The sequence below is a fragment of the Lathyrus oleraceus genome, chromosome 4 (genome assembly GCF_024323335.1).
Source record: "Lathyrus oleraceus cultivar Zhongwan6 chromosome 4, CAAS_Psat_ZW6_1.0, whole genome shotgun sequence".
NCBI lineage: Eukaryota > Viridiplantae > Streptophyta > Magnoliopsida > Fabales > Fabaceae > Lathyrus > Lathyrus oleraceus.
The window spans coordinates 173,099,238-173,171,326 of NC_066582.1; the positions used below are offsets into that span (position 1 = coordinate 173,099,238).

Sequence of the window (72,089 nt, forward strand, 5' to 3'; positions counted from 1 at the left end):
TAAAATCAAAAAGACTGAAAAGAAAGAAAAAAAATCACCGACGAACCATCATTTTTCTCTCGAGAGAAATCCTGAACCGGTAACTCACGAAAACTCGTCGAACTACAAAACCGTTTTCTCCCTTCCCCCACAATGAGTATTGTAAGCAAAACAAAGGAACGTTACGACGCGCGCGTGAGGTGACACACGCAAACGCAACACAAACCTAGAGAGTCCTCATATGAAAAGGTTGAGAACTTTCCTATCACCGCCGTGAGTCCATTTTTCTCCGATCCCAGCCTCCAAGCACGCCGTCGTAGTCACGGATTCTTCTGACGTCATCGACGGCGATCCAGGCTGGCGGTTCTCAAGTCCTTTCTGCTGAAAAATCGGCGTCAATCGGAGATCAAGGTTAATCGCGGCAGGAATCTTCACAAAATCCTCCGATCGCCTGCGTTTGACACCAGAAGAGACCTTATTGTTAGATCGAGTGCTTGGTAACCGAAAATTCGGATTCGGATCTCGGATCCTCCAAATGGCGTCTGTGCCGGCGTCTTCCGCTTCCGATGCTTCATCAGACGCGACAGGAGGCGCGTTCATACCTGTCAGCTCCGGTAAAGGCCTAAGCGTCCCGCCGCGAAGAACAGTCTCGACCGCTGCCTGACACACGTGCCAGTTTCCAGTCCAGAGAAGTCCCACGGCACCGTTTACAGGATTAACCGTTCTCCCACACGCTTCAAATAGTAAAGACTGAAACAGAGCTGAAAAAGAACAAAGCAAATAATCATTATTATCATTATTAGTAGTAGTATTACCTTAGAATATTCCAGTGAAAGTAAATTGGAGTAAATTGAATTTATTAATTACCCGGTCTTTGTGGTTCAGGGACATTTGAAATGAAAGACATGAGACCCGCGCGACCAAAGAATTTGGCTACGAAGACAGTGGCGTGACCCTGAGCTTCTGGAGTATCAATCCACTGCAAACAAGGTCGCAAAATACACGACTCACTGCAACCCTTTCGGAGAACACGGCAGCCATTGCAACTCATAGTTATTACTATTCTGGTATCGCAGAATCTCTCTCCCTCACATGAAACAAAAAAACAGAGAAGAAAGGTAAGTAAGTAGTGTGGTTAAGGAATAATGATAGGGGAATGGAGAATGCGAATTGAGGTGGAGTTGGGATATAAATAAAGGGAAGAAAATGGAGAGGTGTGGTTGGTAGTAAACTATGGTTGAGTTAAAGTTAGTGTTTGCAAGTGGGGAGAGAGACGTGAAGGAGCGTGAGTGTGTTTCAGAGAGCAGTGACCTTTTTTGTTTGTATGGGAGGGTGTGAGATTCCAATGTCTTGGGTGTGAGCGGCTCCGTGTTTCCGCGCATGAATGTTCCTCCACCGTTGGATAATTTTATATAACGCCATTTTATTTATATTTATTTTTATTTTATCAATGTAATTTTGTATTTTATATTTATCTTCTATAGATTTTCTTTTATACATTTCATTTTTAAGAAAACGCGTGGCTAAGATGGAATTTGACACAAAATTCCATGAAAAAAATCCGTGGCTAAGGTTTCTGTATTAAAAGAGGACTTCAATTATAATTTTGGAGCTTCTACGTCAGATGCTTTTACAATCCTGTTTTTTTTACGTACTTATTTGTTAACTTATTTTTTTTCTTATCGAACTTATTTTACAGTATTTAAATACTTATTTGTTAAATACTACTCCCTCCGTCCTTTTATAAGTGTCACTTTCTTAACAAAAATTTATTTCTTTTTAATTGTCACTTGTAAAATTCAAGGTAGTATTAATTGCTGTTTTGTCAAAATTACCCCTATATAATGATTGCAGAGAGAGAAAAAATAAAGTGAATGTAATAAATAATTAAGGGTATTATAGGTAAAAAAGAAATTATTGTTTGAAAAGTAACAATAATGATTAGCTTTCTTGGTATATGTAAAAAGTAAAAAAGTGACACATAAAAAGGAACGGAGGGAGTAATATACAAGTATTGTTTAAATTTTTTCACCAAACTACTACCATTATCCAATTTATATACCAAAATACCACTATTTTCAATTAATATATATATATATATATATATATATATATATATATATATATATATATATATATATATATATATATATATATATATATATATATATATATATATATATATATATATATATATATATATATATATATATTAAAATACCACCATTTAAAACAAAAAATATTGTTAAACGGTCCTTCAAATTGAATTGGAGGGCTCTTATATAAATATATTTTTTACTTTTTTGCAAAATTAATTTCTATGGAGTTCTCTACGAATTTCTACAAAATTTATAAAAAAAATTTATAGAAAATTCCAAATGAAATATGTTTTGTGGAATATTTGTAAAAAAAATAAAAAGTAACTAAAATAAAAGGTATGTCAATTCAATTGATAAGTGTAATTAACACTTCAAAGGTCTTTCCATTTATTTGGAGAGCTTTTGATAACAAAATATAATTATTTAAAAATGTGATAGTTTGGTATATAATTTAGAAAAAGTGATAATTTAATATTGTATTTAAAAAATGGTGATATAATGGTGCAAGTATTGTTTACATTAAAAAATAATTAAAGTATTAGTTTAAGTTATTTGGTGAGTAGCTAGCAAATATAATATTTGATTGAATAAATGGGGATTTGAACTCGTGAATTTTCACTAACTCACTTTATAAGATGAAATTCTTGCCATTAGAATATTAAATAAAAAAGTTCAATTGAAATTGACATACATGTGATTATAGCGTTAGTTGAAAGTTCTCCATCTAATACAAAGGTAGGCGGTTGAAATTGCAGTCGGATAAGGCTTAGTCGAGTCTGTTAGAACAAGATTTGGTTTTACATCTATATCTTGAGTTTTGATGATAACAGTGTTGTATTTGTGTGAGAACTATTTTGATACCCTAATGGTATGTTATTGTGTATCTTTAACAGTTAGTTCTAATTTTGAGTATATGACGTGTAACATTATTAGTTTCTGAAAATATATTATGATTCCGCTTCTGCGCCAATCATGAGAAGTTCAAAGATGTTCAAGTTGTTGCTGCAATGAACTTTCTGCCTCTGTGCTGATTCACTCTTGAGAAGCTTCTGAGGAGACATTATGTTGTTGCTACAACGTTCTCTCGGTTTGTGCTTCTAGATGTGTCTCTTATCGTTAAGCTTTTGAAGTTTTGTTAATTAGTTGAATATTTTGAAGATCTCAAGCCAGACGTTGAGGTTATCAAGGTTCTGACTGAGGATTATGAAGTTTATGAATCCAGTTGTATGTTTCTTCATTTCATGCTTCATCAATTTTCATCAAAAGCTAATGAACTTGAAGATAAGACCAAATAGATATTGTCGCAACCGGGGTTACGAAACTGGGACTGATACTAAAGGAAGCCCCCTCGATCGAAGGCAAAATCAGCCACCCAATTTTATTTGGCTTACATCTATGGGAGATGAGAGGTGAAATAGTCGATAAAACTATCGAAGAGAAAAGGGTTCACACGGGTAGTGCAAATGATAAAGAATCAGTCACGCAACCGAGACTTGGATTCGGAAGTCGGTTACGCAAGGGGGAGGTATTAACACCCCTCACGTCCATGGTACTCCATGGGAACCATTTAGGTTGTTTACGTATGCAGGTATTTATCTCATTTATTGTTTTTATTTTCAAAAGTGTGTAAAAAGAGTAATGGGACTCTGAGTTTTTTATTATTGTGCTCGTCAAGGATTTGGCCCTTGTGTCTATGTATCACTCATCGGGTAATGAGGAATCAGAGCTCCCTAGTTCGGAGTAGAAAATGTTCGTGTGTTAGTTGATTTTACCTTTGAGAAAGGATTTTCGGAGTGATGCCCTAAGGCATAAAAATAAAGTTTGATGAGTTATGTTGATTTTACCTTGAATAAGAGTTTATTAAAAGAATGCATGTGATTAGATTGCACTAAAGTCTATGAGCAGAGGTAAAAATTCTAGACAACAAGTAAAACGTCTTACGTCCAAAATAATCAGAGTAAGGATAGGAATGCTCCATTCATACCCATTCTCCACCACTTAAAGCTCGTGGCGCATAATACTAATCGTAGTTTTATTGTGTTTTGAATTTGATTATAAAAATGCCACTTGACATTGGATCAAGGGTTTTTTTATTTGATTATGAAATTGGGTAATGTAACGCAAAAGGTATGCAAAGTAACTAACAAGAAAATAAAGGGTCTCATTGTAAGGTAGCCCAATAGAAAACCTTGTGTGTGCAAAAATGACCTAAGTTAAACAAAGGATAGTGCTCTTACAAATATCTCCCCCTAGGGTGATGCCATAATGTCATTCTTACAACCGATATGTGAGTTACAAATGAAACCCAAAGTTGAAACCAATTATCACAAAGATAAGGAAAAAGGCCTCCAAGCAAAGGTCTTCATATGAGATCCTCTAAGTCCAAGTTGATTAAGTGGAATGAAATATTTTTTATCTTATCATTTTATCATGTTTTTGTTATTTTTAATGTGTAAGAACAATAAAAATAAATGACAATAATAAACATGCATAATGAATTTATACAATGAATATGATGATGATGAATACTTCAATGTAAATTACAAGGTAACAACATAAAAGTAAATAACAAAATAACAATGATAATAACAATGGTTAGTGGTAATCAAAGTTAGTAAAGTTAAGTTGAGTTATTATTATGAGCAAGACCAACACTTGAGGATTATCTATCCTTAGATCAATAGATTCAAAATATGGCTCATCAGGGGATGACTTATCACTGATGCAAAGTATTGAAGATGATCAAATGGTCAACTTACAATAGATTTATAACAATGAAACTTATGCAACCCAAGTCCATATTTCAATAGATTGACAAAATGAAGACTATACCAACTCAAGGTTGAAAGTTAATGTTTTGATTAAGTGATTAGGTTAAGCAAGTTATAAAGATCAATGTACAATACTAACAAGATAGTAAGGGTTGGTGTATAATATGGACAAGTTATCAAAAGGGGTTATTGAAGGAGAATCGCGATCCAAAACGCAGCGAAAATTAAAATTTTATCCTTTAGTGATCCTTACGAATGGACATGATCAGTGATAGAAATCGTTACCTCTTGTGACGATTGAAACCTTTGATGCAGATCTAAGGAGTGATCACGAACGTTGAATGGTGACAACGCCTCTACTCAGTCCACACGAACGGATTCCTTCAGTCCCAGTGCTAGCTGTAACACCCATTTTTCTACCCCAAAATACTTAACATATAATCAGAGTAAATAAGCACGCATATAAACAAAAGGGCATCATATCGACGTTTTCAAAAACTAAGAGCTTTCAAAAACCAACATCATTCATCATCAATATGCAATACACCTGGTCATTTAAAATAACACATTTCAATTATCATGAATATTCAAGCATATGCGTTCGCAGCGGAAAATAACGAATATCCATGCATTTTATCAAATGATCCATGTCCCATACCATGATCATCTCTCAATAATCTCTTCAATTAAACATGTTCACAATTAATAACATAAAACGTATCCAAATCAGATATGAGTTACATACTACCAATCTACCCAGTGTTACATGACCAGAGCATTGACTCACTACTTAGTCTCTAAACGAAGTACCGCATCTCTCCAGCTAATCTCGAGTGAGCTACCGTCCACTTACTTCAGCGATACTACTCCTGAGTATCTACGCGATACCCATGTAAAGGTAACATTCAAACAGAAAGAGTGAGAATTCAAATCATTATGAAGAAGTATTAATCAAGCACAATGATTAAATCAACAATTAAAGGAATTTTTCACACTTCATATAACCATGTAAATAATATTAAACAACATTTATTTCACATGTTTCAAGCACACATAAAACTCAAGGAGTATAATATTCAAATCCAATAGTATATTCCAAAAAAAATACACATAACGACAATTATCACATAATCACATGATTTGCCAAGTTATGTATCCAAACATCACCAAATTCAATTACCATATCTCATACACACATCACAATCACAACAATGCTAACATTCAACTATCACATGACTCTAATGTGACTCAATGCAAGACATGTGACTCTATGCATGTGGTACCATAATGTGAACCCAACGTTTCACCGCTTTCCGATTCAATATCTAGAATCCAAGCCACCACGTCTATTTCCAATTAAGGATCAACGTCTGCTACGCCTATTTCCAATTAAGGATCAACGTCTATTTACCACGTCTATTTCCAATTAAGGATCAACGTCTGCTACGCCTATTTCCAATTAAGGATCAACGTCTATTTACCACGCCTATTTCCAATTAAGGATCAACGTCTGCTACGCCTATTTCCAATTAAGGATCAACGTCTAATACCATGTGAACCCACAGTTTCACCGCTTCCACAATGAAGTCGGCCATGCCATGAATGAATGTACAAATACCAATACATATGTAATTAAGATCATCTCTACCATCTTAACATTCCACATATCACCATAATTCAACTCTATGAATCATACACCAATGGTACATATACACATTCATAACAATATAGCATTCACAATCCACTAATGGTACATATACACATTCATAACAATATATCATTCACAATCCACAAATGGTACATAAACACATTCATAACAATATATCACTCACAATCCACCAATGGTACATATACACATTCATAACAATATATCATTCACAATCCACTAATGATACATATACACATTCATAACAATATATCATTCACAATCCACCAATGGTACATATACACATTCATAACAATATATCATTCACAATCCACCAATGGTACATATACACATTCATAACAATATATCATTCACAATCCACCAATGGTACATATACACATTCATAACAATATATCATTCACAATCCACAAATGGTACATATACACATTCATAACAATATATCATTCACAATCCACCAATGGTACATATACATATTCATAACAAATACACCATTCACATAATATCTATTAGAGTCACCTTTCTAATGCTTTAAACCCCAACCCAAAATGATTCACGAGTTGAAAGTTATGAATAAAACCGTGCACGAAAGCGTTACTAAAAAGTTGTTGTTTTCTAAAAATTTTCCAACATAATTTTCATCTTCTCCAACCCCAAAAACATCCATGAAATAATCTCTAAAATTATTTTATTCCTGAAACAAAGTTATAGCCTCCTGTTTCAGCTATCCAACGCTTCAAACGACACTCAATTTGGACTTACGGATCAAAAGTTATGACCAAAACGATTTCGACAATAAAACATAAAAAAGGGCCGCGATTGTGACGGACAGCATGCAGAATTTTTTGCGGTTTTCATCGTTGGAGGACTTCCGGACCTCCGATTTCGATTCCGTAAAAAGCCACACGTTCAGAAAATTATAACTCACACAATACTCTAAATATATAACGTTAATTTGCAGTTTTAACACAATCAATCACCACAATCGAGCATACTCATCAAAACCTAACAATTCCAAACAACCATACAAAATTAGGGATTTAAACCTAAACATACATCTACCCATTGACCCAATCATACTAACCCATAATAATAAGGATTCCCCCCTTACCTCTTCAATTTGATGGAAACCCTAGCTTCTCCTTACTTTTCCTCTTCTCTTTCTCTATTTTTGTATAATGATCAAATGAATCCTATTCTCCCTCTCCTCTTACTATTTATATTAGTATTCTATTTGGGCTTAAATCATGATATATCTCTAACTTAATTAATAGGCCCAATAAAACCTAATATTTAAATATCTCTATTTAATTCCAATAAATTAAACTAACACCATATATCTACCAAGTTAATTAATTCAATTATTCATGATATCTCCTATCAACTAAATAATTAATTAACACTCCACATTAATTAATATAATCAATTATTATACTACCTAACAACCAATTAATTAATTAACACTCCAATTAAGTAAAATAAAATATACTAATAATAATATAAGAAATAATTACTAAAATTGGGTTGTTACAACTCTCCCACACTTAAAAGATTTTCGTCCTCGAAAATTCACCTCAAACGAACAACTCCGGATATGATTCCTTCATCTTATCCTCGAGTTCCCAAGTAATATTGCCATTGGTGACTCCGCCCCATATCACTTTCACCAAAGCAATTTCCTTACCACGAAGCTTCTTCACTTCTCGATCTTCTCTAATCTCGTCAAGAATGCCACACGTAAGCTTCAACATACCAAGCTTAACACACGAAGACGTCGCTTCACAAACCAATCTTCCTTAGCACCAACCTCAGAAAAATAATCGTCTTCTCGAAACAGTTGATATACACCCGATTAAATTCTAACCAACCCCATCCTCGAATCCGACCTCTCTTCGGGTTCAGGAAAAACACAACATTCTCAAAACAGGTTAACTAGCCAACGCTGCACTCTTGCATCCCACAACATAATGTCCAAGCTCAATACAATTGGAACATCCAAGAGAAGCAGACGCTTCTCCCCCACTTATTTCGTTCCCAACCTGCCAATGGAAAATAAAACAAGCATCGACAGTGTTCTCACACACATGTCGCATGCTAGGGAACAAACATAATTAAAAAACCTGGTCGGACGGACCGACCTGCTCTGATACCACTAATGGTATCAGATAAACCAGACAAACAATATCGATTGTGTCAGATACACGAATCAAATACAACAGGATTGGAAAATCCTAACGACTATTGACCAACTGGTCGACCAAGCTCTGATACCACTAATGTAACACCCTTTTTTCTACCCCAAAATACTTAACATATAATCAGAGTAAATAAGCACGCATATAAACAAAAGGGTATCACATCGACGTTTTCAAAAACTAAGAGCTTTCAAAAACCAACATCATTCATCATCAATATGCAATACACCTGATCATTTAAAATAACACATTTCAATTATCATGAATATTCAAGCATATGCGTTCGCAACGGAAAATAACGAATATCCATGCATTTCATCAAATGTAATTTTGTATTTTATATTTATCTTCTATAGATTTTCTTTTGTACATTTCATTTTTAAGAAAACGCGTGGCTAAGATGGAATTTGACACAAAATTCCATGAGAAAAATCCGTGGCTAAGGTTTTTGTATTAAAAGAGGACTTCAATTATAATTTTGGAGCTTCTACGTCAGATGCTTTTACAATCCTGTTTTTTTGTACGTACTTATTTGTTAACTTATTTTTTTTCTTATCAAACTTATTTTACAATATTTAAATACTTATTTGTTAAATAATATACAAGTATTGTTTAAATTTTTTCACCAAGCTACTACCATTATCCAATTTATATACCAAAATACCACTATTTTCAAATTATATATTAAATACCACCATTTTAAAATACAAAAAATATTTTTAAACGGTCCCTCAAATTGAATTGGAGGGCCCTTATATAAATATATTTTCTTTTATCTTTTTTCAAAAAAAAATTGCAAAACTTAATATCTATGGAGTTCTCTACGAATTTCTACAAAATTTATATTAAAAATGCAAAAAATTCCGAATCAAATATTTTTTTAGAACATTTGCAGAAAAATAAAAAAATTACTAAAATAAAAGGTCTTTCGATTCAATTGATAAGTGTGATTAACACTTCAAAGGTCTCTCCATTTATTTGGAGAGCTTTTGATAACAAAATAAAATTATTTTAAAATGTGATAGTTTGGCATATAATTTAGAAAAAGTGATAATTTGATATATTATTTGAAAAATGGTGGTATAATGGTGCAAGTATTGTTTACATTTAAAAATAATTAAAGTATTAGTTTAAATTATTGGGTGAGTAGCTAGGAAATATAATATTTGATTGAATAAACGGGGATTTGAACTCGTGAATTTTCACTAACTCACTTTATAAGATGAAATTCTTGCCATTAGAATATTAAACAAAAAAGTTCAATTAAAATTTACATGCATCATACATGTGATTTTAGTGTTAGTTGAAAGTTCTCCATCTAATACAAAGGTAGGCGGTTGAAATTGCAGTCGGATAGGGTTGAGTCGAGTCTGTTAGAACAAGATTTGGTTTTATATCTATATCTTGAATTTTGATGATAACAATGTTGTATTTGTGTAAGAACAATTTTAGTGCCCTAATGGTATGTCATTGTGTATCTTTAACAGTCAGTTCTAATTCTGAGAATATGACGTGTAACGTTATCAATTTATGAAAATATCTTATGATTCCGCTTTTGCGCCAATCATGAGAAGTTCAAAGATGTTCAAGTTGCTGCTGCAATGAACTTTTTGCTTCTCTGTTGATTCACTCTTAAGAAGCTTCTGAGGAGACATTATGTTGCTGCTGCAATGTTCTCTCGATTTGTGCTTCTGGACGTGTCTCTGATCGTTAAGCTTCTGAAGAATGACAAGTTTCTGAAGTTTTGTTAATTAGTTGAACTTTCTGAAGATCTCAAGGCAGACATTAAGGTTATCAAGGTTTTGACTGAGGATTATGAAGTTTATGAATCCAGTTGTATGTTTGTTCATTTCATGCTTCATCAACATTCATCAGAAGCTAATGAACTTGAAGATAAGACCAAATGGATATTATCGTTACCGGGGTTACGAAACTGGGACTGATACTAAAGGATGCCCCCTCGATCGAAGGCAAAATCAGAAGAGTCGCCATCCAAATTTATTTGGTTTACATCTTTGAGAGATGAGAGGTGAAATAGTTGATAAAACTATCAAAGAGAAAAGGGTGCACACGGGTAGTGCAAAGGATAAATAATCGGTCTCGCAACCGAGACATGGATTCGGAAGTCAATTACGCAAGGGGAAGGTATTAACACCCCTCACGTCTATGGTACTACATGGAACCATTTGGGTTGTTTACGTATGCGGGTATTTATCTCATTTATTGTTTTTATTTTCAAAAGTGTGTAAAAAGAGTAATGGGACAATGAGCTTTTTTATTATTGTGATCGCCAAGGATTGTGGCCCTTGTGTCTACGTATCACTCATCGGGTGATGAGGAATTAGAGCTCCGTAGTTCGGAGTAGAAAATATTTGTGTGTTGGTTGATTTTATCTTTGAGAAAGGATTTTCGGAGTGATGCCCTAAGGCATAAAAATAAAGTTTGATGAGTTATGTTGATTTTACCTTGAATAAGAGTTTATGAAAAGAATGTCTGTGATTAGATTGCAGAAAAGTCTATGAGCGGAGATGAAAATTCTAGACAACAAGTCAAACGTCTTGCGTCCAAAATAATCAGAGTAAGGGTAGGATGTTGGTGTAACCCCTAGAGGCCAATAATTTTGGTACTTGTATCGAATTATTTATTAATAATAAAAGGCTTTTTCTTTATTATGTTTGTTTAATAAAGTCCCTAGAATAGATAGTCCGTTTAATGTATCAAGTGTGACTTAATCATGAGATCCCATTAAACATAAGGACACTATTCTTAAAGTATCCGCAGTCGAGCTTTGTTGTGAAGTGGGATGACATTAAAGCATTAAGATTGTTATGTATATAGACTGATGATCACATCTCATGGATCATGGATAAGGAGTTATCAAGTCTTAAACATAGGTATGAATATTAGGAGTAATATTTATACAGGATTGACCCGCTATGAGAATACCATATAGAATGTTATCCAAAGTGTCATAAGTTATTCTCATGGTGATAGTGGTGTATACCACCCTTCGACCTAAAACCATTATGGACCCTAGATGTAGAATCGAGTGATTTATTGTTGATCAAACATTGTCCGTAACTGGATGACCATAAAGACAGTTTGTGGGTACTCCACAAAGCATGCTGAGGGACATGAGTGACCTGGATGGAATTTGCCCATCCTGCGTAACAAGATAAATTTCTATGGGCCCAATATTGAACTGGACAAGGATGACATGGTCTATGTCTTGTGTTCAATATAGACATAGGGGCAAAAGGGTAATTTTACACATAAGTATTATCACAAAAGGATTTGTCATATCACATGATATTTTCGTGTCTTGGGTAGCAGTGATGTGTTGCTAGATACCGATCATTGTTTATTATGTTAAGTACGTGATTTAATATAATTGCTAATGTCGCGAAAACCTACAGGGTCACACACAAAAGGACAGATTGATGAGAGATAGAGTAACTAAGGAACACCGTAAGGTACGATGCACTTAAGTGAATTGTAGAACATCGTAAGGTACGGTGTACTTAAGTAGAATACGAAATATGGTAATGTACCACACGCTTAAGTGATTTTGGCATATCATAAGATATAAGCCACATACACTTAAATGGGCTCTTTAGTTTGCAACCCACACAAGTGGTTCTATAAATAGAACCCTTGTGCAGAAGCATTTGTGCAGTTGTAATTTCGTTTTCTCTCTCTCTCTCTCTCTCTCTCTCTCACTCACTCACTCACTCACTCAATGCCTTCATTCGTACCAGCTAGCACTGAGATTGAAGGAATCCATTCGTGTGGACTGAGTAGAGGCGTTGTTGCCATTCAACGTTCGTGATCGCTCTGTAGATCTGCATCAAAGGTTTCAATCGCCACAAGAGGTAACGATTCTATCACTGATCATGCCCATTCGTAAGGATCACTAAAGGAGAATTTTTTTAAATTCCGCTGCATTTTGGATCGCTCTTCTCCTTCAGTGGTTTCATAGCCACTTACGAAACCATGCATTTGATAGCTGTTTATTTTCTGTATTTTCTGTATTAATGCGATTAAAAGACATAATGAATCAAAGAATAAACGAGTAATTAAATTTGACATCATGTGTGTACGATTTGGATGATTGATGTTGACTATGCTTTGGAATCCGACGCTAGTATGGTGAAGCAGCGATACATCGATCGTCCATAAGTTACGAAATTGAGATCGATCAAGTTATATATATGATATAAGTAATCCTGATGCAAAATACGGTATATATGATATACTGTTTTTGTTTCGTTCATTCAAACACTTAATGGTTATTTTCCTTTGAGCGATCAATGGTCATTTTCTTCTTGATCCGACATTAGTATGGTGAAGCAATGACGTGTTGATAAATCATACTGAATTAACAATCGAGGTGTGTTTGACGGTCTGAAATTGGTGGATTAGGGTTCATGACGGTACAAGGGTTGTGCTGTCAAAGAGTTATGCGATTAGGATTGTGACTGAGCAAGAGTTGTGCTTTAAAGTATCAAGTGTTGATGCGAAAAACGACGTCGATTTCTGTTGGTTCTAAGTGTTGGCAGCAATTTTGGTAAAACAAAGAGTGTTCACAAGATGTTATGTGTGATGTCTTAACACAAGATATCCTATGTACTTGTTGGAGTTCAAGAACATGATCATGCAGGGTTGTTTCAGAATGTCATAATATCATGGCATCTGATATGTGTACCTGCTAGAGTTTAAATGGAAAACATAATTATGCAGGATTGTTTCAGGATGTCATACACGATGTCATAACATCTGATGTTATGTACCTGCTGGAAATTATAAAAGGAATTATGGAATTATGCAGGATTGTTCCAGGATGTCAGACCTGATGTCATGACATCTTGTACACAGAACATTCAGTATGAATGTCTGGTGTTATGTGATTGCGCAATTAATGGCAATCTATGTATGATTGAAGATCTGATTTGCAGGCGCATTCAATCATTGATTACAACCTGATTTACTTATTTTCCAAGGAGATCTAACCAGCTGTTATGAGAATATTTAATTGGAAAATAGTTTTAGGGTTTTCAAGATGTCCAAGCCCAGCTGAAAGCTTCTATAAAAAGGGACTTGGAAAACCTGATTTGAAACACAACCAATACTGAGCGAAATATAGAGAGAGAGCTAGGGTTTGTGTCTTGTTTAGTCGTGAGACTTGTAAGCCATTCAAGTCATCCATTGATGATTGAATTGGTCTGATTTGTGGTTGTAATTTGTCACTCTAAAGCTGTTAAGCAAGAGTGTGTGTCTACTTGATCAAAGCTATGAAGCAAGATCAAGTGTGTGTCTACTTGATCAAAGTTGTTAAGCAAGATCAAGTGTGTGTCTTCTTGATTGAAACTGTGAAGTAAAATCAAGAGTGTGTTATTGAAAAGTGTTTTCTTTTCTCAAGGGATTGTTGTTTAAAATCACAGGTGTGATTGTAGGGAAGTGAGTGGGTTCTCATATCTAAGAGTGCTTAGGTAGAAATTGCACGGGTAGAGATTAGGTGAGAAAGACTGTAACTTGTTGAAGTGTACGGAGAGTCTTTGAACTGATTCTATTTAGTGGATTTCCTTCCTGGCTTGGTAGCCCCCAGATGTGGGTGAGTTGCACCGAACTAAGTTAACAATTGCTTGTGTCTTTTGCATTATCATTCTATATCTTTCTTCTGTTTGTGTTACTCAGATATTAGTGTCGTGACATTACCTTCGACATCTCATATCTGATACCAGAATTTCAATTTCAAATGAATTTTTCATTAAAATTTTGCATCGGGGAACTGCCCCTAACAACCCCGCAAGGGGGCGCTGCCCCCTTGACCCCCGTCCACTGAACATAAAAAATGTTCGTGTGGACTGTTGGATTTGATTTGAGCTTTTGGACTTAGAGTTAGGCAACATTGCCTATGCAAAAGGACTTGACCAATGCCAATTTTTCTGAGATCAAGTTATTGTGATTTGAGATTTCATCTGATGCAAGTATTGGGATCTACATGAATTCATCTGCTACATGGTCTTGATGTAACTGTTACTTTGAACCTGTGTCTAATGCCTTATTCTGAGCTAATCAAGGAGCATGTAATCTGAAAAATGAGAAGATAAAGAAGACTGTCAGTTGTGAAATTGCTTGCTTGGATGTGGCTATCTTTATTTGATGCTTTGCTCATCATATTTCTATTTACTTGTTGACATTGCTTGATTCAAAGTCCAAAGGAAAAATGAGTTTTCTACATGACATTCTTGTTTGTTGGATTGCATTCCATTGGTCAAATCTTTTCAACTCTTAACTTTTAATTTTATGCTTAGGATTAGTCTCTTCATCTTCTCCCACTTCTTAAATTCAAAATCTCTCCCCCTTTTCAAAAACCTTATTTGCTTGTGATTTCAAAACTTAGACTATATTGCAAATTAGAAACTTTGGCCTTATGCCATTGCATTTTTAAACTCTTTTCTTAATCAAATTTGTAAATGAACTTAACCATATTGACTTAAAATTTCAAAAGACAAAAAGAACTAACACTCATTCAAACTCTTTTGGACCTTTGTGCCTCTTTTAAATTTAAATTTTGATTAAAAGCAATCCACTCATTTTGAAATTGATACCACGAAATACGAGGTTTTGATCCCTCATTTTTATGTTGGTACATAGGCACAAGTCTGAAGGTCTTGTGAAACAAAAAAATATAATTAATGAATTCTTTTCTCATCCCTATACTCTATTTATTGCAAACATCGTTTATACCAAAACACATACACATATAAAAAGGGCTCCCTAGGAGTACCTAAGACACTTTGGATGCTAACACATTCCCTCTGTGTAACCAACCCCCTTATCTGTAATCTATGGCATTTTATTAGTTTTGATTTGAAAACTTCTTACCTTTGAATTTTGTTCGTACTTTTCCCTTTTCCTTTGGAAACAATAAAAGCGCGGTGGCAACCCCGGTTTTATTGACGTTAAGTTTATCCATAGCTTAATGATCATGAATTTACCGCTACAATAGACATTAGCTCACCTTATCCGACAACAAATATAATTATTTTAAAGCATACACTTGTGAAGGTGGCAAGAAATACGAGAAATGGGGGTTTGAATTGAGATTCCCAAAATGAAAGATTTTTCAAAACTAACTCAATCAAAAAATAATACAAACAAGAAAAATAACAAGGTTATTTTTATACTGGTTCACTGTTAATGAAGTTACTGTCCATCCTACCAAGGTGATTTTTCCTTCTCAAGAAGGACTTAATCCACTATAATCGAAACTGATTACAGACACCACAAAGACAAACCATCTTTGTCTTCTTGAGTCTATTTGACTAAAACCTAGTTACTCAAGGAAATCACTCAAATAACTTTGAGATTTACAAGTTTGTGTTTACAAAGGATGCTTCTAAGAAAGCAGATTAACACAAGTTTAGTACAATGAATATCTTACACAAGAACGAGCAACAACTCTATGTGTGTTTACAGAGACTATACATAGAAAGTATATACTTTAGAAAAAGTGTGTTGTATGTTCAATAGCATAAGCGTTAGCATGAGAAACTTCTTCCAATCTTCCAATCTCCTTTATATACGTAGTTAAAATATCCGTCAGAGGGTAGAATTTGATAACAAATTGTACTTGTCTATTTGTATAACGGTTTTCATATAGGAGACAAAATGATACAATAATATTGTCCTAGCTCACAAAATCAGCGTAGTTAAGGGAAGGGTGATCTTGTACTATGTACTATTTTTCTGACGCAAAACCTTTTAATCTTATTTTCTAATCTTCAGAACTTCTGATGAAATGATGTTGAAGCATACTTAGAAAGATCAAGAGACTAGTTGATAGAATCTTTAGAACCTCAGTCTTCTGAGTCCTGACACAATTCCTCGTAACCTGATCTTTAGAGTCTTCAGATCTTATTCTTCAGAATCTTCTGAACTTGAGCGCAAAATCATGAAGGCTGACAACCCTTCGAGGCTCTTGAATCAGAGTCACAATCAAAGGCTTTAGCACAAACGTTCATCATAACCGTTGTCTAAGAGTTTTCTAGAACTTGAAAGCATCTTGTAAAACACTTGTATCTCTTTAAAGTCAGAGTGTGCATATTCCAGAATTTGATGACATCATACGTCAAAACTTCAGAGTAAGAACCTGTTAGCAAAATCTACACACTAAATAAAAATCATTAGTGTACAAAATTATTTTCTAAAAAACAATGCATTATTATCATCAAAATTAAAGGACAGATGCATAATCAAATATTGCTCTTACAACTTGCATTTGTCCAACTTCTTGACTTTACTATCAATCTTGTTTGATAAACATACATTTTATTATTAGGTGGCATCAGCTGAACTTGAGGACTTGATCGTTACTCATCCTGTTATTTTTTATATTGAAGTGATCATGTAAGTTACTTCCTCGTGCAAAATATGAAAATATTAATTTTTGTCTTGTATAAACATTTGAAACATTTTAATGACTCATGGTGTCAATTCAAATCATATCTTGTGATGCTTGACAGGTTCCACTGGCTTTTGATGTTTGATCCCCTAATAGCTCGGTAACTGAAGAAGGCATTAAGAATTTTGGTAGTTTTACAAGAAATTTCCTGCAGCCGGGCAACTTCTATTCGGAGAATTCCTGATAAGGAATCTACATAATATAGATAATCATTTCTCTTTAATAAACTACAATCGCCATAATGATTTGTATATATTGCATGGGATGTTTCCAAGTACCAGACACAAAACCTCCCATGTGCAAATTTCACAAAGATGATGAATATCACCGGCCAATCATTGATTTGTGCAACACATTGGAAATTATCAATCTCACTTTAAGATTAGCTCATACTTTTCTGTCTGCCGAGAAAATTGAGAAACTTTGCTCTCTTGGAGTTCAAATGGCATACAAAACCACAGATCCTAAACAAGGTTTTAATTGTGTTAAGCTCATTGTTCAGCAAAACGCACATAGTTCTGCAGCTTTGAATTAAAGGAATGCCCCAAAACCTGTTTGTTAACTAAAGGAAAACAAAACTCTGACAGCTCAATATTTAAAATTCGATGAATATGCACAAAAGACATAATGTGTTTCAATAGCTCAATAGTTTGAGAACCCTTGGCTAGGACTCTCCGCCGGATACGGACAAATCGCCCTCCCAAGCGAAATCACTATTTGAACAAAGCCCTAACGTTGTGGCGAGCAATGGCTTTGAGTTGGTGGCTTCCACTCCTTGCAATAAAGCCCTTGTGGGAGATGAGGTACGTCACAAGACCGATTACTCGTGAAATCGTGGTCGGTATTTCCTGGAGATTGGCCATTTGACATTCGCTACGACGAGTTATAGCTGGTCGATTATTCTTTTTCTTGTAGTATGCAATTTGATGGGGATACGTTTACCTCATCTCTTGATAATCAGTATTAGCTACAATCTTTAAGCATGCCGTTTTTGTGTATCCTTGCGCAGGCGCTAAATCATTGATTTTTTCTAACGTGTTACACTTGGGTTAGGGTAATCCACATGCGCGAGTATCATTATAGAAAATCAGTGAGTCTACAACTTCTTGTAAAACCAGAAGCACGTCAGAGTAGGTTATGGAAGATGTGGGCCCCACGGTGGTTGGCATATGTTTTTGATAAATATAATTTGGAGAAACTTTTTTGGAGTTTATAGTGTGAAACCTCGATCTCGTATTTTATTAGGAGGTATGGTTAGGATTCATGACTATCATTATTGGTGGTCTAAGCTTTCTGATAGATTTTCTCCTCTTTTTGTGTTATTCATCGATATGATTCCATTTCTTTAAATCTTCGGGACTTCTTTATAATTTCTCTTTGTCCCATCCAAATAATCATTATTAATATTATTAATAGATTTTATGGTCATAATAAACATAACTGTCCATTTAACCATTTGCAACTGATTCAATAAGTATTTATAACAGTTTTATGACTCTTTGGTCGGTCATTCGTAACGGACACGCCCTTATTTGGTTTTTAATAATTTGAGGAATAATTCGGAATATACATAGTTTATAACCATTTATAAATTGTCGATGCGCAAGACTGATCTTATACCGGTTCTAATAAAATCTGGAATCTACGATTATAATTGTTTACTTCAAATTTATATATTCTAGAGATATTCAAAATTATTTTTTTAGTTGCTAACATTACTAAATAATTCACTATAAACAATCATTAAATCAGACATCCCTCGTATGATTGCATAATACAGTGCTCACTAAACTCTTAAATGAAAAAACATTTAAATAGAATAATTTAAATAGTATCATTGCTACCAAACATCACACAAACAAACAAAATATTTCTACGAACTTGCGCATGTTGATTACAAAAATAATTTTGTTTAATCATAAGAGGAAGATATTAAAAAATGATTTACATTGTTATAGTAAAATGAAAAAATCGATAAGTTAATGAGAAAATAAGAGTAGAGTTGAAGTGAGAGTGTGTGGAGATTTTAATTGAAGAATAAAATTACCTACAAAAGCCTTGTAAAAAGTAAATTGAAATAATATAAAGTTAAAAAATAGAGTAACAAGTTTTTTTGAGTAAATAAATGTAACTTGATGACTTCTTGGCAAGTGAATCAATAATGTCATAGTAATAAAAATATCGAATCCACAATGGCTGCTTTTTAACAAGACAAAATATATGCAATGTATAAAAAATAGTAAAAGGGAGGGTTTCGAGTTTGCAATGCGAAAAGTAAATAAATATTTAAATATAATTGCGAAAACGGCTAGGTTATGTTTAGAATCTTTCATTTCTCTATTGTTGATGTTTGATGCCTTATATGAATGATCTTATCACTATAACCCTACGACGAATTAACAAAGCCACAATAACCGATCTCTCGCTAAATAACTCACTAATCACTATTAGGAGCTTCATATTCATAGGCCACCAATGTAAGCAGGATTATGCGATGCACGGAACGTTAATTCCTTATACCACTATTTGGGGTCTCTTATTCCTATTCAACCAGCGTAAGTGCAACAATTGCCCTAAATTTAACACATAAACTAATGGTCAGTATTCCCTATGTACCCACATTTCATTTAAAAGATCTCACATAAAAAATATAAAGAACAATAAGCAATTTAATATGATTATAGATCAAAAGTTTCATACAAAGTCAAATCAACATATTACCCAACAATATTAAAATAAGTTCATCATAATACAACCTAACCTAAATGAGTTTAGTTACTCATAATTCAAACTACAATATCAAAAACGATAGATAAAAATAGCATGTGCATTCCCTTGATGTAATGGCCTCTCATGGCTTCCAATGCCCTAAAAATCACCATTGATGTTGTAAAAATCGTGCTTTGCTCTCCAGAATTAGAAAACCTCACCAAAGTGAAGAATTTCCCCTTAAAAAGAGCTCCGAATGGATCAGACGCGTTAGAAAAAACCCAGAAAAAGGAGTCATCTCACATGTGATGACTTGCATCGCGTGCGTGATGCAACATTTATGTCAATGTCGCGCGCGCGATGATGCGCATGATTTTTCCCGAAGTTGCATTTTTTTGCTCCCCTTTTCACATAAATTTTTGCTAAGTCCAATTTCTTCATACTTAGCTATTTTTTCCTCATTTTTTGGTTTTTCTTCTTCATTTTAGCTCATCTTTCACTTGTTTTGATCTGATTCTTTAAATAAATTCATAGAATGATGAATTATCATCATAACCCAAAACTTAAATCATTGCTTATCCTCAAGTAGCTCGTCTGCAACTACACATTTCAACTGAAAACAAGTCGCGCAATAATAATCGAACATTACAAAATTAAAATTTTCTTTTACCTAACCATCATTCTAGCTTCCAACTTCTATCCGACAAATTCGAAAAATATCCTCAAACATTGACGAGTACTGAACCTATCTCTCAAGTCACTTTGATTCACTCAATGGACAAGGTTATCTCTCTATCAACATTCAAAATCAATTATGCTTAGCTTGATCATGTTCTAATATAGTTCATCACAGAAATCACAACACACACATTATAGCTCTGTTTAGGTTGAATTAGGTTTATGTTTGGATAGGATATTTTTAGGAAATCAGGTTTAAATCTTTGGAGTTAGGTGCCTAGTTCTCCTTCTTTCATCATACCTCTTTGTTCCTTTTTTGACGACACTAGAGATCTTTGGTCCTTCTTATACTTACAATCTTTTTCTTTTCTCCTTTTTTTTTTGAAGAAATGTCTTTTTCCGCTTCTTATTTCCTCATAATTTTTGAAAATTTGGCCAATTTTCTCTAGTACCCTAACCCCAAACTTAAAACTTTGCTCACTTCCAAGAGCAACCTCAAACTTAATTTTTTTTCATACATTTTAGGAACTATACTTCTACCTAACTCCAAAGAGAGGGTGGAAATAAAATATTTTTCAAGTCATATGGCTAAGAATTTTATACTACGTCACTGAAAGAAAGGATAAGCTCAAAGTGGTTAGCAATGGATGTACCTATTACTACATGGTAGTTTAAAAAAAGGCTCAAAGTTATAAACAAAAAACTGTCTCAATGTGTGTCAGTCAAACCAGATGAACTTAATCGGAAATAGATCAAACCAGATAAAATAATAATTCATGAATACACTCAAAAAGAAATAAAAGTGAACAATAGAAATAATTTGGCTCAAACCTTACTAGTTGAGGTATCTGTAGGTTGAGTACAAGTTTGTTGGTTATTTTCTTATCCTTTGCCTTCAAGTTGAGAGTTGCTATTGATAAGTGTCAAATGTTTGGTGAATTTATGCATGAAAAAATGACACTTATTAGCTTGATTATTTGGATTCACGAGTCAGAACCTCAACTTATGTGTAAATATTATGTAGATTAATCACTCACAACTCATTTTGTAGGTATGTTTGCATTAGAAGAGCTTTGGATATCAAAAGCGAAGAGAATGGCTTCAACATGTAATTTTTGGAAATCAATGCTTCAAGTGGGGCTTAGCACGCTCAAAGCACGCTTTGAGTTGCTGAGGCAGGAGCTTCTACGCTTAGCGCTTAGCACCATTTAAGGAAGTTTAATGTGTTTTTCTGGATTTGGCGATGGGCGCCAAATTTGGGGCTTAGCGCATTCTGCAACTTTTTGTTTTCTATAAATAGCTTTCAAGTGTTATTTTGATAAAAATATTACATTTTGGAGAGAGAGAGAGAGAGAGAGAGAGAATTAGAAAATAACAGGAGAAGGTGCTTCTTGAAGATCGGAAGTTGTGTTCACATCAATCGCTGGGAAATCATGATTGATGCATGTTCATCTTCATTCTTCTCTTTGTATCTAGCTACCATGAGTAGCTAAATCCCTTTCTTGTTGGGATTAGATGTAAGTTCGTCGTAACAATATGTATTTTTATTAATTATGGCGTTGCATATAATCTCTTTATGAATTTATATCGATGTTATCCTTGTTTACTTGTTTTGCATATTGATTTGAACTGTTATTGATAAATACTCTTCGAATCTCGATCTAGGATAATCATCTGTTAGATTCTAAACTCTAGACATAAATTTAGGTTTAGCATTCACTTGAGTATTGAGTCTTAATGCTACCATATTGTTTAATAGGCTAAGAGATCGTTGATTAAAAAATACGGTTGAATTCTCATAAGGAGTTTAGACATAAACACTGTCGGCGAGCGATACGTAATGATATTGATAAATGTTTAGATTGTGCATAACTGATTGGTAAATTACATATTCTATCGGTGGATGAAATTCAATCCTGACAAGCTCGCATCTCTCTGAAACTTTATTTATCAGTCATCTGTTTTACATTTTTTAGCTTTAAACCATCAAACATATTGCAAACTTAAGCTTAAAATCATAGTAACTGTTGAACAACATTGATATTGCACCAGTCCCTATGGATACGACAAAATAAATACTTACCCTTGATAGCAATATTACAGTCAACAAAATGGAGATGTTGTCGGGGACTGGCATTTAGATATTAAAGCATTGTAATAGTTTCTATATTTTTAAGCTTTGTACATTTGTCTATATTGTATATATACTTGTTTCCCATCATGTTTACTCAAGTGTTTGTTAGGGGTAACTGCTAATGAAGGAGAAACAACAAAACCATGAAGCACAAACGTCTAACCAAGCAAAAGGAAGCAACAAGAAGGAACGTCTACTTGAAAAACACCTCCAACAACATGCGTGTCCCACTCTTTATACCTTTAATGAAATTTTGCATCTGCTCCATATTATTCATATTGTGATTCGTGCATTTGCGTAGAGAAAGTTTGAATCATAATATGAATAATATGGATCCGCTATAACCCCACAACAAATTAAAAAAGCCGCTATAACCGATGCCTCGTGAAATACCTCTTTAATCAATACTCGGAGCTTCTTATCCCTAGTCCACCAACGTAAGTAGGATTAGGCAGTGCATAAAATGTTAATTCCCTATACCACTACTCAGGGTCTCCTATTCCTATTCAACCAGCGTAAGTACAACAATTGCCTTAGGTCCAACACATAGACTAATGGTCAGTATTCCCTATGTGCCCACAATTAATTTAAAAAATTATCTCACATAAAAAAAATTAAGAACAATAAGAAATTAAAAAGGATTATAGATCAAAAGGTTCATACAAAATCAAATCAACATATTACCCAACAATATTAAAATAAGTTCATTATAACATAACCTAACCTAGAGGAGCTTAGCTACTCATAATTTAAATTACAATACCAAAAATGATAGATTAAAATAGCATGTGAATTCCCTTGAAGTAATGGCTTCTAGTGGCTTTCAATGCCCTAAAAATCACCCTTGATGTTGTAAAAATCGTGTTTTGCTCTCTGAAATTCGTACCCCTTACCAAAGTGCATAATTTCCCCTTAAAAAGAGCTCAGAATGGATCAGACGTATCAGAAAAAGCCCAGAAAAGGAATCATCGCGCGTGTGATGACTTCCATCGTGTGCGCTATGCGGATTTTATATCATTATTATGCATTATGTTGCGCGTGATTTTTTCCGAAGTTGCACTCTTTTGCTCCCTTTGTCACCTAAGTTTTCACTAACTCCAATTTCTTCATACTTAGCTATTTTTTCCTCATTCTTTGGTCTTTCTTCTTCATTTTAGCTCATCTTTCACTGGTTTTGATTCGATTCTTCGACTAAATTCATGCAATGACGGACTATCATCATAACTCAACAAAGTTAGTGGGGGCCAAAGACAAAATATCATAATACTATCCATTGAAATTTCAATTTTTGTACGGGGGCTTGAGCCCCCAATGCCATATTGGACCCTCCCCTCTGTGTAGGACAAGCCAAACCTCAATCTATAAAATATATGAATAAGTATTGAGTCATGGTAGGTTTTTTGAGCCTTGGTGTAGTGTTAGTTACATTCATCATGACTTTTATATTATCATGGCAAACATTGTTATGTTCTTTTGTTTAGGGTTTAGCCAATAGTAGATATTAATAACTCGTTATGTGATTCATGGATGATTTAGATCCTTGTCTCAAAGTTGAGTTGGACTCCTAATTAGATGGTCTCACACATACAACATACGGTGGCCAGATAGTCAATATGATTTAAGGCCTAATTTACCTCGCCAATGCCAATTTAAGTATTATCCACGAGTCCCTCATGCTTTAGGTCTAATAGCTCTGGCCTTGTTGATGCTAATGGGCTTGGACCATTAGGAACATATTGGTACAAAACCCCTCAAGCATGAGGCCTCTAAAAATGAAGTGACTAAGTAATACACTTAACGATTCACAGTACATATAGCAAGCCACATGTAAGCGAGATTTTACTGGACATATGACTCCACATACAAGAATGGGGGTGAATTATGAGTTTAAGAAAAACTGGAGTTTGACAAACTTTTAGGATCAATTTCACAATTCAAAAACATTTTAGAAAATATTTTACAATCAAGCAGCAGAAATTTAAATTGCAAAAGGTAAAATGAAAAGATATAAAGAGTTTGAGGGAAGAGATAAGAACACCATTAATTATACAGGTTCAGCCAAAAATAACATACTCATGTCTCAAAGATTTGATCTTGAGAGAATCCAATAAAGTTAAGAGTTTTTTATAGGTTAAACTCTCGAACCCTCTTATACAAGGAAAATGAAGTTTGTGGCTAACATCCAACCAAACATCAACCATAGAGAGAAGCTATGAGTCTTCTTTCCAAACATCAACTTAAAGTGATTAGTCTTCAAGCTTAAAAGCTAGGACTTTAACATGGGTTGGACTTTAACCTTAGTGATATTTTATCACAGGCTAAACTTGAACCGAACTGGGGTTTTCACTGGCTAACGACGAACCAAGGAGACTTTATGCTTGGATGATCTCCAACATTAGTAAGCTTTTGACTGGGATTAAACAACGAACCAAAAATAGGTTTTATATAACATAACCACCAACCAACTTGAGATTTATGTCGGGCTAATATCGAACCTTTGAATGCTTTTGAACGAGCATAACTTTCGAACCTAAATGGAGACTTAAGGCCCAATTGATTGGTAGGACCAAATTAATTGATTAGAAATTTAAGTATATATATATATATATATATATATATATATATATATATATATATATATATATATATATATATATATATATATATATATATATATATATATATATATATACTTTACCATTCATTAAGGCATTTTCCTAAACGATTAAGCCGAATTTATGCACTGATCCAATCAATTAGATATATGTGCCAATCCATTGGTTAGCATAAAAATTGCCCAGAGCTTTTCATATTGCACAATTTCAAGATACTTTTATAAATATTTTCTTTGTAAAAACAGGTATTAAAAACATAGCTTTGTGTGTGTGTGTGTGTGTGATTATATGTATAACTTAGTGATATATCCCTTAAGATTTTATAGTATTTATTCACTCAGATGTAGTAGGGAGAGCTTTCACATATTTCATGACTTATTAGAAGCTTTAATCATATACATATTTTCTTGAACCTTACTTGGTGATGAGACCTGAGTTTTATTATGTTTATATGCCATTATCAAATGATCAAACTTATCAATCCTACTTAATCTGCTTGCATCTTTGGCCGCTTTATGCTTAGCTTAAGTTATTTATCATCAAAAACTAGTTGTCATCATTAAAAGCATATTCCTCTTCAAGAGAGCTTTGTTGATCATTAACTTGCAAAACAAGGTTCCGTAGAAGTTGTAAAGCACTATAGTTGAAACTTCACGGTCCCTCAATCACAAAGACTATAAGAGAGAAATGATTAAGAAATTCCCTTTTACAATTAAAAGTCCCTTAAGCATGAGTTCTGTAATAGCGAAGTGATTAAACAATAAACTTAAGATTTCATTGTCCCTCAAGAATGAGGCATGCAAGTAGGGATGAAAATAGGTTAGGCCGACCTACAGAGGCTTATAACTTGACGTATTTAAGCTTGGCCTGGCCTATTTAATAAAAAAGGCTAGGCTTGGGATTTTTTAAAAGCCTATTTAAAATTTTTTCTTTGGAATGGCCGTTCAATCTAAGTTATCCATTAATTAAGTGGAACATTTAATGTTATGTTATACTAATGATGGCTATTAGGCTAGAGGAGCATGCTCATTAATGTATAAATATTAGAAAAATTATCTCTTTTTTATTGTTCTCTTGTGTAATAAATACTTCTCTTCGCAAACACTATATCTTTTTATTTTGTCTCCTTCCCAAACTCAATCCATACCAACTACTCATGGAGCCTAACTACAGGTAAATCCTTCTTCCCTTTATTTATCTTTTCATTTCGTACTCATATGATGGTATTTATTAGGGATTGTAACGCGAGCAGTATCGTAGTCGATCTAGATAACCATGATGATAAATATGAGTTATGGCATCATTGTATTCAGAGTTCTATGTGAGTGGTCGAAAAAGTAAATTGAATATTTTTTAAATAGAGATGTTCGGGAGCTACGATGGTAGTTTTAGTAGTTCTGAAACTATGAAAGTTGTGATAATGACATTATTTTGGGTATCTTATTCCCCAAGACCGGCGAGACCTCTTATGGAGATTGTTATGTGCAAGTATACACTGTCAAAGTGATAGCAAGTGTTAAAATTAATATTATCAATCCCACAAAGATTGTATTAACTTAAATTGATTTTCAAGTCAAATGTTTGTGAATAGCCATGAAAAAAGAATAATAATAATTGTTTGTTTTCCCTGATCTAGAATAAGATATAACAACTAAGAAGTAAACATGTTAAATAGAGTTAAGAAACATGTTAGACAAGGATCCATTTAATCATTTAACCTAGTGTGTTAATGTGATAAGATCTATTGTGACAGATGTGGCCAGAACATGAACTAGTGGTGTATGCCTATAATGACAGAATAGGTACAATGAATAGTTATGGAATAAATTCTTAGGTCTCACAATAGCATATATGCACTTCTTTGTTGAGTCCTGCTTTCCCCATGGTTTTAGTTATTTATCCCTAAAAAAAACTAAATGGTAAATATTCCTATTTACTTTTACTATCCATATTTGTCATGATTCTTATTTCTAATATGATTAGTTAAAGAAAATATATATAACATTAATGCATATGATAAAATAAGCCACTAAAGTAAAATCACATCCCAAAAAATGTTACTTTTTATTAAACTTCACATTGACAACACATAAGGAGTTTAGCTCTTTGTGAGCAAAAGAAATACAACAACATAATATCCTAAGTATAAAACTTGTAAACTCCAAGGAAAAGAAAATATAAACCTAAGGGTTGCACTTCTACTACTTGTAGTCTTTAACCGGGAAAAGGAGATTTGTGTCACGCCTGATTGAGCAACATTTTTCAGGAATGGTAGGTCTAGAGACACGTTAGAATCTAGTCCAACCTTCCTTCTCTATGTTGCAATATCTTTCTCTAAATATTTTCCACTTTTGAATCCTTTTTCATTTCCCAACGCATGTCCTTATATAGCCTTCTTCAGTTGTAAGATTGTTCTAGTCTTTGGATCTTAGGCCATTTGATTGTCGATTGATTAGGCATAGGGAATAAAGCATAATCCCTTTTTATCCTCTAGTACTGATACTAATAATAATACATAACACATGCAAGAGATAACATGTCTCATAACAAGTCTTCTGTGCAGGGTGGCTATAACAGTGCTCCTAAACAATTTTTTTAAACTTATTTCTTCTACCGATCTCCCTTACCACTTAAGCTTCACACCTTATACCTAACTTCTTTCCTATAAATTCTACCAGGTCAGCCCTATCACTGAGATTGAAACCTCACACTAGCTTCTTCTATCTCAAGGTTAACTGAGTAATGATCATATATTTCTAACATGACAAAAATTGTCACCAGAACTACTTCTGCATACATACAAAAACACCTAAAAACAAGAAAAGATAGCACCTTGTGTGCTTATTAATATTTAAGAAGAAATCATACAAATAATAAGTCATGACACCCCCAAACTTGAAATGTTATTTGTTCTTAGATAATTCAACAAATAGACATTAAAATAAACAACTAAATAAATCTAACAACAACAACACATTTCTCATGACTCAACTTTTTTTATTGGAATTCAAACATTGCCTCACTCAGTCTTTTCAATTAGATTTATGCTCTGTGTGTAACAACTAATTTATTACAAGTTCTTTTGATTTCTTTTTGAACTTTATATTTTTTACTAGCATCTCTTTCAATTCAATTTTTCTAGGTATTCCGCCTTTTCAATTAACAAGATCTCACTTGTAATAACTACAACCTTTTACTCGGAGTGTAACACCTATTGTTTCTTAAGTTTCGGGAAGAGGAACTTATTCACATGCTCTTTTGAATTTCATTTATTTTTCTCATTTTTTAAACATTCATTTATAAGTGTAATAGTCATTTTTTGTTAACCTTATTTCCTAGTGTTCTCCACCCCTGAAATAAATCCTAAGTCAAAATTTATCTTATACTCTAGAGTATTTTTAACTACTTATAAGGATAACTACTTCATTGACTTCTTCTATCATGACAGGAGTTCATCACTTACCAGGTTACCATCAGTGGACATGGTTTCGTCTTTTATTTCATTAAGTCTTTGTTTCCAATATTTTTTCAACAATCCAAAAAAATGTTATGGCTATGAAATTCTGCTAATAAAAGATTAGATTAGATTATTTATTTATTTATTTATTATTATAGAGTATTTTTTCATTAAAAAATTATTAAAATAAAACTTTTGATTAACTAAAACATGATAACAACAAAATGAAAATTATGGCAACAATATAGGTGCCACAACCCCAAACTCAAATAAAAAACAATATCCTCACTAAAATTTTGATGGGTTTGGCACATCAGAAACATAAAAACAAAATAGAAATTAAACAACATTAATTAGTGGCGGTTGGTTAGATATGTTATACCATTTAGCTTTTAAGCTTGTTGCACTTTCCTGTTCCTCCATCTTTTTCATATATCTTTCTCTTCTTGGCTTCTTCATCCTTCTTTCCTTTCTTTTCCTTGACCTCCTCATTCTCTAACATAGACTTTTCTTCAGCAATAATAAGTGATTTCATTTTCTTGCTCTTCAATTTTGGATAGGACTCAAAGGTCCTCTCTTGCTCTATTGAGATAGGTTGTGTGACAACTTCTATCATGTCGGAGGGGTAGTTTTTATTTTCATCTTTCTTTTGTCACTTTAAAGATTTTATTTGGTTCTATCTTCTTCAACGCTGGTCGATTTTCTGCATGTCAGAACATGGGTACAAGATTTCCATTCCCAGAATTTGTGGATCTGACCTACTTAGTGCCATATTTGTAATTAATTGTAATGAATAAAGCATAAATTGTTGGTGCTGGAATTCTAAGTGTGTCCCTTATGTACCTTTCCCCAAAGTTGATAGTATTAACCGAGGGGAAAATGACTTAATTTTTTTTTAAAAAGAAAGGCTTCTAATGAAATAAATTTTACCTCAGTGAAATAAATGGCCGAGGTAAGAATTTATTATGAAATATACTATTTGTTGTAGTGGTTCCTGTTAAGAAGTGTGGTTGGGCCTAACTCAACCCTACAAAACCGGTTGGTAGAGTGAGGACTGCCCCCACCTATAAACACATGTTCAGGCCATATATTTGTGGGACTCTTAACACACTCCCTCACGCCCAAGACTGGACATCTGGAGCATGGAAATAAATGATGGTGGGACTCTTAACAGTTCCTGGATGTTGAGTTGCAACTTAATATCTCCTCAAAAGTATGAATGTTTTTCTGGGTCATGTTCTCCTCTATAAACTGAATTTAGAAACCTGCACATGCAGTAATCACACACCTTTTGTGACACTAGAAGAGAGAAATTATCAAAAGCTAAAATGTACTTTTCACAATTTCTTAATGGAAATTAAAGTGTTAATGACATAATTCCCAACAACGGCGCCAAAAAACACGTTGGGTGCTTTGTATGTCCAAGTATACATTATCAAAGCGGTAGAAAGTGTTAAACGTAAAAGTATCGATCCTATGGAGATTATATTAACTTGATTTTTAAGTAAAAAGTTTTTGAATATTCATGAACAAAGAATAATAATAATTATTTATTGTCACTAGTTTAGATTGAGGTATATCAACTAGGAAGTAAGGATGTTAAACAAAGTTAAGAACTTACTGGACAAGAATCTATTTAATGATTGCACCTAGTGTGTTAATGTGATAAGACATGTCGAGACATATCGGACTAGAACATGACCTAGTTGTGTATGGCTATAATGACAAAGTAGGTGTAGTAAATAGCTATGGAACAAGTTCTTAAGTTTGACAATATTCTTTATTGAGTTATGCTTTCCCTTATGGTTTTAGTTTTTTTATCATTAAATTAAATAAATGGAAAGTATCCCTACTTTCATTTTTATCCATATTTTTCATGGTGTCCATTTATTAAAGGTTTTTTCAACATTAAGAAACTTTTATCTATTTCTAAGTTGATCATCCAAAGAAACAAATATATAACGTTAATGCAAATGATAAAATAAGTCACTAAAATCAAATGACATCACACAAAAAGATTACTTTTCATTAAACTTCACATTGAACAACATAAGAATTTTATTTCCTAGTGAGCAAAAGAAATACAACCACACATGATCCCAAGCTTAACTTTTCTAAACAACAAGAAAAGAAAAATAAACCTAAGAGTGAATCTTCTACTCTTTACATTCTTCAACCAGCAAGAGGTGAGTTGTGTCATGCTTGGTTAAAAAAAATTATTCAGATATGTTAGGGCGCGAGATACATGTCAGAATATAGCTCAACCTTCCTTCTCTATGTTGGTCTTTTTTGTTATGGTATTTTCAACTTCTAAACCCCTTTTTTATTCCTAACACAAGTATTTATATAGCCTTCTTCCTTTGTAGGGTTCTAGTTTTTGGATCTTGGGTGTTTTGATTATCCATTTATTAGACTAAAGGAATAAAGCATATTCCCTTTTTATCCTCTAGTAGTGGTACTGGCAGATGTACATAGTTCATGGAGGAAACAACACGTTTCAGAAGTACTATAAGCATAGTTTACAACATCTGTGTTTTTGGGGCCACTAGAGGTTTCAGAAATCTCAATCATGCTTTTCTCAAGATCCTTTTTGTACCATATTTATGTTTTAAAATCATAGACCTTGCTCTGATGCTAACTGAAGGTGAGAAAAACATAATAAGGGGGTTGAATTGTGTTAACTTGCTTTCTATTTTATGAAAATCTCTTAACAGATTCTGAACATAAGGTCTAGAATCTGAACAAGAGTTAGGTGTTTAGCAGTGCATTAAAGAAGTTCATAGGTAGAAAGGAAACCAAGAGAGACGCAAGTAGTTATAGTGGTTCCTCCTATAAATTAAGAGTAGTCTATTCCCATTAAACTTCCAAGGGATTTCACTATAATAAAAAATTATTACAACTACTCAAGCACAAAGCAAGATACTTCCAATGCTCAAACACAAAGGTCAGAAACTTCTATGATCAAGCACATAAGCAAGAGACTTCCATTACTTAAACACACTATTAAGAGACTTCCAATGCTCAAGCACACAAGAAAAAGACTTAAAATGCTCAAGCACTTAGCAAGAGACTTCTTAAACTCCAACTTACAATTAAGATATTATGAAAGAACTACACTTGATATACTATCAGAGGTGTAGACAAAATACAACATAGAAAGACTCTTTAAGACTTAATAATTTCTAGAATATACAAGTATTAAGAGAGTCTAAGTTAAACTTGTTCTTTTTATTTGACAAAGTAAAAACTCTTTGAATGTCAGTAGCCTGTTGTTCTTCTTCAATTCTTATGGTCCTTACTTAGATAGGAAAAAGATTCGTTGAAGAGTTTGCACAAGAGAGTCTTTGATAAGCTTGATTCATAAATGTTAATATGTTTCTTGATATGGTTAATATTGTTGAAAGCTCATTCGAAATCCCTTTGCTACAAAAGGAATTATACATTGCATCTCAGTTGTCTTGAGCATATATTTTCTTAAGTCTTCATGCGATCAAAAGTACACAAAAAGTCCTCAAAGTTTGATAGTGACCTATCAGAATGTCCTCGATCCTTGCATTGACTAGATCTTTAGAATCTGAATCTCCAGAGTCTGGATCATCAGATGCTAACTCTCCAGATTCTGGATATTCACGTCATCCATAGTCTGAGTCTTCAGAGGTTGGTGTCATATAGAGTCTGAGTCTTTAGAGTCTTGCCTTCAACTTCTGATCTTTCAGAATATGGATCTTTAACTTCTCTTTAAAAGTCCATTTTCAGTACCAGTACTAGGTTTTCTTCATAAATTTTAGTCTATGGTCCTGCACACTTGAACATTTATTAGTATACCTTATTGTTCTTTAAATACTTTGTTATCATCAAAACCTTAGAGATATGGTACAAACTAATTTTTTTCCCAACAATCTCCCCCTTTTCATGATTAAAAACACAAGTATTTAAGAACATGTTGTTAATTCAATTAACTAGTTGATTGCATGATCTGAGGTTTGTAAGCTCCCCCCCCCCCCCCCCCCCCCCCCGGAGTCTAATAGTCCAAAAGGTGAGGTTTGTATGATTCCCCTAAGTTCTATCCAGGTTAATTAAATTTTATGAATAAAGAACAAAAATTAATCTTCAGAATTTAAGAAAAACTAGTTCTTAACTATCAGATTCATGCACTTAAATAATTATATATTTACTCCCCATTTTGTCATCAACAAAAAGAACAAAGAGTAATGGAAGCGAAAAAAGATACTAAAGACATATAATTTTAAACCAAACAAAAAGAGTTTTCATATTGCATAGAAAAATATTTCAAAAAGGTTAGAAATAAAGGATAACAAAGAGTATTAAGCCTAAAGTCTAGGGTATTTTTTCAAAATCTACAACATGGCTTTGATGTTAGCCCCCATAGAATCTTGCTTGCCAAACACAAACTACAACTGAATATCCATCTTGTCTTTCTTATCAGCCACTGCAACCAATTTCTCTTCTAATTGCTCCTGCCTCTGACTGGTAGAAGCAACAATCTCAGAAGTGAAAGACTTCGGGTTTTGCAGAACAAAGTCCAAAGAGGTTTTGAGAGAATCTCACTTAGCAGCATAAGCAACTAGGTCATATGCAATGAGTCTCTCAACAACCAATTCTTGTAGCCTATCATCGAAAATAGTTATATATTCTTCCATTTGGTTTTAGATATTTGGTGGAGGGTTTAGGTTGAAAGTTTATGGAAGGGATGAAGGGATATGTGAGGTTATTTCTTCTGAGAAAGAAACATGTATTGTGCCAGAACCTGACACATTATCTGTATCAGATGGTTGAGGTTAAGGATCTGAATGTGTTTCTAGTATAGTTTGGTCTAGTGTGGCTCCTGGTTGAGGGGATTATAGGTCAGAGATTTCTTGTTCAGGATGGGGTTCAGTTTGAGCTTCAAGTTCTGGTTGAGGTTGAACAAGGTTTATTTGATGTTCAGGTCGATGAAGATTGACCCGGTCTTCTGATTGTGGGTCATAAAGTGTGGTTTCAAGAGATATGGCTTAAATTGGTTAGAAATAAAGGATAACAAAGAGTATTAAGCCTAAAGTCTAGGGTATTTTTTCAAAATCTACAACAAGGCTTTGATGTTAGCCCCCATAGAATCTTGCTTGCCAAACACAAACTACAACTGAATATCCATCTTGTCTTTCTTATCAGCCACTGCAACTAATTTCTCTTCTAATTGCTCCTGCCTCTGACTGGTAGAAGCAACAATCTCAGAAGTGAAAGACTTCGGGTTTTGCAGAACAAAGTCCAAAGAGGTTTTGAGAGAATCTCACTTAGCAGCATAAGCAACTAGGTCATATGCAATGAGTATCTCAACAACCAATTCTTGTAGCCTATCATCGAAAATAGTTATATATTCTTCCATTTGGTTTTAGATATTTGGTGGAGGGTTTAGGTTGAAAGTTTATGGAAGGGGTGAAGGGATATGTGAGGTTATTTCTTCTGAGAAAGAAACATGTATTGTGCCAGAACCTGACACATTATCTGTATCAGATGGTTGAGGTTAAGGATCTGAATATGTTTCTAGTATAGTTTGGTCTAGTGTGGCTCTTGGTTGAGGGGATTATAGGTCAAAGATTTCTTGTTCAGGATGGGGTTCAGTTTGAGCTTCAAGTTCTGGTTGAGGTTGAACAAGGTTTATTTGATGTTCAGGTCGATGAAGATTGACCCGGTCTTCTGATTGTGGGTCATAAAGTGTGGTTTCAAGAGATATGGCTTAAATTGGTGTGAGATTTATAGGGTTAAAGTCTGATTCATCATAATCGAAGCTCGAACTATAGATAAATGATGGTGAAAGTATGTTTTTTTCATAATCTTCTAGTCTGTTTATGGTTTGATAAGGTTTAGTGATGGTGCTTAGGCGGTAAGTTGTTCAAATCCAGAGATACACACTAGTTGGTTATTTTCAAATGGATGTTCTGAAGAGAACTCACCATATAGGAGCCTTGACAGTACATCTATAACAGATTATGTCTGGAAAGAGTGTAGAATTTGAGCAATTGTGTTGAAATTATGAATCATCTGAAGGTTTGGGGAGTATGTTCAGAGGATTAGGTTGATGATTTATCAGGGGTTGATGTTTTAGTTTCAGGTTGAGGATTAGAATAATTTAAGGCTGAATTAAAGATAGGATCAGAAATCATACGTATCGTTGTAGTTTATGTAGCATCTGAAGCTTCTGCACCAGTTGTAGCTTCAACATGGATGTCTTCTTCCATAGCAGCTTAAAGATCTTGAGTTTTTGAAGCACCATCAACTCCATCTACATCCTTCAAACTAGCTTTTGTAGTGGCCTTTACTTGTAGAGCTTGCTCCATCAAAACTTCAGCTTTAGAAGGATTTTCCAAAGCTTTATCCCTCATAGTAGATGTTACCAGCTTTTCTCCTTCTACAACAGATTCTTTCATCTGGTGCTGGGACAACTTCTTTATTTCCTTTGTCTTCATTTCCAAAGGATATTTATCTTCCTCTTCTTCTTCTACTTATTCTGATTCTTCTACTTATTCTTATTCTTCTACTTATTCTTATTCTTCTACAGAAAAAATCATCTTCCTTACCTTCTTTGAAGGTGCTGGTTTGACAAAAGTAAATATTTTATTCTTGAGAGTGTTCCCAATGGCCCCACTTCTGGTCTTAGTAGGCATCGAGATAGCAGAAGAGGCCACTTCCTTTACCTCCTTTTGGATGGATGAAGAAGCCTTTTTCTTTGGTGGATTTTGAACCTCCTGAGTTTGAGAAGCAGCATGCTTCCTATTCCTTAAAGGCTTGTATGCATTTTTAGGAGCATCTAAAATGTCATCCAAAGTCAGAAGGACACCAATTTTTTTTATTTTTTCAGCCTGATATGCTCCAAAATCACCTCAGGATTGTCCATTTTAGAAATAAAAGGAAATTCCTCAAGGTAAGTTGTCTTGCCACTTCTGATTCTAAGACTTTATTGAGAATTCACCACACCTTTCTTCTTTATGATATTCATATTTCCAAAAACAAAAGCAAATATAATGTTACCATATGTTTCTTTAAGATCCTGAGTGGCATAAAATTTCTTTAGAGCATCAATCAGTCTGCTCTATTGGAACATACTAGATAAGAGTATGGCATAAGGAACATTATTCTTGTTATACTTTTTGCTTTCCTTGATAGCATCACACAGATGGTTAAAGATGTATGAAGCCAGGTTTAGCCTCTCATAATTCACCAGGAACCACATGAAATGCTTGTGATCCCAGGAGATCTAATCAGAACTTCCTTCTCTTGGGATCAGGCAAACAATGAGAATCTTGAATATAAGTTTGTAGGGAATCTTCATGTTCTTCACATTTCCAAAGTCATCAGACTTATCAAATAAGTCTAACTTGATAAGATTGGAATGTTTACTGCCATCTTTAGTGTTCAGGATACATATTCCTTCATTAGCTACACATATCATCGTGACAATATAACTTTGAGTGATGGCAATATCAAAACCCCTTACAACTGATCTGATTTCAATTTCTTTAAAATCTTTCAGACTCATCTCAGCTCTTGACTTCCCTCTATTCGCTTCATGTTCGGTAATCTTCCCTCTTTCTTCAAAAGATGCAGCAACTTTATCATAGACCTCAACCCTAACCCATAACCTTTAACCAAGTAGGGATAAGTTTGAACATCAAGTATGTCGAAGAAGTGCATCCAACCCTGAACTTCAAAGTGTTCTTTTAGAGGATACCCATTTACCTCAAAAGACTTGAAATCAACAATATGTTCTACAATAAAATTGAGATTGTTCTCTCTGATCTTCACTGTTCTTGGCTTGATTTCGCGCCGCGAAAAATACCCGAGCACATCGAGCGCTCGGAATACAACAGAGTTGCCATTCAATTTTATTTATTTTAAGAGAAAGAGAAAATATCAAAAAAACCTAAAGGGAAGAGAAAAGGGGTAAGGAAGTCAGTTATGCAAAGGGAAGGTATGATCACACCTCACATCCGTTGTACTCAACGGGAACTGTTTTAATTGTTCTTTGCACATATGGTTGTTATTATCTAAATGTTACTTGTGATTGGTTTTAATTAAGGGAAAAATAAGTTTTTAATTAATATGCTCGCCAAGATTTCGAAACCTTGTGCCTACGTATTCTAATGGTGCAATAAGAAAATCAGAGCTCCATAGTTCATGGTAGAAAATAAGTATTTATTGGTTGATTTTAGGGAACAATGTTATAATCATATCCTAGAAGTGATTTGATGTTAGCTAGTTTAATACTAGTTCGGATGCTCTAAGCTTTTAGTCTGACTGCTAAGGAATGGATTATAATAGTTCTTTTATAAAAAGGAAATAAATTGAAAAGGATTATGAATGTGGTTTGAAAAGGTCTGTGAATGTTAGCTAGTTTGATCCTAGTTCGGATGCTCTAAGCTTTTATTCAGAGCTAGATTGGCTTGTTCTTCATATTTGTCAGAGTCTTCTTCATTGTCTAGTTCATCCCATGTTTCCATGATACTCTTCTTGAACTTGCTTTTGAAGCTGTCCTTCTGATAGCTTCCTTTCTTTGACTTTTCCTTTTGCACCTCTAGATAGTCACTAATGAAGTGACCAAACTTCTTGCAGTTGAAGCATCCATTATTATCATCTTTATTTTCTCTGGATCTTGATCCTATGAAGCCACTACTTATGCCAAAGAATATTTTGTTCTTCTTAGCCATATATAAGAATATTTTGATTATGAAGGCCATTTCTTCATCATCAATAAATTCTTCAGAAGTTGCTGCATGAGCTGCTTCTTCAAATTCCCAAATTTTAGAAGATGTGGAAGGTTGAGCAACATATTTCAAAGCAAGAGACTTTGATTTCTTGACAGGTTCATCTCCATTAAGTTCCATCTCATGACTCTGGAGATTGGTTATTAAGCTTTCAAGACTTATAGTGTTTAAGTCTTTGGCTTTCTAAATGGCTCTCGCCTTTGGTCTGTATCTGACATGAAGACTCCTAAGAATATTCTTGACATGATTATAAGTTGTATAAATCTTCTTAACTTTAAGTCCATATACAAGAACTTTAAACCTTAAGAACATGGTTTCAATGTCTTCATCTTCCTTCATTCTCAACAGTTCATACTATTGAACTAAAAGGTTAGTATTTACTTCTTTTACTTGTTGATTGCCTTCATAGGTGGCAACCAAGTATTCAAATATGGCTTTAGTAGTAAATTTGTCAATAATCTTGATGTACTCAGATTGAGGTAGAACATCTACCAAAATGCCTCAAACTCTGTGATATTTCCTATAAGTCTTCTTTTGAGCAGGTGTGAGACTTTTTCTATCAATTACCATTCCTACTGCATTAACTAGAATACAATGTCATCTTCAAGAATGTCCCACAGCTCATCATCAAGACCTATGATGTAAGTGTACATCTTACTCTTCCACCATAGGTTTAAGACTATTCAGTCATGTGTTTTCTCCCATGATCTTTTTTATACCAAGATTAAGTGTTAAAAGCACATTGTTTATGCTGAAATTTGATAAACAACCACTAGTCTCTTACTAAAGGTTACTTGCAGGATCAACTAGAGAATCCTAGGATATGGTGTAAAAATGTGGTTATATAGTGTTGGTTGAGATGAGGCTAATTTTGACGTGGTCAAGATAGTTTTAAAAAAGATGTAAAAAACGTGACTTCGATAGTAACGAAAAAGCAAGAGTGTTGTATGAACAAAATAAAGTGAAAATGAAATTAAAATAGAGATGAAAATAACTGGGCGTAAATTATAAAATGAATTGAATATTTTTCATTAAAATAAAGGCGGTGCTTCAAAATTCATACATTCTCTCAATAAAACTCTTTTCTCTAACGCTAGTACTTTAAGTATATGTGAGATTATGTAATGAAATCAAATGAACACCCCAATTTTAACACTAGAAACTCTATTTATACTATTATGACATAATTATTTCCTAATGTTCCATTCTCCAACTTTAGCCACGTAAACACTTCTACATGCATTTCACCCCTCTATTCTCTCCATGTGTCTTTCGGATAAAACTAAGAAGTAGTTACTAATTTTGAACATAACACCTTTCCGCGCCCAAATAACCGTCACTTCGACGCGCTTGCTATTGTCGAAACCTTGCTGTCGAAATATATTCCAAATGAATTCCAAAAAATATTAAGTCCCACTTTTATCCAACTTAAGACTTCAACAATGTACACGTCATCAAACTTCTAATTGCCTTGACTTGTGCATATGCTGGGATTTTTCCTTCTGTCAAAAACCTTAGCTAACAAACTGCCTCTCAAAAAGGCCTCTTTCGACGAACATGAGATATGGGCGATTTTAACTTACTCAAAACACTATTCATCTAGTGGGATGATGTCATGGATATCATGACCTTTCCATCATTAGTCACCTCTAAAAGGTGTGTTTCCCACTAAACCATAACTTTCACAATCATAGGTGCGCCTTCGTAATGTGGCAGCATAAATTTATAAATGCTGCCACATTAACTCAACAACCGATTGGTGTCTTCTCTATTTTGCAGCGAAAATTAAAAAAAAATAGAGCCAAACACATTAAGGAGATCTATGCTTTCCACATATACTTTGACATTGTGTATGACCTTGATGATCTTAGTCGGACGATTCGCAAACCATGAATTTTGGTTTAAATTTAAAATAGAGAGGCACATTCAAGATAGTGGAGGAAACTGACAAGGATGCTCATGAGGAACATGTTCCATTAGGTGATGTGAATAACACCAGTCAGGAAATGACTTTATCTCTAGAATTTTATCCTAAGTCCAAGAAAGGTGGCGATATTGGTGTTTATGTATGCAAAAGTTGATAGTGTTTTATTTTTATTTTTTTAATTATTTTTGCAATGCCTTATGATGGAGAGACCCCTATGACTGTAGAAGTCTCTAGAAGTATGATGCTTGTATTCCTCTTTACTTTATGTAATTCCTATTATATTTGTGTATTTTCTCCTTTCTTAGGGTCTCTTTCATTGAAATACTGGTTTTTAATTTCTGTGTAAATATTGTATGCTTTGTCCTTGTATGTTTTTTATCCGTCTAAGATGGTTAGCGCTTGCAAGCTGGAAATACTAAGGAGAGGATTTTTTTTTTAAAATAACCACTTTTTTCAATTTAAATATTAAAATAACCTATTTTTCAAATTTATTACCGAAATAACCATCTTTCATTGTTGATGCGTCAGTTGAATTGACGCATCTAATTAGCATTCAAAGGAGGCGCCCAAGCCATTGGCGCATGCATGCAGACAAGCATGTGAAGGCTCCACATGCATTAGCGCATGCATGTAGGCATATGAGTGTGTGCCACATGCATTGGCGCATGCATGTGACATCTTTATGTGGCGCCTAGGGAAATGTCACATGCATGTGTGTGTTGATCTATAAATACACTGCGTATCTCCCATAATTTTTCACATAACTTCTTACCCTCCTTCCATTTTCCTTCATTTTCCTTTAATCTCTTTCAATTTTATTTTCTTGAACCATGTCCAAATATTCATATATTCACAAGAGAAATGCCGATGTAGTCTTTTCAGCAATGCAACCTCTGATAAAGATCCGACTTTGGAATATAGAAACGTTCAAATGTCTTAATAGGACGTTAAACCGTTGGTTAGATGGAGAAGTTGCATAGGGTGAAAGGATCAGAAGAATTCAATGGCCCGAGTCCACGTTGAACCAAAATGGAGAAGTTCATGTATGGGTGGATATTAAGACTGACATAAACGTTCACAAGATGATGTATACTATGTTCAAAATTGTTTAGATGGTTGTAATCACATAGTTATGTTGTTGTAATCGCATAGTTATGTTGTTTATCTGTTGTATTTGTTAGTAATGGTATTTTATTTGTTGTAGTTTGTAGTGTTGTTGTTTATGTGCTGTATATATGTTGTATGTGTTGTATTTGTTTGTGATCGTATTTCCTCACAAAGTTATCATATGAAATGAATGTTATTTTTAATATAAAGCAAAAGAGTTACAATTAAAATTATCTTGTTGTGCTTTATCCAAAACTGGGACAATTAGTACGATTATGACCTGGCTGGTGACCTGAACTATGCAATCTAACCATTTTGTTCGCCGTATCCATTTCGGTTCGAATGCGGGTGCTGTTTGTCCGACCCTTTTTCTTTCTTCGCATTATTTCATTGTGCCAGAGAATGTCCCCTTGATATGCAGGCCAATAATCCTCTTTTGCTACCACTGAAAAGCTAATTTTGTAAACATTGAAAAGGCTTATGACTTTGTAAACGTCGGATAATAAGTAGGATAGATCCTGTCGAACCTTTGAACATGCGACTATGACATGAGAGCAGGGCATACAAAAGGCTTGGAAATTTTCACAGTCGCACCAACCTCTATCTAGTTCCACTCTATAGTGTCCCCTCGTCATGCCTTAATTGTGATCCATTGACTCAGCAATATTGTGCCAACCTTTAGTATGGTCAAACACTGTCACACATTTGTGTTAGCTTTGGAAGCTTACTCTCTAATGAATTTCATTGAAGCATCACTGAACAACTACCCATATTGTAACACTGAACTCCATTTGGAACGTCTGGTCTCAAACAATGCCCCTAGCCTAAAATAGGTTCATGCACTAAAGCGGTTATAGGTAGGTTTCAGATGCCTTTGAAGACTGAGTTCATTGATTCCACAAGATTTGTTGTCATGTGTCCCCAACATTGACTGTTATCGTATGCCCTAGTCCATTTCTCCAATGGAATATTGTCGATCCACCATACTGCATCTGCGTTTGACAATCTGATGTCTTCACAGTAGTGTTTGAAAGAAGGTTCTGTTAATGCATACCCTGCGTTGATAACCCTCTTTCGCAACATTTTATCTTTGATCTCCCACATGAAATTTTGAGCGATATGTCTAATGCAGTAGACATGCATTGACGGAGGATCCTGCCAGCCATTATCAATGTCTTTGTAGGCACTCACTACTGAAGGGTGTCGGTTTGAGATCAAACATAAGTTAGGTTGAGGAGCAATGTGCAATCAAAGATTTTTTAGGAAAAGACTCCACCCCTTAGCAGTCTCCCTTTTAACTAGGGCAAAGGAGATTGGAAAAATGTTACTGTTGCCATCTTGTGCCAGTGCCATCAGTAGCGTTCCTTTATATTCCCCATACAACCATGTACCATTAATTTGTATAATAGGTTCACAGAAAGCAAAACCTTTGATGCATGGTTGATACGCCCAAAAGAGTCAGTGGAATATTCCATTACCAATAACATGAGTCCAGTATGGGGTATATGCCGACAATGTTTCCAAATTGACAATAGTCCCTGGAGCATAATGTTTAAGAGCCACCAAGTATTATGGAAGTTGTTTGTAAGACTCCTCCCAATTGCCATACACTTTTTCAACTGCCTTAGTCCTAGCTATCCAAGCCTTCATGTATGATGGAGTATAGTTGTATTGTGTTACAATATGCGAGATTATTGTACTCACCTTTAACGATGGATTCTCGCTAATGACAGACAAAATTTCATCGCATATTAACTGAGAGCTGAGTTTTCGATGGTCTTGCATTCAGTTCATGATTAAGCATGTGTGAACTGGACCCATGGAACCAATCTTCCAAGAATCACTCCTTTTCTGGTAAGATGCTGACAAGCGGAACAGGCGGAGCTCATTTCGATAATAAATATTATACCTTGTTGCATTAGTTCGATCAACCCTATAATCAGTTGATAATTCCATGTGATACTTTTTAATGGCTCTGACACAATCTTCTTTTGTGTGAAATGTGTCTCCTTCTTTCAATGATCCTTGAATTTGCACATAAGGATTGTAAAATATATCTGATGAAGGTTTATTTGCACCCAAATTCAAGCTTGTCATGTGTTGAGGTGCATAATATACATAACTAGCTGGTAATGTCTCTTATTCTTCTTCATCATTCACCATTGAATCAACCAATAAATCGAATTCTTCTTCTTCCTCGTTAACAACATTGACTTCAGCTTGTTCGTCGTCATCAGTTTGACAAAACACTTGTGACGGATCAACGAACTGAGACACTTGATATTGTTGTGTTAATATATATAATTATATATCATTATACTCAGATTGTTCATGATTTAGAAACATATTATAAGACCCCAATTTTGACCCTCAGATCCCTCATTGCATCATATCATTGCACATTGCATTTGCCTCAAGGATCATAGCATCTTAGCTCTTTAACCCTAGGGTTGGGATTTGTGTAAGTTGGTTTGAGACCACCAAACATGCTTGAATTTTATATTATTGCTTTTCTTATTTTGTTTACTAACCAAAAGCATAAAAATATGTCACTAACTTGTTTTGTTTTGAAGCTTAAGCAGTCATATGATCCAAGGCTCCTAGGATGGCTCCTATACCCATTGAAGTGGCCAGATGAAGTTGAAAGCAAGCATGACAATGGTTCACAAAGATCTAAATAATCATATATGCCTCCCAAGTATCTCAATTTTTCAATTTGATCAAGATAAACCAAAGGGCTTGAGGATTGTTTCCCAAGGAAACCCTAATTCAACTATGCATTGACTGTGCCTTGCTCATGAAGCAACCTCAACCTATGACCAAATAAAATCAAGTGAAGTTATTTCATTCATCATTTTATGCATATATGAGCCCATGTTAGTGTCCTAAATCTTTTATTCATTAAGATTTGAAGTTTGGCTTTGAGAAGTTGATCAGTTAATTCATTTGACTATTTTGAAATCCACTGAGACCTAACGTTTGATGTGTTTTCCAAATGAAGATGACCCCAAGAGAAAAAATGTTCTTAAGAACCATATGAACAACTTTCATGTTTATCAAAATTTCATTTGAAACTTGGAAGGTCATCATTCATTTCAAAACATTATAGGTCATTTTGACTGAAACCCTAACTTTAGGTCAACTTCCCAAGGACCTAACTCACTCTTTTTTTTATGTTTTTTAGGTGGGACCAAATGAATTGGAAAGTTTAATATGTCTAATTCAAATTTTATGTTGGACAAAATTTCATAATCCTAAAAGAAACACATGTGATAATACAAAACATTATAGATCACTTTGGACCAAAGCCATTGAATCTTGAAAAAGTCCAACTTCAAGTGCCCATAACTTTCTCATCAAAAATCCAAATGATGCAAAATGTAAGTCCAAATTTATTTTCTTGAAAATATATACAACTTTGATGTTGAAGGTTTTGTCATTTGATGCTTACATCATTGAAACAGAAGGGCTTGAAGTTGATCCATTTTGGAAAATTTCTCAAATACATGTTTTGTACATTGAACTTCATGGCCAGTTTTCAATATTCTCCCAACTTCAAATGAACTTTTGATCAACATAACATTTGATCCTTATGTCAATACCTTTCCAAAAATTACCCACATGTGAAATCTTCAATTATGCATAACATGTGAAATCTTCTTGCACACTACATTGCCTTGCCATTTGCACGTCCAAACTTCATTCATTAGTGTTCAGCACTCAAATGCAATTGGTTTTGGGCCTCACATGCGCCTGTACAGGCCCATGCATGGAGGATCCAAGTTCATGCACAAACGAGTTTGGTCATGCATTGCATCAGCTCTTGCTATAAATACACATGCTTGCTTCATTTGAAAACTAACCTTAAGACGCCTGAAGCTCTGCACAATTGAATCCCCAACCCTCCATTAAAGGAATTCTGATTTTTCTCTTCATTTTTCAAGCTCAAATTTCAACTTCCTTGGTTGATCTTTGACCTATAATTCCTTAGTCTTGCTTCCTTGTTACTTCAAGATCAAGCTACACTGAAGAATTGGATTGGATCAAGCACTGAAAAGCTGCACTTCAAAGGTTGATTCTCCAACTGTTTTCCTTCGAATCTCCCTTGTTATTATGCATTGCTTGGTTTGGTTGGTACCTCTGAAGTCCTCATGTGAGAGGCAATTGATTTGTGCTTTTAATTTTGTGAATTGAACAAGTTCGGATTGAACACCTCATTTTTCCATCTTAGATTTCTTCCTCTATAGGGATGTTGAGTGGAAATTAAGGTTACAGGGGTGATGTACATCACCCCAACTTTCGAATAATGTATAGATCGCGTGTTTTAGTTGAGGTTTGAAAACCTGCAACTGGTGGCCAGAACTGGCCTTCTCACCGGAGAAGACGGTGGTGTACACCACCGTCCCCACGTGTCCTAGCTTCAGCCATTGGATGAGTGTTTCACGTTTTAATCTTGGCTGTTGATCTATTTGACTTCATTTATTTCAATTTGTTTCGCTGTTGACCAAGGTTCATCATGCGCGCGCGCTTTCCATCCACCAAATCAGCCACGTCAATTAATGAAGTGGATCTGACGCCTCAGGATTTTTGCTATTTTTAATTTTCTTTTATTCCATTTTATTTTAAAAATTCATAACTTCTTTATTTGGAATCACAAAAATATGGGACCAATTGCAAAAAATTTCTCTTAAATTCTAGTTTCTAAAAATGATTTTTAATTATTTTTGTGATTCCATTTAATTTTTTTGTCAATTATTTCTTTTCTGGTTGTTTTTAATTCATTTAAAATACTTTTTGATATTCAAAAATGCCAAAAATATTTTCTTAACATCCTTGGATAATGATGAATCTATGAAAAATATTCTCATCAATTTCTTAATTGATTTGAGATTTATTTGAGATTTTAGTCCAATTATGTTATTTTTCTTCATTTTTTCTTGATTAAAATTAGTTTCTGTTTTCAAAAAATGATGAAATTTTTTGTCAAACCTTGTTTGACCATGTTAAACTTATGATGATCCAAGTGGACTTTTACAACTTGATTTGAATTGGGTTTGAAGTTTGACCTTTATTTGTTCATTTTATTTCAAGTATTATTTTAATTCCAAAAAATACCAAAAATATTTTTGTTATTCCTTGACTTCTAAGCTTCATCTCACTTCTGTTTACCATTGATTGATATTGATTCCATTCATGATTGATCAATGTGTTTTGGTTATGTCTCTTTGAATTTCAATTATGTACATTCCATTTCCATCTTCTTCTTTTTCTTTTTCTTTTGACCAATGAGTTAATGATTGGTGGTTAGCCTTGACATATGAGAGGCCTAACCTTCTTTGATCCAAATCAAATTCATCTTGATCAAAGATCAAGTGAATTGCTTTGCATTAAAGATAGGTTGCTTCTTGGTCAAGCAAAAAACCTAAATCCATACAAGGTCTTTCTTCTTTTCTTTTGGCATGACAAGTTGTAGGAGCTTGGCTTACTAGTCATGGTCTTTAACTTGTGTTTATTTGCCTATAGTTTTATTGATCGGCCTCAGATAGGTGTGACTACTACATTAGTCCACTTACGATTGCTTAACATAGCGCTAAATTGCCTTATGACACACTAACACTAACTACTAGTTACTAACTTTTAATTCAAGCATTTATTTCTTGCAATTTATTTTAATGCAATTTAATTTCTTGCTCATTTATTCATATTGTCTTTTTCCCTTTGCTCATTTGAGCTCATGTTTATGCTTATGCAATTTGCCTTTTGATCACTTGAGCACATTATTGTGTATATACTATTGCCTTGTGCTTGTTTTGTTTTGTTTGTGTGAACCCAATGCAAATGGAGAAAGGACTTAGATTTAGGACCTTACCTATGCTAAAAGGAATTTTAAGAGCAACTAGGCCTCATTCCTTTAGAATGCAAAACATGTTGAAGAGCAACTAGGCCTCATGCCTTTAGAATGCTTAATCTTGAAAGATGAATTGAAAGGACTCCTAATTCTAAACTCACTCTTGTCCATTCTTTTTATTGCATTGTGGAACCTTTTGATTTGTGTGTTCTTGTGATAGGGATCCCAAACTTGAGCTAATTAGAAGGACCATTGTCATGAGCATCCAAGATAAGAGAGACAAGTCCAAATTGGAAGATCCTATGAGCTTGCTTGATTATTTGCTTGATTGCTTGAGTTAATTGCTTATTGCTTGCTAAATCCAAAGGAAAGGAGCAACTTGGATCATCTTTATGATCTCAAGAAGGGAACTCCAAGTGGTTTTATTTCTCTTCCCTCATCTTTGCATGTTTAGGACCTAGCCTTTCTCTTCTTCTCTCCACTCTAACCCAAGCCAAACATTTTGTGCAAACATTAACATTGTTTTCAAAATTAGAAACCTAGGCATTATGCCTTTTATTTTTCAAACTCTTTTCATAACACTTATTTTGAATTGAATCTTAAGTCAACTTTGACTTTATTTTGTGAATACTTTTCATTTGTAAATACAACTCACTCAAATTGTTTGTGTGGTTCCAATGGCCACTTTTGCCAAAGCTTTTCATAAACATTAGCTATTAGGTTTGAGTTATCATAGTGGTTGATATAAACCTCACCTGTATCCTTAGTGATTGGACTATAAGTCTTCCATACTTATTATAGGGTGGATCCCTCACTAGTATGTTCAAGCTCTCCTCACATGGTGGATTTATGGTTTAGGTTGAGTTTTCTCCCTTTGATAACAAAAGACCTTAAGGCTTTTAACCAATCAATTCACCAATTTATTTTGAGATTTTTACCCCGAACTACGAGGTTTTGATCCTACCTTTTTAAGATGGTACATAGGCAATGGGTTTATCCATTAAAACAATAAAATTGTAAATAATTTGTATATTCTTTTCTCATCTCCCCAATCATGTTTGCACAAATATTTTCACAAATACCAACCTACCATACAATTTTTTTAAAAAGGGCTCCCTTAGAGTACTAAGGATGTTTTGGGTGCTTAAAACCTTCCCATTGCGTAACCAACCCCCTTACCCAGATCTCTGATATTTTTATTAGTTTTTGATTTGATAAAACTTCTCGGTTTTTGTTCGCTTTCTAACCTTTCCTTTGGATAAATAGAAGTGCGGTGGCGACTCGAATTGTATGAATACCCCGTTACACATATGTTGAACATCGTCATCATTGATAACACTGAAACACACTGCGTATTTGACTCGGATTGCACATGCTTAGGTTTTTATTGTCATTTTCTTGTGTTATATTTGCTTTTTGTCCTATTTTCAGGTACCTTGTCCTACAAGAGCCTTTTGTGAAGAAACGAAGCCAAACGAGCAAGAAATCATAGTTTTTGTGGAAATTTGTACATATGGCGTCCAACATGGCGGGCGCCAAGGAGGGTGCAATGACGTGTAAGATGTCAATCGGTGGTAACCTCCACGTTCCCATGATCATTTCATATTGTACACATGGCGAGCGCCATGGTGGGGGACGGCGGGCGCCACCTTTGTTGGCACGATCCCACTAAGGGTAGTTGGAGGGCACCTTTGTCTTTTCTTAGCTTCTTAGAATCTCTATAAATATGCATCTTCATTTCACGAATAGAGATCCAACTTAGTTCACAATACTAAGCCTAAAGTTCACCATTGTAAAAGCGATAATCTGTCATATCGGGGGGTTATCGCACTTGAGTTGTAGTTAGGTTGGAGCACTGTACAAACAATCTTGCCGCCATTTTGCTTTCCAGTCTTTACTTTCCAATCAAGTTTACTTTCAAGTGTACCATATTAAAGTCTCCGATTTGGACCAGGTTTCTTATTAAAGTCATTCGCATTTACGTTTTATTTATCTTGCATGCTTTACTTTATTTACTTATTTGTCCTGCTTTTACCAACTGATTTATTAAATTGCACATTTTATTTACCTCTTGTTTTAAACATGATTAATTCTGCTGTGTTGATTTCTATTTCCATGTCTAGCTAAATCTTTAAAGCTAAGGATGTAAGGATCATCGTTAAGATGATACTCCATAATTTGTATCTTTAAGAATGCTTTAGGGGTTGTTTTGATTTTAACACAAGTTTTCAGTACTTATTTTGATCGGTAACTACGAAAGTAGAGTCAAGATATAGTTGGGTAAGATTGAAAGTCGTCCAACTCTTAAAGATAAACTTGGTTAGTTTTAACTGGTCAAAAGTAGTGAAAGCACTTTGTCCGGTTGATTAGGAATTTTTAACACTATTAGAAAACGATTTTGAAACTATTTTCGAACGCGTTTGTAGGTTTAAAATCCGGATCCTTGAGTGAAAGCCATGGATCCCTTTTAAGTAAAACTTTCCAAATCAAAATAACTTTTTAACTAAGTCAATAATTTAATTTCTTAAAAATAGGTTTACTACTTTAACGCAACAAGCACCCTTCATAAGTGACAATGAAGGGCATTAAGTAGAGAGTAAACTCGGTTCTGAATACGTGAAATCGACAGTTCCTGTTAAATTGATTCTTTTCAGAGTAGAAAATATCGCCCCATAAGTAGTTCTATTTAGAAACAATTGAAGCATTTCCTAACTAATGTGAATTACATCCGAGCATGCATTTTTATCTGAATTTATTTACTTCATTATTTCCTTTTCTGTGTACTTGAACCTACTTATTTGATTTGCCTTAGATAAACATCATAATAATAGAAATCGATAGATTGACAATTTGGTCTATGTGGGAACGATAATCTTTTGTATTACTTTGACGTGTTCCGTATACTTGCGGATAGCAAATTACACACCATCAAGTTTTTGGCGCCGTTGTCGGGGACCAGTTATGTCAAATTTTCGTACCCTGTTGTTACACCGTCTAGACTAAGGCCCTGTTAGCCGATAAATGCGAAAAACTCACAGTACCAGAAGTTTAGAGGATCCAATAGCAGAACTAGAGCAATACGCTCGCGCACGTCGTTTGCTCCAAAGAATTAGGAGAGCAATATCCGAAGATTAAAACCGAAGACCACTTAAGGAATTTGCCCAACCTTCTAACGAAGAACCCAGTTCTAGTATAGTAATTCCGACTATTCATGCTAATAATTTTGAATTAAAACCCTCTTTATTACAACTAGTGCAACAAAACCAATTCGCGGGTCTCGCTACAGAGAACCCAAATCAGCATTTAAAAGTTTTTATCCAATTAGCTGATACATTCAAGACTAACGGTGCTTCTCCTGAGGAAATTAGTCTAAGACTATTCCCATTTTCCCTCAGAGATAGACCACGATCTTGGTTAGATTCCCTTCCGGATAACTACTCGGGAAGACCTCATAAGAGTGTTCCTTGCAAGATATTTTCCCATGAGTAAGACCGCTGTCCTTCGAAACCAAATAACCAGATTCACTTAAAATCAGGGTGAATCACTTTTTGAAGCTTGGGGAAGATATAAAGAACTACTAAGAGCTTATCCATACCATGGCCTAGAACAGTGGCTAATTATTCACACCTTCTATAATGGACTTCAATACAACACAAAGATGTCCATCGACGTTGCCTCCAGTGGTGCTCTGATGAACAAACCTTACCCCGACACTTGTGCTCTCATCGAAGATATGGCACAAAACCATTACCAATGGGAGTCAGAACGAGCATCAGTGGAGAAAAGGGAGACCAAAGGAGGAATACATGAGGTAAATTATATGGACATGATGAAAACTAAAATGGACGCTTTAGCCCTGAAGGTTGAACAGATGTCTGCAAATCCTACGGTTGCAGCAGCTGTAGATTGTGAAATCTATGGAACCAAAGGACATATTGCACCAGAATGCAACCTGTTAACTGAATCAAACTCAGACCAGGTCAATTATGCCCAAGGAAACCCGTTTTCGAACACTTACAACCCTAGATGGAGGAATCACCCAAACTTCTCTTATAAAAACAATAACCCTATTCAAAGCTCTACAACTCAAAGACCACCAGGTTTTCAAGCTCAAAAACCAATCCAACCTATACAGGTCGATCCTTAAAAGCCAAACCTTGAGAAAATGATGGAGAACTTCATTTCGGCCCAAACTCAGCAAAACAAAGAGTTCCTAAACCAAGATATTTATATAAATCAATTGATCAAGCAATTAGGAACTAAGGTTGATTCGATAATCACTCACAATAAGATGCTTGAAACCCAAATCTCACAAATAGCACAATAACAAGCCCCCCAGGCCATACCTGGAGGACAATTTCCTAGACAACCTCAACCAAACCCCCGAGGGCAAGCTAACGTTGTTACCCTACGAAGTGGGACCACTTATGACGAACCTGTAAAACCAGCCTTGAGTGAACCAGAGGCTTCTAAGAAAAACGTTGTGTCTACAGATGAAGTAGAGGAATTAGAGAGACAAAGACGAGGAAGAAAAAGATAAGGGAGAAGATAAAGAAAAAGTTTATGTTCCCCCCTTTCCTAATAAACCACCAATTCCATACCCGCAAAGACTTAAATAGACCAAAATTGATAACCAATATAAAAAGTTTATAAAGGTGATCGAGAAACTCCACGTAGAAATCCCATTCACCGAAGCCATCACCCAGATACCATCTTATGCTAAATTCCTTAAAGACATCTTGACCAACAAACATAGACTTGATGATCCCAAAACTTTAGAGCGCAACTACATTACTGAGAATAAACTTGATAAGAAGGAGAAAGATCCCGGAAGCTTTTCCATACCTTGTATTTTAGGGAATCATGTTATATACAAAGCGTTCCTAGACTTGGGAGCAAGCGTAAGCTTAATGCCTTTAGCAGTTTGTTGAAGGTTAAACCTAGGAGAATTACAACCGACTAAGATGTCTCTTCAATTAGCCGATAGATCTGTAAAATATCCAATAGGCATATTATAAGACATCCCAGTTAGCATCGACCAACTTTATATTCCAAGAAATTTCGTGGTAATTGACATTAAAGAAGACGATGAAATCCCAATCCTCCTTGGTAGACCTTTCTTATCAACAGTAGGAGCCATAGTATATTTTAAAAAAGGAAAATTAACTTTTGAAGTAGATGATGAAAAGATAGAATTTATACTTTCCAAATTCCTAATGGCACCAGTCATAGAAGACTCATGTTATGCCATCGATATCATTGATGAATGCATAAGGGAGCTAGATCAAGAAGGACCTCCCGAGACAATGAAATTTCCCTCAACTCCCATAAGAGAAGACGACAAATTTGGAATGGAGCCTTACATGGATGATAACTTTTATGAATGCTTTGCACTTACCCCGAACCATATGCCATGTCCTACAAAAACATCTATAGAACTTAAGGAACTACCCAAGAATCTAAGATATGAGTTTTTAGATGAAGAACTAAATCGCCCTGCTATAGTGAGCGCCACCTTAAATAAAGATGAAACGAATCAACTTTTAGATATCTTGTGAAAGTATTCCTCAGCTTTAGGATATAACATATCTGATCTCAAAGGGATAAGCCCATACGTGTGCATGCATTGGATCTTGCTAGAGGAAGGTTCTAAACCTTCCAGAGAACATCAACGAAGGCTAAACCTTATAACTAGCGATGTGGTTAAGAAAGAAGTACTAAAACTACTAGAGGTTGGTATAATTTAACAAATTTCAGATAGTAAGTGGGTAAGCCCTGTACATGTGGTACCTAAAAAAGGAGGTGTCACAGTTGTGGAAAATGAGAAAGGCGAGCATGTAGCTAAGCGTGTGGAAAACAGTTGGCGTATGTGCATCGATTACAGAAAACTAAATAAGGTAACTAGGAAAGATCATTTCCCTCTCCCATTCATAGATCAAATGCTTGAGCGTCTAGATAGACACTCTTACTTTTGCTATTTAAATGGATACTCAGGATTTTTCCAAATTCCTATTCACCCCGAAGACCAAGAGAAAATAACCTTTACATGCCCTTACGGAACATTTGCCTATAGGCGAATGCCATTAGGACTTTGCAATGCCCCAACTACCTTGCAACGTTGTATGATGTCAATCTTCGTATATTTCCTCGATGAGATTATGGAAGTTTTTATGGATGATTTCTCGGTATGCGGATTCAGTTTTGAAAATTGTCTAGCTAACCTTGAGAAAATTCTAGAAAGATGCGTGGAAGCAAACCTTGTGCTAAACTGGGTTATTAGGGAACTAGGTTATTCTAATCAAAGTTAGTAGTTATTAGAAACTATCCTAAGGGATCATGCATTGATTTGTTAAATTTGATTGAAAATTCTAAGTTAGAGGTCCTAAGGGAGCATGTGCATATTGGTCAAAATATTGATTAAAAGTCCTAGGTACAAGCCCTAAAATTATAAGGAAGTAATCAAAGTACTATGTCAAATTCTAATCCTAATGGAATCATGACATTCTATCACTAAAATAACAAAAATAAGCCCATAAGGGCAAAATGGTCATTTCTAAAATATGTCAAATTCTATGGTCTAAAGTTGATTAAATCCTAATATTGATCTTAACCTACTGTTGAAAAATGTCATGATTCTAAATTTAATCAAAGGCTAATCATTTCTAATTAAACCTAATCAAAATTCCTAATTAAAATTCTAAGGAAAAATCCTAATTAAATTCTAATGAAAATTCTAATTAAATTCTAATGAAAATTCTAATGTCCTAAACATCAAGATTTTATCCCTAATTAACAATTACTAACCTAATTAAACCAACATTAATCTAATCAAATGGTAAAAAAAAACAATAAAAGAAATTGTCATTACACTAGGAGGTGTGAGTTGGAAAATAGAGGTGCAAACTGAAATCTGGTTAGTGGGCTGCAGGATGAGCCCATTACTGTTTTTTTTTGTACAGGAAGCAAATGTTCCAAAAATAGGGGGGGTATGTGAAGTAAAAACGGGCATGGGTTGCGCCTGAGCCCAATGCCAAATCAAACATTTCCAGGGGGTGCACACAGGGAATAGTATTAGGACAAATAGTCTCTGAAAAAGGCATTGAGGTAGACAAATCCAAAATAGAGGTTATAGAAAACCTCATACCACCTAAGACCATTAGGGAAGTCCGAAGCTTTCTTGGACACGTCGGTTTCTACCGACGCTTTATTAAAGACTTCTCTAAAATTACCAAACCTCTGACTAGCCTTCTAATGAAAGATGTCGAGTTTATTTTCGACGAAAAATGTATTGAAGCATTCAACCTTTTAAAACAAGCACTGATTTCCGCATCTATTATGCAACCTCCAGATTGGAACCAACCTTTTGAAATCATGTGTGATGCTAGAGATTACGCTGTTGGTGATGTTCTAAGGCAAAGAAAAGACAAGAAATTACATGAAATTTACTATGCCAGTAGAACCCTGGATGTCACCCAACTTAACTATGCAACAACCGAGAAAGAACTCCTTGTTGTTGTTTTTGCTATTGATAAATTTTGATCTTATTTGGTCGGAGCTAAAATTATAGTTTATACAGATCATGCAGTTATTCAATACCTGTTAAGCAAGAAGGACGCTAAACCTAGGTTACTTCGATGGGTCCTTTTACTGCAAGAGTTTGACCTGGATATTCGAGACAAGAAGGGAACGGAAAATGTAGTTGATGGCCCCCTTTCTAGGCTTGAATATTTAAAACCAGGCCTAGTGCCTATGAATGACGATTTTACCTATGATAAACTGATGGCTAGAATCGAAACCATTCAGGATTATGACCCCGACTTTCCAATGGATTGAAACATTGAAAAAACTCTAGCAGTGACCAACATGCCTTGGTACGCCGACTTTGTTAATTACCTAGCTGCTGATATCATACCCCCCGACCTTAACTACCAACAGAAGAAGAAATTCTTTAGTGATGTAAGATATTTTTATTGGGACGAACCACTCCTTTTCAAAAGAAGGACAAACGGCATTTTTCGTCGTTGTGTCCCTGAAGAAGAGGTAGAAAACATCATAAAACATTGTCACTTCACACCTTATGGTGGACATGCAGACACATCTAAGACATGTGCTAAAATTCTCCAAGCCGGCCTTTACTGGCCAACATTATGGCACGATGTTCATGCTTACATTTTCAGATGTGATCGGTGCCAACGTACTGGGAACGTCTCAAGACGTGAAGAAATGCTATTAAGAAATATCCAAGAAGTAGAAATCTTTGATGTTTGGGGGATTAATTTTATGGGACCATTTCCATCATCAATAGGAAATAAATATATATTAGTAGTTGTTGACTACGTGTCTAAATGGATTGAGGTTATAGCCTCACCTACAAATGACACACTAGTAGTGATTAAGTTATTCAAAAATAACATATTCCCTAGATTTGGGGTACCGCGCCTCGTTATAAGTGACTGTGGATCACATTTCATATCCAAAAAATTTGATAAACTTTTAGGCAAATATGGAGTTAAGCATAGAGTAGCAACACCGTATCACCCGCAGACTAGTGGACAAGTGGGAGTATGAAATATGGAGATTAAACAAATTTTAGAGAAAACGGTTTCAATATCTAGAAAAGATTGTTCTCGAAAGCTTAAAGAAGCATTATGGGCTTACATAACCGCTTATAAAACCCATATAGGAACCACCCCGTACCAATTAGTTTACGAAAAATCTTGTCACTTACCTTTTGAGCTAGAACACAAAGCCTATTGGGCCATTAAAACCCTAAATTTGGATTACCTAGCAGCTGGTGAAAAGCGCATTCTAGACATTTATAAATTAGAAGAACTACGTCGCAATGCTTATGAAAATGCCATAATATATAAAGAAAGAACCAAAGCGTGGAATGACAAGAGAATAGTAAAAAAAGACTTCAACATAGGCGATCTCGTTCTCATTTTTAACTCCAGGTTGCGACTTTTTCCTGGTAAGTTGCGCTTAAGATGGACTGGCCCTTACAAGGTCTCAAAGATCATGAAGTCTGGAGCAGTTAAAATCAAGAATCACTCTTGTAATCCTTTCATAGTAAATGGGAAAAGGATAAAGCACTACCAAGGAGGTGACATCCCTACTAATTACTCTTGCCACACTCTGATCGATCCACCTGTCCATACTTCTCAAATATGAGTCTCTAATCGTCAAGCTAAAGATGTTAAACAAGCGCTGCGTGGGAGGCAACCCATGATTTTTCTCTATTTTCTCACTTTATTATTTTCTTGCATTGTTTTTATTCAATGTTTTATTTATGTACTTAACTAGACTAACCTTCTTAATATTTATGTTTCAGGTTTCAGGTCCCATTACTCTCCGTAGCATTCTCCACCAACCATATTTTTTCAGGATGCAGAGTTTCGATGATATGCATGTTGTGTTCAGAGATGAAATTCAGAGGAAGCGATATGCGGTCCTATCTGAGCGTCCCATGCTACCCACTAAGTACCCTGACCCTGATTTCATGGAAACCTTAGGTCTTGAGGCAAGTGTGAGGTACCTATGCAATCAACTTCAATGGGAAGAATATGTTGGTGCCATGCATGTAACCTACAGGAACCTAACCTTGGAATTCTTGAGCTCTCTCAGATATGAACCCTACATTGGAATTGGTTCTCAGAGAGTCTATATTAACTTCAGATTGTTTGGAATTGAGTAGACCTTTAATCATAAGGGGTTTGCTAAGTTACTTGGTTTTCAGTGTGTCCTTGATGCTATGCCTGAAATCCCTTTAGGCTATTTTATGCAGGATGAGATAGACAAATTATGGAGTGATATCACAGAAGGAGGGAGCCCTGACCCTTATACCCAGTTGTCCAAAAAAATCCATAACCCAACCTTCCGATACTTTCAAATGATCCTAGCCCACACTTTCCTTGGAAAGAGTGATATTGATACCCATATTAGTGTTGAGGAAATACTTTTTCTATTTTGTATCACCCAGTCACGCCCTGTAGCCTCTGGAAACTTTCTGATTGACAACCTTAACCTTCCAGCCAACTCTTCTGAAGGACTTATTCATGTGGGAGGAACTGTGACGCATATAACATCTACCCTAGGTCTTGACAGAAAATTAGTTCACCTGACTTTTTACTGTGGCTATACCCTGATGGATGCTACCTTCTGTTTATAGCGTGGCCTGATGAGGAGAGACTCATTTAACCTGAACTAATATAAGCTCTTAATCAATCATGAGACCATCCACTACTTTACTTTACCCGATCCCACGAAGACCAATATCCATGACAAAGAAAATTGGACATACGCCTTAGAAGGCCAGGATGAGAGACCTGTTGTACCCAGATCTCCTCCAGCACCAGAATACCATCCCTTGCCACCATCAGATAGGACCACAGTGCTTTCTAATAATTTTAATCTGCAGAGACGCAACATTCACACTGAGCTTATTCAGTTGCACAGAGAGCTGACAATCCTTCGTCAGGAGGTTACTGACCTTACCTTGCAGTTAGAGGTATCCGATGCTACTCATACCACTGAGGCTGTTTGCCTATACCAGGAAATCGGCGATCTCCATCGTCAGCTAGAAGAGGCACTAGATTCTAGTCGTACTGAGGAACCATCAACGCACTGAGGACTATGTTTTCAACTTGTATCGCTTTAGTTATTTTGCATATTTAGATATATATCTATATCTATTTCCCGATTTCTAGATTTATTTCATTTCCGCATAGATTTGTTTTTCTCATCTTTTCCCTATAATATTATCTTATCATATAATATCATTTTCTTTTATGTTTTCGATTTTATTGTTTCTTTAAATATTTTATTTTATTGAAAAAAAATTAATTATATCATGCATGTACAAAAACATGGAAGAAGAACATATTGGAAGATGATGTGCATACCCCCAAAATGACTCAAAACCACAAAGCCCAAAGTCCAATTCAACCAATCCGGCCCAGCAGGAATAATAAAGATGGTGGGCGCTATCTAGCCATAACGGGCGCCACGGTGTTTGAGCATATCTCGGATAGAATCGAAAAAGACCTTCATTTTTACCCCAAAACTCATATTCAACCTCTCAAAACCCCCCATTTTCTCCACTCTTGACCACCATTAAAACCCACTCAAATCCCATTAAACTTCCATTCAAACAAAAACCTACTACCAATCCTACTTCCATTTCCAATTTCCACCATTAAAATCCCATTTCACCATTTTTCCTATAAAACCCATTTCTCTTCCTCATTCACCACCAAGGGCAAAAATGGAGTATAACCAAATCACTTTTTGCAGAGGAAAACCCGGACACAGGCAAAGGAGGATATTCGAAGAATTGGAAACAAAGGGAATTTTCTCCACCAGGTATATCGATGAAGATTGTCTGTATGATTTGGGAATTTATCACAGTGTTTGTTATATGTTAGATAATTTAGGATTGCGTGATATTTTTATTAAAAAGGAACCTACATTTGAGTACCTGATCCGAGAATTCTTAAGTTCCCTAATTTATAATTTTCATCCTAACACTGCTAGCACATGTGGTACAATACAATTTAGAATATTTAATGTTGAATATCAATACGCTACCGATGAGTTAGCAGGTTCGCTAGAAATTCCTTACAGGGAAAGTGTTGTCTGTGAGACACCCTTGGACTCTGAATGGTCATCTGAGGCATTAGAATTTTGGAAAAACTTGACAGGTTTAGACACTAACTCTTTTGAGGGGAACCTGACCTCAAATATTCATAACCCGACCATACGCGTTTTTCGCTATCTGTTGGCTTGCATAATTTTTGGTCGGAAAAAACCTAATAAAATCAATGCCAAAGAACTTTTATTTTTACATGGTAGCCTCGTACAGAGAAAAATGAACTTTGTTCCCTTTATGCTTGCACATATGTGTGCCGTTCGGAAAAAGGGAGGGACTATTTCTTTTGGAGGCTTAATTACCTCCATTGCCAGAGCTTTGCATGCTGACACTGAGTTGGCTAGATTAGAACCATTACCTCCCCGCATAATAAATTTAAATTTTTTAAAAGATATGAGATTATGCAGGGTGAGGAAAGAAGGCGGTTTTAACCTTATGGTTCATAATGTAGCTATCCCAAGTGTGGTTTTACCTTGCTCTCGACGTATATATGTGCGCCTTGAGAGAAATTGGATCTATGATCTGCAAGCTCCACCTTTTACCGGCCCGTTTCCACCCAACATACCTTTTGAAGAAGGTGACGGGACCGATGATGAGTATGGGCGGAGAGACCAGTCTCCCGTTCCGACCATGCCTTCACACCATGCATCACCTGCACACACTGCACTATCTTTTACTCACCCTTCTGCAGGTACATCCTCTGGATTCCATATTACTGAAGAAATGTGGCAAGAGCTACAAGCTCGAGAAGAAAGGAGGGATGTCTTATTATCTGCCATGAATCAACAACTGAAGGACAACATGGACTTCATGCGTGAATCATAGAGGCAGACTGATAGTTCTCTTCGCAGCATCATAGAATCCCAGCAAGCCCTCCTCTCTAACCAGTAGCGTCAGCAAGCAAACATTCAGAGACACCTTACCCTGATGGAGGCCACTCAAGGATCCGTACTAGGTAACCTTCGACAACTGCAGGAATCTGATGCCTTATTATCAGCTAGATTTGAACGACTAGAGGTTTCAAGAGAGGAGCGTCATTGCAACAGGAGTCGTCGTCCCAGGCATTCAGAGCCAGGAGACGAGGGTACCAGTGGTCAGCAGTAGTGTCATCCAGGTTACTCTTCCGTCATCTTTTATCGAAACATTGGGGATAATGTTCGGTTTAAGTGTGGGAGGATATTTCTATGCTTTCGTTTTTCTTTTAATTTTTTGCATTTATCATTTTTTTAGTTTATTTTAGTTTGTTAGTTTCTTTTCAATAAATTGCATGTGCTAGACGAGTCATCTGTGTAGTTTATCCTTACTTCCCCATTTTTTGAGCCTTACAAAAAAAAATTGACAAAGAAAACAACTTTTATTTTGAAAAATTTGGGCTTTTAGATAAGTTTAGGATAGGATGATAAAGACTTGGGGAAAGTTTTTAAAAAAAGTAGATATCGTCTCAACACCGTAAGCTTCTTGACTTTGGAAACTGATCCTGATACTTACTATCTTATAGACTTAATTTTAATCCCAAATAATAAAGCCCTTAAGTAGTTTATTTTAGCAGTTAGCTCCGGCTTAAGCATACTCTACGTAAGGAAACCGATGAAAATAAGTGAATGATTCTAAAATTCTTGTATGCCAAAAAAATAAAAAATACCCGTTGTAGTTAGTTCAGAGGTATCTGGTGCTGGACTTGGTAGGGCGGATTACGGTCTGATCCCCGACAACTACAATTGGAAAACAAAGGGGTTACACCAATTATTTACCAAAGCCCCATGCAAAAAAGAAAAAAAATGATAAAATAAAATACCCGTTGTTAGTTGGTTCAGAGGTATCTGGTGCTGAACTTGGTAGGGCAGATTACAGTTCGATCCCCCGCAACTGCAATTCGGTAAAATAAAAAGGATTACCAAACTTATATACCAGAACCCTATGTAAAAGGATCAGAATCACTAAACGGTCACCTTACTATGAGTATGTACGGATAACGGGCTTAATGTGATTGCGCCTGAATGAAAAGGGATTTAAAAAAGGGATGAAAAAGGTAGGCTTAAGTATAGTAACATGATATGGATTGGTTTGTAAAGGAAAGAAGTCTATGACCGCATTTACGGGAAGTGTAACCTCGATATTTTTGGTTCATCAGTTAGTACCTATCGACACATCCTTGATTGAACTTAGAATCTTTTAGCCTAAATTGAATACTTGTGTGTTGTTGTTTTTCTTTCGTGATCCATAAAAGTTTTGCTTGAAGACAAGAAAAAGTTCAAGTGTGGAAGAATTTGATAATACTGAAACACAGTGCATATTTGACTCAGATTGCACATGCTTATTAGGTTCTTTTTGTCATTTTCTTGTGTTATGTTTGATTTTTGTCCTATTTTCAGGTACCTTGCCCTACAAGAGCCTTTTGTGAAGAAATGAAGCCAAACGAGCAAGAAATCGTAGTTTTTATGGAAAATTGTACACATGGCGTCCAGCATGGCGGCCGCCAAGGAGGGTGCCATGACGTGTAAGCTGTCAACCGGTGGTAACCGCCATGTTTCCATGATCATTTCATATTGTACACATAGTGGGCGTCATGGTAGGGGACAACGGGTGCAACCTTTGTTGGCACGATCCCACTAAGGGTAGTTGGAGGGAAGCTTTGTCTTTTCTTAGCTTCTTAGAATCTCTATAAATAGGCTTCCCTTCACGAATAGAGATCCTACTTAGTTCACAGCACTAAGCCTAAAGTTCACCATTGTAAAAGCGATAATCCGTCACATCGGGGGGTTATCGCACTTGAGTTGTAGTTAGGTTGGAGCATTGTACAAATAATCTCTCCGCAATTTTGTTTTCTAGTCTTTACTTTCCAGTCAAGTTTTCTTTCAAGTGTACCAGATTAAAGTCTCCGATTTGGAGCCGGTTTCTTATTCAAGTCATTCGCATTTACGTTTTATTTATCTTGCAAACTTTACTTTATTTACTTATCTGTCCTGTTTTTACTTACTTGTTTATTAACATGCACATTTTATTTACTTGTTCTTTTAAACATGATTAATTCTGCTATGTTGATTTCTATTTCCATGTCTGGCTAAATCTTTAAAGGTTAGGATGTAAGGATCGTCGTTAAGATGATACTCCATAATTTGTATATATAGGAATGCTTTAGGGGTTATTTTGATTTTAACACAAGTTTTCAATACTTATTTTGATTGATAACTATGAAAGTAGAGCCGAGATATAGTTGGGTAAGTTCGAAAGTCGTCCAACTCTTAAATATAAACTTGGTTAGTTTTAACTGGTCAAAAGTAGCGAAAGCACTCTGTCCGGTTGATTAGGAATTTTTAACAATATTAGAAAACGATTTTGAAACTATTTTTGGACACGTTTGTAGGTTTAAAATCCGGATCCTTGAGCGAAAGCCATGGATCCCTTTTAAGTTAAACTTTCCAAATCAAAATAACTTTTTAACTAAGTCAAGAATTTAATTTCTTAAAAATAGGTTTACTACTTTAACGCAACAAGCACCCTTCATAAGTGACAATGAAGGGAATTAATTAGAGAGTAAACTCGGTTCTGAATACGTGAAATCGACAGTTCTTGTTAAATTGATTCTTTTCAGAGTAGAAAATATCACCCCATAAGTAGTTCTATTTAGAAAAAATTGGAGTATTTCATAACTAATGGGAATTACATCCGAGCCTGCATTTTTATCTGAATTTATTTACTTCATTATTTCCTTTTCTGTGTACTTGAACCTACTTATTTGATTTGCCTTAGATAAACACCGTAACAATAGAAATCAATAGATTGACAATTTGGTCTCTGTGGGAACGATAATCTTTTGTATTACTTTAACGTGTTCCGTATACTTGCGGATAACAAATTACACACCACCAATCATCTCGAATCTTTAAATGATAAAACTTTACTTAGTTGTCTGTAAAGAACATCTGATTTTTGTAGATGATTTGTCCCTAATGAGTACACTGCAATTTCTTTTCTATTCTTTGTTTCTAATGTGAAAAATTTGATCGTCGATTTATTGTAAACTGAGTTACTTTTGTGTTGCGAAAACAAGAACCGAATAAGTGATGCTCAAATATTTCACCATCGGTATGGGAACTGATTATGTAATATGGTGATGAAGACATTTTTTTAAAATGTAACTTTAGTGTTTGATGGTGAGTGCATTGATCACATATTAGCATGCGTTTAAATAGGGTAGATGGTGAAGGAAACACATGCAGAAGACATGGCAAGTATACTGATCACGTAAAGAATCTGCAGGATTCCATGCAGAGATAAGACAAGGCAATCTCCCTTACCAATGGCGCTTGCAAGATTCTTCTGTCCTAATAAGCCAAGGCACGTGCCTGCATGATTCTCTACAAAGATGCTTCTGCCCTAATAAGACAAGGCAATCACCCTTATCAGTGGCGCATAAAGCAACCCATACGCCCTCTTCATTGGCGCCTATTCCCATGCATACAAAAGTAAAAGGCATGTGCCCTTCCCATTGGCGCATACATTTATACATCACATGCTACAACTTGCCAACCTATCTCATCTATAAATATTGCAACAACTCAGAACACTATAACACTCAATATATACAACACTCAATACCTGCAACACTCAACCTCTACAACACTCAATACCTGCAAAACTCAACCTCTGCAACACTCAACCTTTACAACACTCAACTTCTGCAACATTCAACCTCACTGCAACACTCAATCTCTTTGCAACGGTCAATCTCTCTGCAACATTATGTCTCTATTAACTATGGTAATGAACATAGAGGAACAATCGATAATATTACGACATTTCTATGTTATTACTTAATCTATATTGTTTATTACTTATTCTTATTCTTATTCTTATTCTTATTTCGTAACAAAATGTCTCTATTGTTTATTACTTCTTCTTACTTATTTCTTACTTATGTTTTATTAGGACCCAAAGAGATTTCGATGTTATGTACATGAATATGTACCACACGATCCTTTGATAGAACCATATATTCGAGGATGTGATTTTGGTAATTTACTCAACATAGTCTCATACTCGGTTGACTACAAATTTATTCTTCCTTTGTTAAAGAGATGGAGACCCGAGACTCACACATTTCACCTTCCTTTTGGTGAGTGTATCGTCACACTTGAGGACGTCTACATGTTGTTAGGTCTACGTATCGATGTTAAGGCCATAAATGGTAGAGTTAACTAAGATAAATCTATATGCGATGAATTGTTGGGTTCCTCTTTGTATGGAGACACAACTACGGGAGAGACTTCTGGTCAAGGTATTAATTTAAAATATCTTAAACAATATTATGCAAGTATAACATTAAACGAAGAATCTACCGAGTATGAAAAGATAATTAAAGCTCGGTATTATATTATGATTCTATTTGCTAACTTTTTATTTCCTTAAAGTACTGGTAATACGGTAAATATTATGTATTTTCGTTTGTTACGAAGCATAAATAAGGTAAGCACATATAGCTAGGGTTCAACTGTTTTGTCCCATCTATATTGTTCGTTGTGTAAAAATGCCAAAAAAAAAAAATACTTTTACGTTTTATTCTTGCGCCTATTTGCTACAAGCATGGGATTGGTCAAGAATGTCGTCACTCGCCCCGGTCAACGAGAAGCCATTCATATTCCCCTCTGCAACAAAGTAAGTTTAAAATTTTACCATCTAATAGACTTTATACTACAACTAACTGTAAATAATATTTTTTCAATCTTTTTGATCTAGGTGGTCAGTTAAAGGGATGAACTACAACAGACGTCTGAAACACGCTGTAGTAGTCTATCGCAATCTTTTAGACCACATTGGATTCGACGATGTAATACTACTACACAACTCTACATTTGATTTAAACTTTTTTATCCAATTTCATCTAATCATGTCATATTCTTGTACAATTTATCTGGAGGTCATATCTGGGTCTTGATCATCAGGTTAACCATGATGATGATGCAGTTTGGACAACAAAAACACCAATTATTCAGTTCACTACTGTGGAGATGCACCAGAGTGACTGTGTAAAACTGCAGTTCGGCATGCAACAACAAATTCCTAAACCTCCGATGTGTTTGGGAGATTCGCATCAACAAAGAGTCGATAGCCAATGGGATCAACGAAGAGACTTCACAAAAGAGATGTGTCGTCATTAGAGGAATCGATGACAACACATCTTAAGCGAACCAGATATACATGGTACTAGACCAACTCAACATTATATGGTATGGTTTAGATCGGTTACAACGCCACAGTTTGTGTCTGAGCCAAGGTATTTGATTGATCCACGATGTAGCGGGGTATTCGTTACCATCAGAGATATTGACTAAATCCAAGGTAAACCATACAAGTCGAGTCGCCACCGCACTTCTATTTATCCAAAGGAATGGTTAGAAAGAGAACAAAAACCTAAAAGTTTTATCGAATCAAAAACTAGTAAAAATGTCATAGATTTGGGTAAGGGGGTTGGTTATGCAATGGGAAGGTTTTAAGCACCTAAAACATCCTAGGTACTCCTAGGGAGCCCTTTTCATAAGTGTTGTTCTAGTCTAAAGGGTGTATGTATATCTAAAGTACTATTTACTAAAAGTAAGGTTACAAGAAAATGTCTCGCAAGGATGTCTCATCCACTGCCTACGTATCTCATATGAGTATGAGAATCAGAGTCTTCGTAGCTCGACTACCTATGGGTTAAAGAGAAGTGTGCTCGGTAAGACGTCGCGTCTTATGCCTACGTATCTCATCTGGAATCAAATCAAAACGTAGTTCGGCTAACTAGGGGTTAAGGATAGCCATTTAAACATGGACTTACAAAAGAGGACACCAGCTGTGTCAAAGGAGGGTGGGCAATGTGTTCAACATCCTAGCAGTAGGTGTCGCAACTTGCTGAATCGAGTCTTAGGAAGTTACCTCTTTGCAATAGAACGGACTGACATGCCACAAGATCGGAGACGCACGGAAGGTCTAAAAGTGGGGAAGCTCTGCTCTAGAGTTGTCATGCAATATGGACCTATGTGTCAGGATTTACAAAGGGGAACATCTACCTAATGTTAGCATGCAAAGAATAAGGGAATTCTACCTATGTTATCATACAAAGGGTTCTACCTAATGGGTGCTACCTAAACGGAACAAGAGTCGACAGATGGAGCGCGGAGAGGAGTTACGGATAAGGGTAGATGGCGATGCCGGAGGCAATCAACTTAAGGATAGATGGCGATGCCTGAGTCAATCGACTTACAAGAGGATGGATGAATGCATGCTAGTTCTGTTAAGTTTTGAAAATGATTACTCGACGTTGGATCGAACTTTTGATCTTATTTTGAAATGGTTATCGGATGTTCGTTTTAATTCTTGTATTAACAGGTGACTAAAGAAATAAAGAAATAAATATTATACAATTTATGGGAGAGGGGTACATTTGTTATGAATGGGGATTGTTCATGGCAAACAAACAATAAGAATATATGCCTCATACTTCATACAAGTAGGCAACAGTTATCAATCAGCTCGGAAAAATAAACAATATATAATCAAACCAAAGAATCAAATAATGGAGCATTTAAAAAATGCATGGGAGTATGAACATGTTAAATAACCAAGCAATAGAAAGCATGAATGAGAGAAACAAGTATAAAAGATAACAGATGAATCAAACAGATGAAAATATGCACACGAAGGGTCCACTGAATAATTATTCAGGATATGAGGTAAGGACCCAATAAAATCAAGGTAAAAGGCATCTAATACATGGCATATGAGATGAATAAGGGAGGATCAAAAGATCTCTTCAATTGTCATAAGCATTCCCTAAGTCAAACATCGATCATAAAGAAGTCAACTGAAAATTCAAGTCAACTTAAAAAATAACAAATAAATAGCAACTTAATCAAGAAAATTATGAAAAATTAAACTAAATAAGGTGGGGTCAGGACATCATCATCCCCCAAAAATATTTTAAAAATAATGAAAATTGGCACGTGAATTAATTAAAACAAAACATAGGTCAAACCAAAAGTCAATTAATAAGACTAGGTTATAAATAAATCAAGAATAAATAGTAAATTAATCTAGAAAATTATGAAAAATTAAACTAAATAAGGTGGGTCAGGACATCATCATCCCCCAAAAATATTTTTAAAATAATGAAAATTGGTACTTGAATTAATTAAAATAAAACAGAAGTCAAATTAAAAGTCAATCAACCAAACTATGTCAAAAATAAATCCAAAATAAATTGAAAATGTGAAATAAAATTTCAAGAAAAGGTCAGGTTGACCATGAGACAGTGGTCAACCTTCATCCCAAAAATCAAATGCTAACAATAATTTTAAGTCATAAAAATAAAATCAATAAGAAAAAGTGTGTTAAAATGGACCATTTAGAATAAATAATTAAAATAAAATATTAATATTAAAAAAATACAAAAATAAAAATTATATAAAATTAAATAAAACGTTAAGAAAAGTGAAAAATATTTTTGCGTAATTTTATGGACGAAGAAAATATTTTAAATAAAAAAAAAATATGAAAATGGAAGGATTAATGGTGATGAACATGGTAAGCAAGCGTAGATATATCAAAACATGGCCATGGAAGAGATGATTACATAATGGAAAATAGAAGTGGAATAGAATCTGATATGTGATGAAGCTTTTCCTCCTTGCTGCGAAATTCCAATGCTCCTTTAGGGTTAGGGTTTCAGCTTCTTAAATAGGGTGGATTAGGTGTTCTCATGGGCTTTTTAATAAGTGATTTATCCATAAGAATAAAAGTGTGAAGTGAGGTGTAAAATGTTGTTATTTTGGGCCAAACTTAAGTGAATGGATGTCTAATGCATGGCCAAAAGAGGTAAAAAAACGTGACACGCATGCTTAGAAAATCTGATTGGGCCAGCCAGGCCCAAAATCTGCCTAGAAAATCAAGTCATGGTGCCCACTTTAAATGAATGTATCTCTCAAACCATGGATCCAAATGAGATGATTCCAAAATGATGTGAAAGAGGACATGGCAAGGTACAATTGTTGTGAATAAAGTATTTTCAAATAATTCCTTGAAGTGTAAGAAAACTGGCCAAGAAGTCTTGACAAATTTTCAAGATCTTGAGACTTAGAAATTTTTCTAAGTGTCCTAAAAATATGTCTCACTTTAACTAAGCATAACTTTATCAATTTTAATCCAAATGGAGCAAACTTTATATCTCTAGAAATATTGGAACAAGAGGAACAACTTTCATGTTGGAGAAAATTTCAAATGGAGCTTTTATCTTGATGGAAAATGGGCTTAAAGTGAATGCAACAATCATGAAAACTTGCCCTAAATGGAAAGTCAAACATTTCCAATTCCTGATTAAATGATGAATCCATGATCCAACCTTGATCAAATTTCACATGTAGGATCCCCTAGGCATGTATTTTGAGATTCCACTCTCAAAATGTCAGGAGTTGACTTTTTTGCCCTCATAGTTGACTTTTCCCAAACTGTCTGATTCCCGATTCCATTGATCAATTGAAGCACTTCTAGCTCAAATAAAGAGCTGATTTTTTGTATGTAGACTCTTGTGGACATATGGAGGGCCATGAAAAAGAGTTTCACCCAAAGAATCGGAAATAAACTAATTTTATACCAAACCCTAGTTTTAGGGCAAAATGATCAAGAACTAATTGCACTGATTGCCAATGGATCTTTCTAAGATAATTGTGAATCTTCCTAGGCCAAGATGCCTCTCTAATCATGACATGGATGAGCTCCTCTACTTCCAACCAAACATTGCCTATTGCAGGTAGCCATGAAACCCTAATTTCTGATTAAATCCAGATGAACACTCTGATAGCTTTGAATCCTTCACTGATGAACTGAGGACCATAATAAGATACTTGGACCCCCCTGAGACCCTTGAGAATTGTATACTTAGAAAATGAAGTCCAATTCTCAATCTTGCTTTGTGTGGGCTCCTTCTGTTAAGGAGTGATCGATCAAAACCTGATCTCCATGTCACTAATGCAGTATGCAATGAGTATGACCTAATATGATGCTAATGAAGTGTAAAACATAATCCCATGCTTCCAGGAAAAATGAAGGGTAAATTTTGGGGTATTACAGCTGCCCATATTCAATCAACTGGAAACCCGAAAGGAAGATAGCAACGGTTTTCGCACTTTCGAGGTATCAAGTGATTGAATACGATAAAAGCCCGAAAATTTACACTGAAGTGAACAAACGAAGTAACAATGCCTTTCAGAATCGGCCAAGAGGTGGTCTTGAAAAAGAATCCGCCTGGTACGGTGAGAGTCGGTCTGAACACCGAAACAAGGAATGTTAGCCTGAATACCAAAATAAATGGTAACACAGAAATAACCATGGCCTGAATGCCGCTCATCAATCTGAATACCGGAAATGACTTCGATCTGAGCATCGGACAATACTTGATTATCAAACATCGGTCTGAACATCGGAAAACTGGCTTGAATGCCACTTCGGTCTGAATATCGGAAAACTGGCCTGAATGCCACAAGTGTCATCGACCTGAATTTCAGAAACTTCTTTGATCTGAACATCGGAAAACTGGCCTGAATGCCACTTCGGTGTGAATACCGGAAAACTGGCCTGAATGCCACAAGTTGCATCGACCTGAATGTCGGAAACTTCTTCGATCTGAACATCGGAAAACTGGCTTGAATGCCACTTCGGTCTGAATACCGGAAAACTGGCCTGAATGCCACAAGTTGCATCGACCTAAATGTCAGAAACTTCTTCGATCTGAACATCGGAAAACTGGCCTGAATGCCACTTCGGTCTGAATACCGGAAAACTGGCATGAATGCCACAAGTTGCATCGACCTGAATGTCTGAAACTTCTTCGATCTGAACATCGAAAAACTGGCCTGAATGCCACTTCGGTCTGAATACCGGAAACTTGGCCTGAATGCCACAAGTTGCGTCGACCTGAACGTCAGAAACTTCTTCGATCTGAACATCGGAAAACTAGCCTAAATGCCACTTCAGTCTGAATCCCGGAAACTTTCATGCCCGTCAGCATCGGCAGAAATAGGGAAAATGATAATTGAGGCGAGGCGTGGGCCAACGACCCCTGCTGGGAATAATAAAGATAAGTCATGAACAATCTTCAGTCTGAGTACTGGAAACAACTTCTGGCTTATCACTTGGGATACCGAGAATGTCTTATGCTTTACATGCGTATGTTTGAATTTTTCAATGGCGTAATGCTCCATGAAAATGGAAATGCTACGCAATTTGGGAGGATGCAATACAATATGATTCTACATGCAGGGATGCGAAATGCTTGATTAGAGAGAACGCCAAGCTGAGGCAAGGAATTCTGCTGGGGAAATGATCACCATCTTTTGGATCCTGGCAAGGCTGTTGGAGATGCACAACACAAAGAACTCTGTGGGGAAATGACCCGCCACACGGTGTTCTAGCAAATAACAAAATACCGAGGCTCTGACTAGGGAGAGAATGACACTCAAAACTTGCTGCTGAGGAAAGTGACAGTGGTTCTGGCAACCATAATCTGCGAGAGAGACGACTTAGCAGGGGAATCAAACACTGATACGGTACAGAGATTCTACTTCAAGGAAAGAGACCATAGGTCTAGCGTCGAGATTATCGATCTGGCATCGAACTCTGAGGAGAAGCCGCTTCTGCTGGGAAGATACAATCTGGCACTGTCAACTCCGCTGGGGATATACAGTCAGACACTGTCAACTCTGCTAGGGATATACAGTCAGACACTGTCAACTCCGCTGGGGATATACAGTCGACACTGTCGACTCCGCTGGGGAATGTATAATCTGAAACAAATGCTTGGGGAAGTACAACAGTGAGAGCCTGCTGGGGATTGAAGAATCCAACGCTCGGACCAGCTCTACAGGGATAAGATACCAAATTCCAACTGTTGAGGAAAAACATCCGCGATCATTTGATGGGGACCTTAAGGAAATGCCCCGAGTGTACCTGTTCTGAATAGACGATCCAAAGCACTTAAAATTTACAACAATTTTCAATGTTTATTAAGCACGTACCTGTAAAGCTCTTAGGTTTCATGATGCAATGTTTATCAAAAATTCGGACGTCATTTTTGTAAACAAAACAGTAAAATAAAAATAAACACATAAATGTACTGAATAACATGATTTTATTGATTGAGTGGCCTCTGAATAGGTATTTACATCAGGAAGCAATCCCTGGAAAGAGGTAATTGCACAACAGATAAAAACAGAAATTAATCTAATGGCAATGTGAAATGGATTTCTATCGGGTTCCAATTCTGCTATGATTCGCTTGTCTTCAAGATCCTCTAGATGATCAGCTTTCCGAAAAAGGTGATTGGACTGTCTCCTATCCTTCGGAAGTTTCCGGTTATCGACACGAGATGATATTCAGAACTACTCAGAATGCAGCCATTCGCTTAATCCCTAACTTTTTCCTGGATCGCCCTTTCGGGTTTTCAATCCACCGGGATACCCATTTTTGCCTAAGTTTCCCTTTCAGGTTTTCAACTTACCGGGTTTACAATCTTTTCATTTTTTAATCCCTAACTTTTGCCCGAACCTTTTTCATTTTCTTGGTTCGCTGGGATGCCCATTTTTTTGCCTGTACTATTCTTTTTATCGTCCAGCGGGTCTATTTTATGCGAAGTATTTTTTAACTGCGTCTGAGTTCACAGGGGAAGTGAAGTTTTCACCATCCATAGTTGCAAGAATTAAGGCTCCACCATCAAAAACCTTGGTGACAATATACGGTCCATCATAGTTAGGAGTCCACTTGCCCCTGTGATATGTCTGAGGAGGAAAGATCCTTTTCAACACCAAATCTCTGACTTGGAAGCATCGAGGACGCACTTTCTGATCAAAGGCTCTCTTCATCCGACTCTGATACAATTGCCCATGACAAATGGCTGCCATTCGCTTCTCTTTGATAAGACTCAACTCATTGAACCTTGTCCGAATCCATTCAGCTTCGTCTAACTTGACATCCAACAGGACTCTTAGAGAAGGAATCTCCACTTCAACAGGTAGGACTGCTTCCATACCATACACAAGGGGGTAAGGGGTTGCCCCGGTCGATGTACGTACTGAAGTACGGTACCCATGCAAGGCGAAGGGTAGTATCTCATGCCAATCTCTGTACGTAACGACCATCTTCTGCACAATCTTCTTTATGTCCTTATTTGCTTCCTCAACATCACCGTTCATCTTAGGATGATAAGGGGAAGAGTTGTGATGTTGAATCTTAAAGTTCTTGCACAACTCTTTCATCATTTTGTTATTGAGATTAGAACGATTATCAGTAATGATTCTTTCGGGAATCCCATAACGACAAATGATTTCTTTCTTGATGAATCGGACAACCACATGTCTGGTGACCTTCGCAAATGACGCTGCTTCGACCCACTTGGTGAAATAGTCGATGGCAACAAGGATGAAGCGATGCCCATTGGAAGCAGTCGGCTCAATCTTTCCAATCATATCAATGCCCCACATAGCAAACGGCCACGACGAAGACATCACATTCAGAGGATTTGGTGGCACATGCACCTTATCAGCATAAATCTGGCATTTATGACACTTCCGAGCATATTTGAAACAATCAGATTCCATGGTCATCCAATAATAACCCGCTCTCAACAATTTCTTAGCCATTACATGTCCGTCGGCATGAGTACCGAAGGAGCCTTCATGAACTTCCTGCATTAACATGTCCGCTTCGTGTCTATCCACGCATCTGAGCAAAACCATGTCGAAGTTCCTCTTATACAGCACATCGTCTTTGTTCAAGAAGAAACTTCCTGCCAATCTTCTCAAAGTCTTTCTATCATTGTTGGATGCCCCTGCAGGGTACTCTTGATTCTTCAGAAAGCACTTGATGTCGTGATACCAGGGCTTGTCATCGACTACCACTTCAGCAGCAAACACATACGCGGCCCTATCAAGGCACATAACATCAATCCTGGGAACATGGTTCCACCGAATCACCTTGATCATGGAGGATAGAGTAGCAAGAGCATCTGCC

General features: G+C 35.5%; 2 protein-coding genes across 2 annotated transcripts in view; both read right to left on the minus strand.

The window, feature by feature from the left end:
* LOC127074372 (LOB domain-containing protein 38) overlaps positions 1–1,458 on the minus strand; it is a 1,569-nt gene extending 111 nt beyond the window's left edge. The window contains exons 1-2 of the mRNA XM_051015681.1: positions 847–1,458; positions 1–740 (exon numbers count right to left, since the gene is read on the minus strand). The exon at positions 1–740 is cut by the window's left edge and continues 111 nt beyond it. Coding sequence (XP_050871638.1) covers positions 217–740; positions 847–1,030 — 708 coding nt within the window. The 5' untranslated portion in view covers positions 1,031–1,458 and the 3' untranslated portion in view covers positions 1–216. The remainder of the gene's footprint in view (positions 741–846) is intronic.
* A 33,551-nt stretch (positions 1,459–35,009) lies between these two features.
* LOC127136559 (uncharacterized) lies at positions 35,010–37,646 on the minus strand. Its single transcript, XM_051063105.1, has 5 exons — positions 37,279–37,646; positions 36,056–36,404; positions 35,735–35,854; positions 35,343–35,624; positions 35,010–35,225 (listed from the first exon to the last, which is right to left on the minus strand). The coding sequence occupies exons 1-5, from the start codon at positions 37,644–37,646 to the stop codon at positions 35,010–35,012; spliced, it is 1,335 nt and encodes a 444-aa protein (XP_050919062.1).
* Between the last annotated feature and the right edge of the window lie 34,443 nt (positions 37,647–72,089).

Bases quoted from the DNA above. Each gene is read 5' to 3' on its own strand.
- LOC127136559 (XM_051063105.1), bottom strand. From the start codon at position 37,646: ATGGAACTTAATGGAGATGAACCTGTCAAGAAATCAAAGTCTCTTGCT. The intron at 35,625-35,734 runs GTGAATTCTCAA...GGAGCATATCAG, and splicing joins TCATAAAGAAGAAAGGTGTG to GCTGAAAAAATAAAAAAAAT. The intron at 35,226-35,342 runs GTAAGGAAGATG...TTGGAAATGAAG, and splicing joins AACCAGCACCTTCAAAGAAG to ACAAAGGAAATAAAGAAGTT.